The sequence below is a fragment of the Sorex araneus genome, chromosome 3 (genome assembly GCF_027595985.1).
Source record: "Sorex araneus isolate mSorAra2 chromosome 3, mSorAra2.pri, whole genome shotgun sequence".
NCBI lineage: Eukaryota > Metazoa > Chordata > Mammalia > Eulipotyphla > Soricidae > Sorex > Sorex araneus.
The window spans coordinates 187,854,492-187,926,580 of NC_073304.1; positions in this window are offsets into that span (position 1 = coordinate 187,854,492).

Sequence of the window (72,089 nt, forward strand, 5' to 3'; positions counted from 1 at the left end):
GGATCCTTGTCCCCTTGCTTCCTGCCTCGGTACTGAATGGTGATTGGCTTAAGGCTCCATTTAGCTTATATTTCCATGCTTTCTGAGACATGCTTATGCTGGCTCAGATAAAAGGTGTGAGACGGCTCTTCAGATTTTATCTTTCCTTGGATGAAGCTTTCCAGGCTAGGAAATAAAGACATCCTAGGCAGGTGGGAGTTGTGACACCCTTGACAGAGGCATCACTGTAGTTTTACCATTCAGTCCCCAAAGAACTTTTCCCAACTGATCCTGTTCACCATCTGTTGCCAAGCTATTCATTTGTTTGACTTTTTTCCCTTCATGTGCAGAAAAATGTGCTGTGAAATGGCAACCTCTTTTTACTCTGTGATCTAAAAGAAATACTCTTTTGGCCTCATTTCACCTGGATGCTCCCTGGAACTTGTGACAGACACTGGGGGCTTGAATCTACTATTGATTACTGGGAAGCCTCCATTATTCAGGTCTCCAATAATAGTGTTCTGAGGAAAAAAGACAGTTATCAAATTCTATGGCTAATTAAATTCCACGGAGGGTTGGATCTCAGGAGGAACTCCCTGATTATCCTTAGGCTCTGTTTAATAAGATGGTTATTCTGTAGAGATCTCTTGGGGAGTCTTTTGTTTGCTTTATTTTGGGGCCACACCTGGTGATGCTCAGGAGTTATTCCTGGTTCTATACTCAGGGATCACTCCTAGTAGGCTCAGGGACTTATCGGATGGCAAGGATTAAATCCAGGTTTGCAAGTAAAGTACCTTACTAGCTGTACTACCTCTCCAGAACCCCTTGGACAATTTTAAAGACTGAAATGGATCACTTTACTCAATTTGCACTGAATATGGTTCCCAACTCCCTACTGAATTTCTAACTCAGAAGCCGAATGGCTTAGTATGTTATCCAAGTCAACAGATAAAGGGAAAAATGTGATTTTTTTGGTCAATATGAATTATTTCATCATTTTTCTACTGTCTTGGGTTAGGCACCAGAAACAGGTTAGGCACCAGAAATAGGAGATTTAAAAAGAGTTTTTTTTTTTTAACAAAATCAATTAAAAGAAAATCAGGTAAGTAAACAAGTAATACAATAGAATATGGTTTGCTTACTCAACACATTTATCGAACACAATTTGAGCCATTGCTGCTAAGGAGGGAGCAATAACTGAGAATGGACTAAAGATATGGTTTCTTGGAGCCTGGAGTTTAGTGGGAATTACAGGTAACAATTAAGTGGTATGATTGAGCAAGAAGGAAAGTGTCTCCCATGAGGCAGTCTGGGAGCTTGGGGGATGATGATAGGGAAACAAGGAACATTGGTGGTGGGAATTGTACACTGGAGGAGGAATGTGTGCTGGATCATTGTATGACTGAAACCCAATTACGAACTGCTTTGTAATGGTCTATCTCACGGATATCCAATTAAAATAATTTTTAAAAAAGTAATGTGGAGTTCATGCCCAATTCAATCAGCTTAATCAATTAATTGATTAAGAGAATTAATTAATCAATTAAATTAATCTCTTAATTCAATCAGCTGAATAAATAGCAGTACTCTTACATAAAAAACAATTAAGTGGTATGAAATTTAATACAAAGTGTTATGAATGAGGAGGATGTAATATAATCCATTGGATGGTGGAGAGAAATTAAAAAAAATTTTTATTAGTGAATCACTGTGAGGTACAGTTACAAACTTAAGAACTTTCGTGTTTGCATTTCAATCATACAGTGATCGTTTACCCATCCCTCCACCAGTGTCCATTCTCCTCCACCAGTGTTCCCAGTATCCCTCCCACCACCACCACCCCACCCCCCACCACCCTACCCTGCTTCTGCAGCAGGGCATTCCCTTTTGTTCTCTGGAGAGTAATTTTTTAAGTTGGGTTTGGAATCTGAGCAATAATGCAACTAGAAGACTGAGCGGGATAATGCAACATTGCAGAAGAGGCAACAGGATACATCTCTTATCTGAGAAAAGAGAAAAACTGTATTTAAGGAACTTTCAAAGTTCAGATTGAAACAGAGAATTCAAAGGGAAGAGTGGCAAGGTGAAGCTGGGAAAGGAGTGGGTGGTGCCTTGTGAGATCAGAGGTTTGAAATTACTTATAGTAGGATACTATTGCAGAATTTTATACAAGCATTTTAATTTTAGGATTTGCTTCCTTTGCAAAATATGAAAAATAGAGGTAAGAATGGGATAGAGAGAATAATAGGGCATATCTTGCAGAAATCCTGGGAAGAGGTCTTGGAGAAGGAACTATACTGAGTACAGATCTTTTGTTTCACATATTGAAGTTAATATTTACTCGCCATGGCAAAACCTTGTTACTGGTGATCACATGCTGAGTTCTAGCCAGTGTAGCCATTTTCAGAATTAGGTTAGAAGTAACCCAGGGGCTGGAGAAAATGAAAACAAGGAAATCAATCAATCACAGAATCACAATATCCTATTAATCACCGATTTCTCGGGCGGGCTCAGTAACATCTCATTTCGTCCTTTCCCTGAGATCTTAGAAGTCTATTTCGACTTGGCGCTCCTAATGATGTTGCACTGGGGGCTCTTCAGGGTTAGGGGAATGAGATCCAGCTTCTTACTGGATTTTGCATATGAATACACCATGGGGAGCTTGCAAGGCTGTCCCATGTGGGCAGGAAACTCTCAGAAGATTGCCAGTTTCTCCCAGAGGGAGAAGTAGGCTAAAGATATTGCTTCTGAGAGCTTGCTTTTAAGTCTCTCTCTGGATGTTGGCCGTTGATGGGATTATACACACTTGGGTTCCTCTGCCGGTACCTTCATGAATGAGGCCTGTCCGAACGTGTAGAGAGGAGCCTCCAGCATGGCTGCAGCTAGGTTCCCGTGGTCTTCGGCCGCCGGGAGTCTGCTCGAGGTGGGGAGGGAAGCTGGAACCCATCCCCTCCGAGGGGCCCCAGGGAAGACAGCCTGGCGTGTGGGCAAGAGACTCTCTGCATGTAGGCGACACAGACTTGATCCTGGCATGCCATATTGTTCCCCTAGCTCTACTATGAGTGATCCCTGAGCATGGAGACAGGAGTAAGACCCAAGAACCAGTGGATATGAACCCAAAACCAATGAACAAATAAAGATATCCCAGTCATTAAGTCTTTCCCCCATCAATATCCTGGAACAGTGGTTTTATAAGGAAGGAGCCTGATCCCTGAGTCTAAATCATTTATTTGATATGATTTAGTGAAATTTAGTGAAATCCTTCCTGGGGTTCACATTTCCCTACCTCTTCTAAGGCATTTAAATGACTTCCAACTTTGTTACACCAGAAAAGAGCTAAAAACCATATTACAGATTCAAGTGAAAAAGGAAAGTTTTGGGTGGGCATAAGATGAGTGGAGGAGATAAATATAGTCATATTGATTCAGAAATGTGTATATGCATAAGGATATTTTGGGATCTGTCAACCAAATACCGTCTCAGTCCCAGAAAATCATTCAGGATAATGACAAAAATAATAAAATAAAACTGAAAGTCTTTTAGTGTCAATAACTGAGCTAATATTTTATTATACCTCAAAACAAAAATCTAGAGAGAACATTTTCCAAAGCCACATGGAATTTGAGCTCAGTCATCCTCCCCCAGTCAGCCTGAACTTTTTGCTATAACATAAGCTAAGGATACAATGACAGAGATCTGAGGTACACACACACACACACACACACACACACACACACACACAAGAAAGAGAGAGAGAGAGAGAGAGAGAGAGAGAGAGAGAGAGAGAGAGAGAGAAAGAAAGAGAGAGTCTTCATTGTCCTTGTCTACAGTGTGGATACCATTTTATTTTCATGAGTGAGATGGCCTGATTGCAGTAGTGACAAGAACAGAACATTACTTTTAACAAAGACTTCCTTTAATGAAATTCTCAGCTGGCTCAGGACATTTTGTTTCTCTCTTGATAACTTCCTGATGCTATCATTTTTGCATTCCCTGTTTATTTCACCTGCTCTATCATTCCCTGGCCCATAAAGGAGACTTTGCTGATTTGTTTGAGTTTTCTTAGATACAAAAGATCCTTCCCTGAATAACAAATAGGATTCATCCTTCAGAGAAATTTATGATTCCCCTCTTGTTCTACGAGTTTCTAAATGGAATCCTTCCCCAGCAGTTACTTCTGGTTAATATCTGAAACTTCTTTGCAAGTGGGTTATCTATTGAGCACATGAGCACATGTTTCAGAAATTTGGCTAAAGGTATTTTTGAGACTATAGCCTCTGAGTGCTGATATCTCCATAGTGGAGAGTTCATAAGCAAAGAACACCCCTTGCTTTGGTATATTTGTGGATGTGAGAGAAAGTTCTGTGAGAAATTAAGGCTAAGAGTTTCCAGGTTGGATATAACCTTAAAGGTCCTCTCTTTAAATTCCCACCAGTTCCCTCTCCATGTGGTCTCTGCTAATTAGATAGTTTGCGATTATGTACAGCATGGTGGCTAGGTTTCAAGAGGAAGTATTCTGAGAGAATAATGCAGAATGAACGACACTTTTGTGATCTAGCCTTGAAGAGCACACAATAATTTTTGTCATACTCCATTCACTTAGTCAGTCACAAAATTCTGCCCAGGCAGAGAACATTGAACCCACCGCTCAATGGGGAAGTAGCAGGTTCTAGAAGATGATGTGTTTAGTAAACATCATTGCAAATATCTTAAGGAAATACAACCTGCCATGTAATTCACATGTTAATCCCTTCCTGACAGCTACCACATATTCATACAGGCTTTGCTCCTTTAATGGGTAGCTCATTACTTGGGCCAGCTAATCCTTGACTGCAAGCAATAGAAACCAATTCTGAGTAATTTAAGTTAAAGGGAATTGACTGGCACAAAGTAAGGCTAGTAAAGGCTTTTCATAAAAAAGGACCAATGCTGTGTCTGAAGAAGAGTTGGGATGTATTGTTTAGGCAATGCCTATATGATAAATGAATTCCAACCAGTATTTATATCTCTTAGTCAGTCTATTTACAATTCAAATGTGTAGAGGGAGGATCTAAATATCTGTTTATGCCACAATTCCAAGACTTATTATTTGCTTAGCTCTGAGCAAGGAAACTGCTTCTTGTTTTTTTTTTTTTTTTTTTGCTTTTTGTGTCACACCTTGCGATGCACAGGGGTTACTCCTGTCTCTGCACTCAGGAATTACTCCTGGCGGTGCTCAGGGGACCATATGGGATGCTGGGAATCGAACTTAGGTTGGCCGCATGCAAGGCAAACACCCTACCCACTGTGCGATTGCTTCAGCCCCGGAAACTGCTTCTTGACTCAGTTTCTTTTTCTATAAAATTAAGATACTAATGGCAGGTATTTCCTAAGTTGTATAAAATTAAATTAGATTATGTTTATAATATAGTAAGGCAGAAGCACGAAATATGATAAACTTATAATAAATAATAATCAACAATAGTTACTATTGTTTTTTACACTATTAGTAATATTTTTATTTTCTTACTTTAGTACAGTGTCAGGCACACATTAAGTGCTCAGTGAATAGTACTCAGTAAATGAATGAATAAACAAATGAATGGCTTTTACTCTAATACACTGCAACCAAGTTATTTAAAGACATCTTTAGAAATTTAGCTAGATCAAAACAAGAAAAATCAACTTGAGAGAATTTTAGTTTATTTAAACACTGTTTTCTAACTTTGCAGTTCTCATTCTGAAAAATAACCCCAGTGTACTCCTTGCCCAAGTCCTTCACAAATACTGCAAACAGTAAACAAAGAACTCCATCTGAGAGGTGAATAATATGCTGATAGAATTGCATTCCACATCAATTCTTGTGTCATATTTGATTAATTTTATATCTAGCTTCATTACATCTCATCCCTCATTTCAAAGGTGTCCTTCAGATGGGACACTGGAGAAGGCAGAAAGAGGATACTGTGCAAGGGGCAAACTGATGTGAAGAATTCATGAGTAACCCAAACTATAGCAACTGAAATTTAACACTCTGAATCTCCTGGAATGAATGAGCTCATTACTGGTGCAGGGGCATTACCCAGGCTTAAGCCATCATGGTCCAACTACTGTGAGATAGACTATTAATCAGTAGATGGCCAGCAAGAGTTGATGCACTTAGCTGTGACACCAAACAGATAACAGCTACTGGAGCTGACAGAGTCTGGCCCACAGGCACACATCTCTAGGGAAGCCGTCTGGGGTTTGTGATCCCTTTGTGAGTTATATGCCCCTGAAGGAAACAAATTCAGCTCTTTTCTCAAGATCTTTAAATGGATCAGGGAAAGTTTTTAACTCTTTTTTTTTTTCATCATTTGCTAATTTGTTTTACATTGCTGAGAATGAAGAGCATGTGAGGTTTTGGATTTCTGGTATTTTAGTAATTAAGTCCAGAGAGATTTCTGCCAGAAATCACATCATTGCAAACTTGAACCTCTGTTTAGTGGGCCTTATAAGATGGCAGTCGCCAAGCCACTGCCAGGGAAAGGAAAGGCAGAGAGAGAAAAACCTTTCCCCGCCCGGGACCGCGTGGGGCCGTAGTTTAGTTCACAGTCTAAAGGCATTTCTGCAAGAAGATGCTGGGTGCCAAAAGTAGTTAGTTGGCCTCCGGAATAATGGGCATTCAGGAACAGAGGGGCCGCTTGTGTGCGGCCACTTGGGATCACATCTGGGTGGAGAGCCAGTTTTTAACTCTTTAAGGTACACCTGAATCCCATTTTCCCCTACTGCTCCCTATGTCATTCCAGGATTCTGAAACATTTTTAAATCATCTAATGTTTTTTAACCATTTTAACCATCTTGCATTTAAATATTTTAATTCAATCATTTCTCATTTAGTAGTGTATCAGATACCTCAGGTGTTTATGTCATGACTGTTCCATTAGTTTTCCTATAATTTCATTCCATAGCTGTGATTATGGATGAGTGATAACAGTGGATAGAGACTGAGCTTGGATTTTGGTCCCCGTGTACGGAAATAGATCCAAACCCTTATCACAGACTGAGTCACAATTTTCATCACAGAATTCCCCTTCTTTCTGGTCACAAGTAAAGAATGAGCCTTAATTATGTTCATGAATTAAACTCACAAGATACTCATAGACTAGATCTTGATCCTAATCATAAACTCTGGTCCTGGTCAAAGATCAAGCTCCAATTTTTGTCACAGGCTTATTTCTGATCATAAAAGAGCACTGTGAGATAAAGGTTGGGGATGTTTTCTCTCAGGCCACTCCTGCTTCTGGAGTCATAGGTATTAAAAGTGGAGGAGTCAAGGCAAAGGCATCCTGCTCATATCCAGATATAATGCCAACTGTGCAGCTGGCATTCTCAAATTTGTAACTCAGAAAAATCCACCACAATTGCAGGCAATCTAATGAGGGTTTTAGAGCTCTGTTTTGTTTCCTTTCGCTTATAGAGGTTATTGTGTTTTGCAGGAAAATTAACTGGCAATTAAATTTCTGAAAAAGTATTTGAAACTCCTACAAGCTGTGCCTCATTGTTTTGCAAGATTGGGTACACAATGTAATAATTCCATCTGCAAATTAATTTTCTCTCACTCACAGCTTCTGATGTAACTGCAATGTCATTCTTGTAGATATTCACTCACTCTTTATTCAGTGTGCTTGATGTGAACTAGGAGGTCTGGAGAAGGCAAAGGTGGGTCACACAGTCTCTGCTCTTTGGAAGTCCCATGTCAAGTATTTTCTCAAAAATAGAGATCACAGGATCATTCTTTTTTTATTTTACTAATTTTTTTCTTTGTTTTTTTTAAATTAAATTTTTTTATTAGTGAATCACTGTGAGGTACAGTTACAGACTTACAACTTTTCGTGCTTGTGTTTCAGTCATACAATGCTGAGTACCCATCCCTCCACCAGTGCCCATTCTCCACCACCGATGATCCCAGTTTCCCCACCCCCAGCCCAATCCCCCCACCCCACCCCACCCCACCTCTGTGGCAGAGCATTCCCTTTTGTTCTCTCTCTCCTTTTGGATGTTGTGGTTTGCAATAGAGGTATTGAGTGGCCATCGTGTTTGATCTATAGTCTACTTTCAGTGTGCATCTCCCATCCCCAGCGGGTCCTCGACCCACACTTTACCTGGTGTTCCCTTCTCTATCTGAGCTGCCTTTTCCTCCAGCTTCCAAGCCATGGAGCCAACCTCCTGGTCCTTATCTCTACTATTCTTGGGTGCTAGTCTCCCATTCTTTTACTTTATATTCCGCAGATGAGTGCAGTCTTTCTATGTCTGTCTCTCTCTTTTTGACTCATTTCACTTAGCATGATACTTTCCATGTTGATTCACTTATATGCAAAGGTCATGACTTCATCTTTTTTAACAGCTGCATAATATTCCATTGTGTAGATGTACCGAAGTTTCTTTAACCAGTCATCTGTTCTTGGGCACTTGGTTTTTTTCCAGATTTTGGCTATTGTAAATAGTGCTGCAATGAACATTTGAGTACAAATGTCATTTCAACTATACTTTTTTTTTTGCCTCTCTGAGATGTATTCCCAGGACTGGTATTGCTGGGTCAAATGGGAGCTCAATTTCTAATTTTTTGAGAATCGTCCATATTGTTTTCCAAAAGGGCTGAACCAGTCAGCATTCCCACCAACAGTGTAAGAGAGCCTCTTTCTCCCCACATCCACGCCAACAGCGGTTGCTTTTATTCTTTTGGATGTGTGCCAGTCTCTGTGGTGTGAGGTGGTATCTCATAGTTGTTTTGATCTACAGCTCTCTGATAATTAGTGATGAAGAGCATCTTTTTTATGTACCTTTTTGCCATTTGTATTGCTTCCTTTGAGAATGTTTCTGTTCATTTCATCGCCCCATTTTTTGATGGGGTTGGATGTTTTCTTTTTGCAGATTCCAACCAGTGTCTTGTATGTCCTTGAGAATATGATCATTCTATAAGAAGGGGATGTATAATGTTTTGGATTTTCAGATGTGGGATGGATAACTTTGTTTCAGTGGACAAAGAAAAAAAGAAAGGTAAAGGCGGTGAAGGTGATAGGAACTAGCATTATTGATCATCTTCTGTATATTAGATCATTTAGTGGATACTTTGTGAGGAATTGCATCCAATACTATGACTATGAATAGTACTATGAGGTATATTATTACTTTTATTTACAGAGAGATAAATTAAGTCTCTGCCTAGTTGAGTGATTTCTTTGGTGCCCTGTAATGAGCAAGTGTAAGATGAAAACATCTCATATCTCCCACTAAATGTGAAACCTCCTTAAGTATAACCTCATTGGCATATGTTCTGTGGCCTTTCTGAAAATAGAGGAGCAGGCGGGGTTCTGAGTGAGAGCTCCTCAAAAACTGAAGTGACATCAAATGTCCTCTAAAGTAAGACGTTTTTCTGGGATTCAGCAGAGATGGCTAATCTATCTCTTTCTGAGAAATATCAAAAAATATCCTCTATCTTCTGAGTACTTTGCATCCTTCCCTCTCCCGCACAAACCCCTCATACTCTAGGAGGTAGATTATAATCCCTATTTTTTCCCTTAAGAAAATGGAGGTGTACATAAACTAAATGATGTATCCAAGGTCACACAACTGGCAGTTTTAGAGCTTTGATTTAAGCTTAGATCTGTCTGATTTTGAAATTGACAGATTACCTCATTTTACTTTCTACTTTGGTGTGTTATAGTCAAAGTGTGAAACTTTCACAGGTACACATTGCAATTTTTCTTCAGAATTTCTACAGTTCATCATTAAAAAGCATCATCCTGGTTTCATGTTTCTGACCTTAGCAAGATCTTAAGAACCAAATTTTCACCACCTACAGATTTTGAAAAAAAAAAAAAGGTGCTTTTAAAAGTTTATAAATCATGACCTATTGGAAACCTAGATATTGAGATACAGAGGCATGCCTGCCTTGTCTATTGGGGCATCTAGCAAGCATGAATTGTGACGATCATGTTGGGGACTACTATTTGTCTTCAGGTTTTAGATGTAGATTTTGCATCATGCTGTGAGCAAGGGCTGGAGCCATAGCACAGCAGGTAGGGCATTTGCCTTGCATGCGGCCGACCCAGGTTCGATTCCTCTGTCCCTCTTGGAGAGCCTGGCAAGCTACGCAGAGCACACAGCAGAGCCTGGTAAGCTCCCCTTGGTGTATTGGATATGCCAAAAACAGTAACAACAAGTCTCACAATGGAGACGTTACTGGTGCCTGCTCGAGCAAATTGATGAGCAACAGGAGGACAGTGCTGCAGTGCTACTGCATCATGAGGCATCCAAACCACCTAGAAAGATCTGGACATAGAGGATAATCTAATCCACTCTCTTTTCCCCAGAGCTTCAGACCAACTTTCATCTCCTCATTCCATACCGCCTTCCTAGATGATGCTATGAGTACAAAGCCAGCATGTGTAAATGAAATAATCACCTTATCTTGTCTGTCCTCCCCCTTTCCATCCCAGTAAATTCACCATCTAAAAGTCTTTCTCTTTAATTCCTTTTCCTACTGAATCACTTTTCTTTCAGACATCTCTCTATTCCCTCTCCACACCACTGAACCTAGTTCAGGCATTATTCCTTCTTCTCTAGCATGTTCTCTGATATTGCTCTAACCGATTCTTACAGTATGGTTAGAGCAATATAGGAGCTGGGCTCCAAACTAATTATGTGCTCTTGCTTATGGCAGATCATGTGAATGTTCTATGTCTCATTTTTATTGTAAGTGAAAAGAAGATAATAGAATCTATGTAGAAGAGTTGTGAGACAATATAAAGTGGCAAGAATGAGAGATGTAATAAATATTCTTATAATAAATATACAATATATATTATCAATTATTATTTAAGTAAATCTGATTAAATTTTTTAATATTTTCTTATTGCCTCTAGAATTAAATCCAATATCTTATTGTTTTTTAAATTAAATCTAGGTGTTTAGCTTCATATCTTGATATCATAGAATGTGTCCCAAACCCCTTATCTACCTCCCATCTCTATCCACTTTTCATTTTGTTCATACTGGTACAAACTTTAGTTTCCAGGTTGCGGAAGAAAGAGGGGGAACCAAAAAAATAATAAGTAATTTTTTTATTAAATAATCTGAATTCAAGTCTCAGAACATAGAGATAAAAGCACTGCACGCAGAAAGATTTGTATAGGATTACACTTGTATCTTTGTATAGGATCTCATTTATATATTTGTATAGGGCCTCACTCAAAATTTAGTGAAGAAATCATCAGGGTTAGGCAGAGAGATAGAAAAGCAGGTAGGGCACTTGCTTTGCAGTCCATATAGTCCCCTGAGCCCACCAGGAGTGATTCCTGAGTACAGTCAGGAGTAATCTCTGAGAACTTTTGGGTGTGGTCCTAAAACAAATAAACAAACAGAACTTATCAGAGCCCGCTTGCAAGGAAACTCCCTTAGTCTAGAGAAATTGCCATCCAAAGAATAACTTTAATAATGAGGAACCCTTCATTACTAGCTTAAGTGGCAGAACATGTGTCTTACATATTTTGAGGCCCTGAGTTCCAACCTTAGCTCCACAGGTTTCCTCAGAACTACTGGGAATGACCTGAAGGATCACCAAACCACCAGCTCCTAGCACTAGCCATTCAGCCCTACATTACCAGGCTAAGCACTCTCAGTAGTAGTCTCTGGGTAACCCAAGTACTATTGGGCATGGTTCTTAAAAGTAAAATGTACCAATGTCCACTTATTATGCAGGGCTGAGAATAGTGCCTATTATCACCAGCTGAATTAAAAGCCACACTATTCACAAGGCATTAACTAGAATATTAAGAAGACTCTTTTCTCAGCATTGGGGAGCAATGAACTGCTTTGGCTCATGCGCACTGCTCTGGTTCTATCTAATAAATCACAAGAAGCAAAGTAGAAGTTTTAATGTAATTTAAATGTATCCCAGAGCATAGCCTAAGAATATTTTATAGGAGTACAAAAATATACAGTACGGGCCAGAGGTTGTTTGTAGTTTGATATGGTTTGGGGGTCACACCAGGCAGTACTCAGGCTTACTACTGGCTCTGTGTTCAGGGACTATTCCTGGAAGTGCTCAGGGGTGCCGAGGATTGAACCCAGATTGCCTATGTGCAAGTCAAGCACCCTATCTTGCTATACTATTCTCCAGTCCTGGGGTCAGAGAGATTGTAATGCTCTTGTCTTGCATGCAGCTGACTTGGGTTTGATCTTCAGCACCATATGGTCCCCCACACATCACCAGGAGTAATTCCTGGCAATGCCAGGTTTGCTCATTATATACATGGTGCTAAGGTTGGAACTCAGGACCTCAAAAATGTGAGGCACATGCTCTGAGCTAATCCAGTCCTGTTATATTTAAGTTATAATTTGAATGGCATTTTCTCCATACACACACACACACACACACACACACACACACACACACACATATATATATAATCACAACTTCTTGACCCATTTACCTGTAGTTGGGTGTATCTTGGCTATTGTAGTAAGTGTGCACATATCCTTTTATATTAATGTTTTTGTGTTTTGGGGATAGATGCCAAAATGGTTTCACTAGATTGTATGGTAGTTTTATTCTCATTTCTTGTTAGTTTCCATATTACTTTCTGTAAAGAGGATATTGCCAGCAACAGAGGATGAGAGTTGTTTTCTAACCATAACCCTGCCAACATTGACTGTTTCCAGACTTTTTGATATATGCCTTTCTCAGAAGCAATAGATGATATCTCATTGTTTTGGTTTGTATTTTCTTAATCAAGAATTATGACTATAACTTTTTATATGCCAATTGGCCATCCATATGTCCTTTTTTTTTTGAGGGGGGAAGTATTTGTTTATATTCTCTTCCCACTTTTGGATGGGGTCATTGGGTTTTGATGGTTGAGTGTTCTGAGTGTTTTAGAGATCTTGAACATCAACTCTATCTGATGCATATGTGCAAATGTTTTCTCCCATTCAAGCTTTTATTAAAGCTTGAGTTTATTTTTCTGTACAAAATCTATTTAATTTGATTTAGTCCCACTTATTTAATGTTGTTGTCTTTGCCACTAGTGTTAGCTCCTTGAAGATTACTCTGTGGTAAATTTTCTGGAGAGTTTGCCAACATTTTCTTCAATGTGTTTTATGGATTCCAGTATAATCTGGATTTGTTTACTCCACTTTGAGTTTATTTTTTTGAAGGATATGAAGTATGGTTCTAATTTCTTTTTTTTTTTACATGTGGCTAACCAATTTTCCTAACACCATTTGTTGACGAGATTTTCTTTGCTCCACTTCATCTATTTAGCTCTTTGGACATAGATTAGATGGCCATAAATAGGGGAGCTACACAAAGGACTCTCAATTCTTTGGTCCATTGGTCTGCTGATCTATCTTTGTTCTAGTACTTTTCAGTTTGTTTATTATAGCTTTGTAGTATAGTCCAGTGTTGGGAAATGTGATGTCTCCCATCTGTTTTTGCTTTCTTAATATTGCTTTAGCTATTTCAGGAGTTTTATGGTTCTGTACAAATTTTAGTAGGGTTTGCTCCATATCTTTGAAAATGGTCATTAAAACTTTAATGGGCATTGCATTTAATTTGTATAGTAGCTCTGGTATAATGGCTATTTTAACAATGGTGCTCCTTTCAGTATATGAACAGGGAATGTCATATCACTTCCTAGTGTCCTCCTCTATTTCTTAGCAGTGAGTTATAGTTTTCACAAGTCTTTCACCTCCCTTGTTAAGTTGAATCCTAGGTTTTTTTGTTTTTGGTAACAATTTTGAAGGGGATAGTTTTTAACATTTCTTTTCCTTCTAGTTCATTATTTATGTACAAGAATGTCACTAATTTTTGTGTATTAACTTTGTAATCATTGTCATCCCGTTGCTCATCGATTTGTTCGAGCGGGCACCAGTAACGTCTCTCATTGAGAGACTTATTGTTACTGCTTTTGGCATATCCAATATGCATAGGTAGCTTGCCAGGCTCTCATGTGTGGGCTCGATTCTCTCGGTAGCTTGCCGGGCTCTCCAAGAGGGGCGGAGGAACCAAACTCGGGTCGGCTGTGTGAAACAAGAAACGCCCAACCGCTGTGTAACCTGCTACCTTGTTGTATTTTATTTATTCTCAGATTGTTTTGTGGAATCTTTAGGGTTTTCAATATATAGTATCATGTTATCAGCAAATAGAGATAATTCGACTTTTTTATTTCCAATTTGGATCCACTTGATATCTTTTTCTTGTCTGATTGCCATGGTGAGAACTTTCAAAACTACGTTGAAAAGAGTGGTCGCAGTGGGCATCCTCATTTCAGGATTTCCAGTTTTTTTATCACTTAGTATGATATTGGCTATGAGTTTGTTGTAGATGGCTGTTACTATCTTGAGGTATGTTCCTTCTATTCTTATTTTTTGGAATATTTTTAAAATCATGAATTGCTGTTGGTTCTTGTCAAAAGCCTTATTCGCTTAATTGATATGACCGTACTGTTTTTATCTTTCTTTTTGTTGCTATGGTGTGTTACATTAATTGCTTTGCATATATTGAATCATCTTTGCATCCCTGGGATGAACCCTACTTCTTCATGGTATATAATCTTTTTAATATATGGTTGGATTCTTTTTTATTTCTCAAATTTTTAAGAAATTTTATTTTAGAGTTGTTCACAGTAATCGATTACATTCAATATTTCAACACCTTCCCACCACCATTATTTTGAGTTTTCCCACCACCACCCAAGCCTGCCCAAAAGGCAGATGCTAAGTAATTTTTTTTGTATTGCTTGTTATGAATAATTGACTAAAAATGATCAAAAAGGTTTCCTTGAAGGAAAATGTGTGAAAATTGTTGTATTTCATCTTGGAGCCATTAAGCCCCTATATTAGAGATCATTAATATATTGTTAGAGTTTGAGTCTTGTGTGTGAATATGTATATATATTTATTTATGTATATGTATATGTACACATATATTATTATTTTTTAAATCAAGATCGGTTGTCTTCAACCTTACACCCTATCAAATGTGGTGTGCTACTCTTGGTATATTAGTGGCATAATTGTATGGGATGTAGCGCAGCCGCAAAACTGGCCTTGCACTCCTGGAATACTAAACTTTTTTCACAGGGTGCTAGGCTTGGAGTTAATTTTTTTTATTTAATTGGATGGTAAATTTGGGGTCCGGAGGCATCTCTGTAGTGTGCTGATCTCTTCCAAGATTCATTTGTGCGTCTGGGTCATGGCTGTTAATGCACTTAATTGGCCCCAGAAGCAGTTGGTGGGCATGACTGCCAGGAAAGTGGAAGCTCAGAAAGATGGGTGGAAGGGGGCCCTTTCCTAACTCTGGAATATATGGTAGGATTTTGTTGACGATCTTTGATCAATGTTTATTTGGGATATTTGACTATAGTTTTCTTTTCTAGTAGTGTCTCTGTTTTAGGTATCAGAATTTGCTTCATGAAGCAGTTAGGGAGGACTTCCGTTTTCTTAATATTTTGGAAGGGATTGAAGACTATGAGCACTAAGTCTTCGAAGATTTGGCAGAACTCAGTAGTGAATTCATCTGGACCTGGGATTTTGTTCTTAAGAGTTTTAAGTATTATTTTCATTTCATAAGTCAAGACTGGTCATTCAGAATTTTTGTTTCCTCTTTGAAAAGTTACAAAATTTTATGCTCAGTTAAAAGTTAATGGATATAGGATGCAGAGAGATAATACAGTTGGTAAGGAGATACTTGCCTTACATGCAGCCAACACAGGTTTGATCCCCAGCATCCCATATGGTCCCCTGAGCACTGCCAGGAGTGATTCCTGAGTGTAGAGCCTGGAGTAACCCCTGAGTATCACCATGTGTAGCCAAACCTCCTCCCCTCAAGTTACTAGGTATGCAAATAACAGTAAAATACTCACAATAATGAGAAAATTTAACTAATCTAAATTTGTTAAGAATTTAAACAGAATTTATTACACAGAAATTTAAACAGGAATTATTAAAATCCAGGATATTTATTCACATACAAAAATAAACAGCGTTTATGCATACTAGTAATATTTGACAATTAGAAGTTAAATACCACTAGTAATTTCACTATAGGAAGTATATAGTAATAAATTTAAAATGATATAGAAGTTATTATATATACTGAAAAATATAACCATCTTTAATGACAAGAAAGTGTTACTATTCTCATGGTTAAAGGACTCAACACTGCTGAGATTTCAATTATTATGTTTATTTATAGAGTTAACATAATTTTAATTAAAGTTCCAGAGTCTTTTCAATAGAAGTTGATAAAATTTTTTAGAAAATTAATATGAAAACTCAAAGAATATAAAGTACACAAAGCGACTCAGACAAAGAAGAGTTTAGGTCTAAATGTACTTGTTTACCTGACATTATAATCATTTTTATCACTGGCATTGGAACAGACACATAGAAACAAATAAACATAGACAATTAACTTTAGCCAAAAGCAAGGTACAAAGATAATTCCTGTTGGTTGTCCAGGTCCACACTAACTCAGAGCCACAGTGACTATGTAGAATTTGCAATTGTGAGCCTTCATTTATTGCCTAGGTCAGTTGAATTCAAGTCATACCAAGCATAATACAGATATGAAGGAATTTACCCATTGATGGATAAGAATAAAGGTTAGGAAGAACTTGAAGTTTCTAAGAGCTTTCTAAACGCTCTTATGAAAACTTCAAAGGAAATCCTAAGGATGTTCTCTGAGGTAAAAAGTCAATACAAGAGAACTTCAATGAGATAAAAGAAAGTATGAGAAAAAATACAAACATAAAGCATTGAATTAGGTCTGAAGATATAGAACAGCAATCAGGGCACTTTTCTTTTATAGACTCAACCCCACATAGTCCCCCAAGTCCCATCAAGAGTCATCCCTGAACAGAGTCAGGCGCGAACCCTGAGCACCACTGGGTGCTCAAGTAAAACAAACAAAATTTGAGTTAAATAAGACAGTAGTTGAACTGAAACAGAGGAGTTTAGTAGCATGGTGGAGGAAGATGAAAATTGAATCAGTGAACTCAAGAATTAGAGGAAACCATCAAAAAATTAATTTTTTTAAAGCTAAAGAAAGTATATGGTCTTTGTGAAACAGCATCAAGACAAATAACAATTGAATCATAGGAATCCCCAAAGACCAAAAAACTAGAGAAAGGGAACAAATTACTTGTTGAAGAAAAAAATATCTTAAATTTCCCCAGTTGAAGGAAAAAGTCATACATCTAGATGGAGGAAGCTCAAAGAATCCCAAATAAATTAAACACAGACAAATGTCAAGACACGTTGTAATTAAAATGTCAGGATTCAAACATAGAGATATAATTCTGAAAGTAGAAAGAGAAAAGTAAATACTTACATATAAGGAAATCTCCAGAAAACTCAAATCATAGCTTATAATCCAAACTCAATTGACAGGAAGGGATAATATAGATGTATATCCAGAATGTTGACTAGAAAACACCCCCTTCAACCAAGAACACTATGTCCAGTTTGATTATCATTAATACTTAAAGACATGGTTAAAAACATTTTTCAAACAAACTACAGTTAAAGATATTCATAGCCACTAAGTTCTGTGAGGCATACTAAAGGATCTACTATAAAAGACAAAAAAGTTTGCTTAGAAATAGGCATGTAAAAACAGAAAATAAGGGATAAAAGAACACAAATCACTGTATCACTGTCATCCTGTTGCTCATCAATTTGCTCAAGCAGGCACCAGTAATGTTTCCATTGTGAGACTTGTTACTGTTTTTGGCATATTGAATATGCCACGGGTACCTTGTCAGCTCTGCTGTGCGGGAGATGACTCTAGGTAGTAAAAGGATGAAAGAATTGAACCCAGGTCAGCCATGTGCAAGGCAAATGCCCTGCCTGCTGTGCTATGGTATATAAACTCAGAATTTGAGATATAAATTTCATGATAACTTCAAGGAGAAGTTCTCAGAAGAAATCAACAAGAAGAGGCAATTGGAAGCTGATTACTACCCAAAAGGCAAATATAAAAGTACAAAGGGAGCAAATATAAAAAGATCAAAGGAAAAAAATCAAACTGCAAAAGTCCAAAATCTATATAGGAAATGGCAACAAATTTATTTATATCAATATTCTCCCAAATGCTAATGAAATAAACTCACTAATCAAAGGTCAGATAGTGGAAAATTAGATCAGGAAATGCACTGTTTTCTGTTTTCACATGAAACACACTATAATTTTAATAAAAATATAGGCTCAAAGTAAAAGGACAGAAAACTGTCATTCAGGCATATGACAAATATTCTTGTCATATTGATTGTGGTGATGCTTTCACAGAAGTATATATATATATACATATATATGTATATATACACACACGTATATATATATAGCCAATCAAGTAGTTTTCTAGTGTAAAAATATGCATCAATTTCTTTATCCACTCATCTGTTGTTAGGTAATTTATGCACCTTATCTATTGTAAATAATGCTACAATAAACATAGGTGAGAATATATTTTTGTCTAATTAATTTTATTTTTTAATAAAATAGATACCTAAGGATGTAGTTACTGGATTATATGGTTGTTCTCTTTTCTTACTTTATTGAGAAATCTTCATATTGTTCTCATAGAGGCTGTCAGTTTACCACTTTACATACCTACCAACAGTGCATGAAGTTTGCTTCCTACCCTTCCCTGTTTTCATTCATCCACATTGATGCAAATTTGCGGTTTTTGATTGAAGAAGAGAGGAAAATCAAGGTGGATATTATCAAATCTATCAAGGTGGATAGATTTCCTGATTGATGAGAGAGAGTTGTCTCAGAGAAAGAGGAAAAAGTTGCACACAGAGAAACTCAATATTTGCAGATCTCACTTAAACATTCACTTGGGAACTGAACACTTGGTATTGCCTGTGAGGAACTAATTGAATCAAGGGAAAAGACTATAAAAAGTGTAGGTGCTAACATGAAGGGGCTTGTGGTAGTCAAGGACTACTCCTGTTTTGACACTCAGGGAATCCTGCTTGGGTACAGATCAAACCCGAGGCTCCCTTATGCAAAGCTTATATTCCAGTCCTTTGACCCTTTGCTCCAGTCCTCTTATTACCATTTATCCTCATTCCTACCAGTACTTGGTCTTTTTTGACATAGACCATACTCATTCTATGAGGTGATCTTATATAAATCTGACCTAAGTATGGCCATCCTTTCCCATGATTTAGGGAAAATTTTTTATATATAAAATGGTGTATCAATAAATGTTACAACATTAACAATATAAAATATTATAAAGGAAAATATTACTATACAACAATGTACTTAACTAGGGAAAAATTTTTTTTTTCCTTTTGGGTCACACATGGGGATGCACAGGGGTTACTTCTGGCTCTGCACTCAGGAATCTCTCCTGGCATTGCTCAGGGAACCACATGGGATGCTGGAAATCGAACCTGGGTTGGCCCCGTGCAAGGCAAATGCCCTACCTGCTGGACTATTGCTCCAGCCCCCAGGAAAAAAATTTTTAACTACTACATGAATCATCTTTAGTCTTTACCTCCAGAATTCAGTCTTTACAGGGATTATTTAGGATTTGTCCCCCAAAAAAGATGCAACTTCTAGATCCACCAGGAACTTTTGCATTGCTTTTTTAAGAATAAAAATAATGTATTTTCTGTATTAATGAGAATCTTTGGAAGAGAGTTTAAGAGAAATTCAAATTGCTCAAAAAAAAAAAAACCTCAGAGTTTTAGACTAAGCAGCATTCACAGAGTTTTGGGGCTTAAGGAAAACTATTCCTTAGAAAGAGTAGTAGAGGAAGGAAATGGCAAAGCTTTGTCAAAATATTTGGCCATCAAAATTTATTCCTGTTTGCTTAACAGAGACAAATATCTGACTGCCATGTTGCTGTCTGCTCTATTTTATGTTGTCCCCCAAATAACAGACTCTGCTCACTTATGCTAGGTGCTAGGAATTTGAGAATAAGAAATGTTAAAAAAAAAAACAAAAACTAGAGAACCAGCTCAAGGTGATAGACAATGAAAGTCTTACTCTCCTGCCCTAATTTCTGAGAAGGTCTAATAACCATGCTGGGAATGAAGAAGTGATGTTGTGGGTGGACAGCTATTATTTCATTTCCTTAGATTGAGCAAGGAACTTATAGTCGAAATAAATCTATAGGAGAGAAAGGCAGTGTAGGTTGGGAGTTAGAGGTTTGCTATTACGTGCCCCATCATGTCTCATCCCCCTTGTAATAATCATGAGAGATACCCTGGTATCTGCCTGGATATTGCATTAGGCTTCTTCCTACTTGAGAGTCATGTATGTTGACACAACTTTTCCAGTTTGATAAATGAGATTTTACAACTATGATTATTCAAGAGTTGTGAGAAGCCTTCACTGTGATAGAAGCAACAAACTTGATATATAAACATATATCTTAAAATAAAATGTAAAAAGCAAGCAGAGGTCTGATAGATGACACGGGGACTGGAGTTAAATCCCCAGCACCACCTGCCACCACCTCTTCCTCATCAAAGTGTATAGCGCTTGGGGAAAACTCTGTTAAAAGTAGTCCTCAGCTTCCAAGACTTCTGAATGTAACCCCTATTTCAAAGTGAAAGAAAGAGAAGATAAGCAGATCCGGGCTCTGTATACACTTTGTATCCTCTGAAATGTGAGAAGATATTGCATCTAATATCTAAAGATATTAGAATCAACCTGATATATTCATAGAAGAAAGGTGGAAATAGTCCATAAACTGACAAAACAAAAGAACGAGTAGATAAATGCAATGTTATAAACATGAAATGAAATGTCATTCTGCTATTAAAAGAAAGAAAATTCTGACATATGCTACATATGGATGAAAAAATTATTTCCAATTACATTAACCAGCCACAGGAAAATACAGTATAATTATACTTATGTGAGGTATGTAATCATCATCATCATCATAATCACCCCGTTGATCGTTGAATTTCTCAAGCGATCTCAGTAACATCTCAATTTGTCCTAGCCCTGAGATTTTAGAAGCCTCTCTACTCGTCCTTTCCAACAATGATGCACTGGAGGCTCTTTCAGGGTCAAGGGAATGAAACCCATAATTGTTACTGGTTTTGGCATATGAATACACCATGGGGAGTTTGTGAGGCTTTCTCACATGGGCAGGAAACTCTCGATAGCTTGCCAGGTTCTCCCAGAGGGAGAAGTAGGCTATAAGATGTTGCTTCCGGGAGCTTGGTTTTTAGTCTCTGGATGTTGGCCGTTGGTGGGATTACACAGCACTGGGGGCAGTGCCTAGGTTTGACCCCCTAGCTACTGGAGAATGGGGAATCTGGGCAGAAGAGGTCCAGTCCTGACCTGAGCAGACTTGGAGGTCTCAGCCCCGGGTCCCACACACCTGGGTTCCTCTGCCAGTACCTTCATTCGTGACGCTCATCCGAATGTGTGGAGAGGGGCCTTGAGCATGGCTGTGGCTAGGATCCAGAGGTCTTCGGCTGCTGGAGCTCTGCTCGAGGCAGGGAGGAAAGCTGAAGCCCATCCCCTCCAACGGGCCCCAGGGAAGACAGCCATGTGCGCAGGCAAGAGACTCTCTGCGTCGCTCTCTTCCGGGAGCTTGGTTTTACAACCAAGCTCCCGGAAGTGAGGTATGTACAGTTGTGAAATTTATACAGTAGCAAGAACAGTGGTTGTTAGACTATAGTAGTGGAAAAATGAAAGTTATTCATAATAGTTTCAAAGTTTCTGTTTTGGATGATCTGGATGGTGGTTAATAGTACAAAACTATTTGTACTATTACAAATAGTTTTATTTGAGTATGTTTAATGAATATCAAATTTAAAATAACTAAATGTTAAAAGCATGAGAGGAAAATGTAGTAGAGAGTGTTAATTTGGTGGTGGGTGTTGTGAAATATATAGATATACTGAGGTGTGAAGGTATTACTGAAATTTATATCATACCATAAACAAATGACAAATCTATAAAGTTTTATGAAAATGAGAAATAAAATATTTAAGAAAAATAAGGTAAAGATAATTTACTCAACTTTATTGAACAATGATTAAACATAACTATAACTATAAACATTAAAATTAGTCAGAGTGATGATTTAATATTGTGAAATGATTACCAGATTCCTGGACACTCACACATTTATTAACTCACATAGTTAATATTTCTGAATAAACTGAGAATGGGAGTATGCATGGTAGGATCTGTTCTCAGCAACTTTCATGTATACAGGATAATATTATTAACTAGAATCAAGATATTATAGTATAGAATACTTCTAATACTATGTTTAAACTATGTTTAGAGGATAGTAGATCCTCTTAACATACTTAAACTATGTTTAGAGGACATTAGATCCTCTAAACATAGTTTTCAGACATTGTACTTGTTTTGCTTTAGGGCCATACATATAGATCCAAGAATCCTGAGGCTCTACACTCAGAAATCACAATTGGTGATGTGAGGAGAACCATGGGTGATGCCAGGATAGAGCCAGGGTTGGTTTTGTGCAAAGCAAGAGCCTTGTCCACTATACTACCTCTCTGGTCTCTAATTTTATACTCTTGAATCTACATTTTCCTATTCCTACCTACTCCCAGTCCCCGGCAACTGTCATTCTATTTTCTGTTTTTTGAAAAAAGACTTTTTTGGGGGGTTCATACATAGTTATGAACCTCCGCAGGTGTGCAGGGCCCGGGGCCGAGATCTCCAAGGCTGCTCGGATCAGGCCTGGGCCTCTTCCACCCAGATCCCCCATTTTCCAGTAGCTAGGCAGTTCCACGCAGAGACTGTCCCGCAGAGACTGTCCCCGGCGCCCGTGTAATCCCATCAAAGGCCAACGTCCAGAGACTATAAAACCACGCTCCTGGGAGCTTGACATCTAATAGGCTAGTTCTCCCTATTGAAGAACCTGATAATCTACCGAGAACCTATTGCCCGCTCAGGAGAGCTTGGCAAGCTTGCCGTGGCGTATTCGTATCCCAAATACAGTAACAAATATATACATACCTCTCAGAGAGCCCAGCAAGCTACCAAGAGTATCCCGCGCATGGCAGAGCCTGGCAAGCTACCTGTGACATATTCGATATGCCAAAAACAGTAACAATAGGTCTCATTACCTGACCCTGAAAGAGCCTCCAATCGTTGGGAAAGATGAGTAAGGGGAGGCTGTTAAAATCTCAGGACTGAGTGTAATAGAGACCTTACTAGTGCCCACTCAAGTAAATCAATGAACAATGGGATGACAGTGATACAGTGATACATATATATTTATACCATACAATATCTTTCTGAGTCTGACTGATATGATTTTATTAGCATAATGCCCTCAAAGTCTATCCATGTTGTCAGGATAGGCACATTGTATTTTTATTTTTTATGACTGAATAATGGTCTATTGCCTATGTGCATCATATTTTCTTTATCTAGTTAATCTGTTAATGGCATTTTAAATGTTCTATACCTTCACTACTGTGAATAATGTTGCAACAAATATGTGCAGTATCTCTAAGATCCTGTTTACATTTCCTTTGAGTAAACACCAGCAGTGCAATTGCTTTATAAAATAATTGTTTTGTTTTTAAATTTTGGGGAAAGCAGTGCACTGTTTCCCATTATAGCTGTACCAATTTGTTTTCTCAGTTGCATTATACGTGATTAATTTTCTTTGTATTTTATCAAATTGTCCTTTTGATAATAGCCATCCAAATAGGTGTGAAGTAGAATCTCATTGTGGTTTTAATTTTCATTCCTCAATGACTAGTAATGTTGCACATCTATTTATATACCTATTGACTTATTTGGAAAAATGTCTATATAGGTACTTTGCCTCAGATCGATACTTTGACAAGTTTAACTGGATTTTTCTTTTATACTATTTAGTTGCTCATATATCTATATAGGATATTAGTCCCTTATCAAATATATTAGATATCTACTTTGCTAATATATTCTCAGTTTACTAAGTATCCTTTCTAATTAATAGACAATCCTTGCAGAACTGAAGGACTTTAGTTTGATGTCATCCCACTTGAAAAAAAAGATAGATGCATGGTGGGCAAATACTTTCTGTCAGTCTGTGGGGTGTCTTTATTCTGGTTATCATTTCTTTTGCCATGCAGAAGCTTCTTAGTTTGATGTAGTCACACTTGTTTATTTTCTGTTTTCTTGGTCAATGGCATTGCTTCATTGAAGATGCCTCTAGATTGAATGTCAGGAAGGATTCTGCCAATGTTTGCCTCAATACAACTTGTGCATTCCAGTCTGATAACAAGATCTTTAACCCATTTTGATTTGACTTTTGTGTACAGTGTTAGAAATGTATCTGAGTTCATTTTTTGCCATGAGACTGATTAGTTTTTCCAGCACAACTTGTTGAAGAGGTTCTTTGCTCCACTTTATACATTTTGATCCTTCATTGAAGATTAACTGCACATATACGGAAATCTAGCTCTAGACTTTCAATTCCCTGAGAATCTGTTCTTATTCTAATATCAGGTTTAGATAACTTTCAGTATACCTTAAAATTGGGGGAGGGGCACAGCTGTGCGTGACCGGGAGTCCTGTGGTGCATGGAACACAAGTGTGAGGAGAGGCCTGTGGAGGATGGGAGCGACGAAGAGGACCCCAATTCCCTAGAAGCCTCGCCTTGGATCCGGAACACTCCGGAAGACATCATGCTGGAAGTGCCCTCCAGTGGGCTGGCGTTTCATCCGACCTGCGACCTGGGGCGGCCGGGGATGTGGACAGGGACTTGTTCGTGTGAGCGCAGAGGGCTTGGTGGGCAGTCCTGAAGGAACTGCCCCCAGACGAGCTCCGCCAGGATGGAGCTGTAGTGAAGAAACGAGCCCTACACGCTTTGTAGGGCTCACCTTACTTGGCTCCAAGCCCCAGACTAAAGGAGGTTCCATGTTAGCCACCGCTTTTCTTTCAATTTCTAAATGGTTTCTAGTCATGCATGTCATAATTTGAGTGCCTGTCTTCGTTAATATTTATGAAACTTTTTTGCTCTATCCTATAATAAATTTTTACTGTGAGAAAAAAATTATTGGGGAAGAAAAGCCTTTTCATCTTCTATTTCTTAATTTTTTTTTTAATTTTGAATCATTGTGGGGTATAGTTATATACTTACAAACTTTGGTGCTTGCATTTCAGTCATATAATGGTGGAGTACCCCGGATCCCCTCTCCTGTCCAGAATGCTTTGTGGCAGGGCATTCTCTTTTGTTCTCTCTTTCCTTTTGGGTGTTGTAGTTTTCACTAGAGGCATTGAGTGGCCATTGTATTTGATCTATAGTCTACGTTCAGCTTGCATCTCTCAACCCGAGTTGGTTCTCCAAATACCCTTTACTTGGTGTTCCCTTCTCTACCTGATCTGCCTTTCCCCCTGCATTTGAGGACATCTTCCAAGCCATGGAGTAGACCTCCTGGTCCATATCTCTACTATTCTTGGGTGTTATTCTCCCATTCTGTTACTTTATATTCCATGGATGAGTGTGATCTTTCTTTGTCTCTTCCTCTCTTTCTGACTTTAACATAATATTTTCCATGTTGATCCATTTATATACGAATTTCATGACTTCATCTTTTCTAACAGCTGCATAGTATTCCATTATGTAAATGTACCAAAGTTTCTTTAACAGTCATCTGTTCTTGGGCGCTCGGTTTTTTTTTTTTTTCAGATTTTGGCTATTGTAAACAGTGCAGCAATGAACTTACAAGTGCTGATGTCATTTCTACTATACTCTTTTGCCTCACAAGGATATATTCCCAAAAGTGGTATAGTTGGATCAAATGGGTATTAAATTTCTAATTTTTTGAGGATTGTCCATACTGTTTTCCAAAAGGGCTGAACCAGTTGGCATTCCCACCAGTAGTGAAGGAGAGTCCTTTTCTCCCCACATCCTCACCAACACTGGTTGATTTTGTTCTTTTGGATGTGGGCCAGTCTTTGCGGTGTAAGATGATATATCATTGTTGTTTTGATTTGCATCTCCCTGATGATTAGTGATGAAGAGCATATTTTTCATGTGCCTTTTGGCCATTCGGATATCTTCTTTGAGAAAGTTTCTGTTCGTTTTATCGCCCCATTTTCTGATGGGGTTGGATATCTTCTTTTTGTAGAGTTCAACTAGTGCTTTGTATGTCCTTGATATCAACCCCTTATCTGATGGGTATTGGGTAAACATCTTTTCCCATTCTGTTGACTGTCTTTGTATTTTGGTCACTTTTCTTTTGAAGTACAGAAGCTTCTTAGTTTAAGATAGTCCCATTTGTTAATCTCTGTTTCCACTTATTTCACCAGTGGCGTGTTATCTTTGAAGATTACTTTAGATCCATGGAATTGCTTTGATTATTCTGAGGTCTTAATTGTTCAACATAAATTTCAATAATATCTTATCTATGTTTTTAAAAAATGTTATAAGGGGTCTGAGAGAGTACAGCAATAGACTGTAAGGCACATGTGTCTGACCCAGGTTTGAGCCTCCAGGAGCCTGCAAGGAGTGATCCCTCAGTATAGAAACAAGAAAAAGCCCAAAGAACATCTAGGAATGGCCCAACTTTTTGTTTTTAAGTCATGGGTATTTTTTGAGGGTATTTCATTGAGTTTGTGTAATACTTTGGGCAGGATGCAATTTTGAGAATATTGTTCCTTCCAATCCATGAGTAGGAGATATAGTTCCATTTCTTCTTCGAGTCCTCTTTTTATATTGTAACAGTGATTTTAGTTTTCTTTGTATAGGTATTTCACCTCTTTTGTTAAGCTGATATCTAGATACTTCATTTTATGAGACACATTGTGAATTTTATTGTTTTTTAAATTTCTCTCCTATTTCACTGTTTGCATATGGTAAAGCTCAATAGCTGTATTGCAAACTATAAAGCCCAAAAGCAGAGAGAGAGAGAGAGAGAGAGAGAGAGAGAGAGAGAGCAAGAAGAAAATTTTCTGCCACAGAGGCTGGGGATGGAATGGGATGGGGGTGGCAGGAGGGATACTGGGGACATTGGTGATGGAAAATGTATACTGGTGGAAGGATGGGATGGGTATTTGATCATTGTATGACTGAAACGCAATCATGAAAGATTTGTATCTGTATCTCACCATGATTCAATAAAAAAGTAAATAAATAAAAAGAAAAAAAGAAAATCCATGAATTTCTGTGTATCGTTTTTTTAGCCTGCACTACAAAATCAACACCCCAAAGTCCATGGCTTTCTTATATACAAATATTGAGAGAAAGAGACATTAAAAAAACAATCCTGTTCACAATAGTACCTCAGAAAATCAAATACCTTGAAGTCAGCTTATCCAAAGAGGTGAAGGGCCTATACAAGGAAAATTACAAAACACTACTTCAAGAAATAAAGGAGGACACTAAGAAATGGAGACACATCCCCTGCTCCATTGTTAATAGGGGGAATTAACATTATCAAAATGGCAATACTACCCAAAGCACTGTACAAATTTAATGTGGTCCCTATCAGGATACCCATGACATTTTTCAAAGAAATAGACAAAAAACTCCTGAAATTTATATGGAACAATAAACCCCCACAAATAACTAAAGCAATCCTTGGAAAAAAGAAGATGGGTGGTGTCACCTTCCCCAAATTCAAACTCTACTACAAAGCAGTAGTAATTAAAAGAGCATGGTATTGGGATAAAAACAGACCTGCAGACCAATGGAACAGAGTTGAATATCCTGTCAAAGACCCCCAAATATATAGTCACTTAATCTTTGACAAAGATTAAGATATATGGCCACTAAATCTTTGACAAAGGAGCAAGAAATGCAAAGTGGAACAAGGAAAGGTTCTTCAACAAGTGGTGCTGGGAAAACTGGATAGTTACCTGCAAAAATATGAACTCTGACCTCTGTCTAATGCCAGGCACAAAAGTCATATCAAAGTGGATTAAAGACCTCAATATCAGACATGAATCTATAAGGTTCGTAGAAGAAAATGTAGGAAGAACTCTCCATGACATTGAAGCTAAAAGCATCTTTAAGGATGAAACAGCACTGACCATGCAAGTGGAAGCAAACATAAACAAATGGGCCTATATCAAAGTAAGAAACTTCTGCACTTCAAAAGAAACAGTGACCAAAATACAGAAAGAGCCTCAGAATGGGAAAGAATATTTACCCAATACCCATCTGATAAGGGATTAACCACGAATCATGAATCACGAAATCCCGATGATCATCGAATTTCTCAAGCGGTCTCAGTAATGTCTCCATTCGTTCAATCCCTGAGATTTTAGAAGCCTCTCTCTACTCAGCCTTCCCAATGATGCCTCATTGGAGGCTCTTTCAGGGTCAGGGGAATGAGATCCAGCTTGTTACTGGCTTTGGCATATGGATATACCATGGGAAGCTTGCGAGGCTCTCCCATGTGGGCAGGAAACTCTCAGTAGCTTGCTAGTTTCTCCCAGAGGTAGAAGTAGGTTATAAGATATTGCATGGCCACAAGCGGCCATGCACTTTTGGGAGCTTGCTTTTAAGTCTCTGGATGTTGGCCATTGATGGGATTACACACACCTGGGTTGCTTTGCTGGTACCTTCATGGGAGAGGCTTGTCCGAACATGTGGAGAGGGACCTTGAGCATGGCTGTGGCTAGGTTCTGGAGGTCTCCGGCTGCTGGAAGTTCTACTCAGGGCAGGGAGGGAAGCTGGAGTCCATCCCCTCCGAGGGGCCCCGGGGAAGACAGCCAGGAGTGCAGGCAAGAGACTCTCTTGGGTGATTAATATTCAGGATATAGAAGATACTAGTAGGATTGTATAAGAAAACAACCTCCAACCCCATCAAAAAATGGGGAGAAAAAATGAACAGAAGCTTCCTCAAAAAAGCCAAAATGCACAAATGGCCAAAAGGCACATGAAAAAAATGTTTCACATCGCTAGTGATCAGGGAGATGCAAATCAAAACAATAATGAGATATCATCTCACACCACAGAGACTGGCACACTTTAAAAAGAACAAAAGCAACCAGTGCTGGTGTGGATGTGGGGAACAAGGGAGGCTCCTTCACTGTTGGTGGGAATACCAACTGGTCCAGCCTTTCTGGAAAACAATATGGACAGTCCTTCAAAAACTAGAAATTGAGCTTCCATATGACCCTGCAACAACACTTCTGGGAATATGTCCCAAGGATGCAAAAAAGCACAGTAGAAATGACATCTGTACCTATATATTCACAATAGCCAAATATGGAAACAACCCGAGTGCCCTAAAACAGATGACTGGTTAAAGAAACTTTGGTACATCTACACAGTGGAATACTATGCAGTTGTTAGGAGAGATGAAGTAATGAAATTTGCTTATAAATGGATAAACATGGAGAATATCATGCTAAGTAAAATGAGTCAGAAAGAGAAGGACAGACGTAGAAGGACTGCACTCATTTGTGGAGTATAAAATAAAATCACATGAGGCTGACACCCAAGGACAGTAGACACAAGGGTCAAGGGGATTGCCTCATAGCTGGAAGACTGCTTCATGAGCAGAGGGGAAAAGGCAGATGGAATAGAGAAGGGATCACTAAGAAAATGATGGCTGGAGGAACCAGTTGGGATGGGAGATGCATGCCGAAAGTAGATAATGGGCCAAACATGATGACCTCTCAGTGTCTGTATTGCAAGCCATAATGCCCAAAAGGAGAAAAAGAGTATGGGAAATATTGTCTCCCATAGACAGGAGTGGAGGGTGGGAAAGGGGGGGGGTATACCCGGAATATTGGTGGTGGGGAATGTGCACTGGTGGAAGGATAGGTGTTTGATCATTGTGAGACTGTAACCCAAACATGAAAGCTTGTAACTATCTCACAGTGATGCAATAAAATTTAAAAAATTTAAAAAATCTTTTTCAGCCTGCCAATTTGCTGTATATATTTTTTATTTTTAGGATTTCTGTAGAGTTTTTAAGGTTTTTGAGACTAGAATCATGTCATCTGCAAAAAGTTAAGAGTTTGACTTCTTTTTTGATCTGGATCCAAGATACATCAGGCACTGGTAGAATTTTACAAGAAAAATACAACCAGCCCCATCAAAAAATGGGCGGGGGCTGAGGGGAGGAGGAGAGATGAACTTCCTCTTCATAAGAGGCCAGAAGAGATACAGATGGTTAAAAGGCATATGAAAAAAATCCTCAGCATGGAAATGCAAATAAAAACAACAATGCAACATCATGTTACTTCAGTGAAGTTGGCAACATTACTACAAAAGCAACCAGTGTTGTTGCAGATGTGCCAGAGATAAAGGAACCATCTTCACTGCTAAAAGGAATTTCAACTGGTGGAGACTATTTGGAAAACAATATGGACACTTTCAAAAGCCCTAGGAATTGATCTCCCATGAACTACAGCAATTCCACTTCTTGGCATTTACCCAAAGGGCACAAAACTCTCTTCAGAAAAGACATCTGCGCTCCTACATTCCTTGCAGTACTATTCACAATAGGCCAGACTGACAGCACAGTGGGTAGGACGTTTGCCTTGCACGCGGCCTACCCAGATTCGATTCCTCTGCCTCTCTCAGAGAGCCTGGCAAGCTACCGAGAATATCTTGCCCACATGCCAGAGCCTGGCAAGATACCCATGGCGTATTCAATATGCCAAAAACAGTAACAACAAGTCTCACATTGGATACATTACTGGTGCCTGCTAGAGCAAATTGATGAGAAACAGGATGACAGTGATATGGTGATACTATTCACAATAGTCAAAGTCTGGAAATAGCACAAGTGTTCTAGAACACATGACTGGACAAAGAAATTGTGATACATATACACAATAAAATGCTATAATTAAAAAATGAAATCATGTATTTTTAACTCTGTGGTTGGATCTGAGGGTATTATGATGAGTGAAGTTAGTAAGAAGAGGGACAGATACATAATAATCTCCTTCATATTTGATATATAGAGTGACATAATAAAGAAACAACAAATACTAAAAGGCAGCAGAAACTGATCTGAGAACTCTTTTACAAAAGTTCTCTTTCTTTCTTTCTTTCTTTCTTTCTTTCTTTCTTTCTTTCTTTCTTTCTTTCTTTCTTTCTTTCTTTCTTTCTTTCTTTCTTTCTTTCTTTCTTTCTTCCTTCCTTCCTTTCTTCCTCCTCCTCCTCCTCCTCCTCCCCTCCTCCTCCTCCTCCTCCTCCTCCTCCTCCTCCTCCTCCTCCTCCTCCTCCTCCTCCTCCTCCTCCTCCTCCTCCTCCTTCTTCTTCTTCTTCTTCTTCTTCTTCTTCTTCTTCTTCTACTACTACTACTTCCTCCTCCTCCTCTTCTTCTCCTCCTCCTTCTCCTCCTCCTCCTCTTCCTTTTTCTCCTTCTTCTTCTTCTTCTTTTTTTTTACAAAATTTCTATTTTATAAATGTCCTACTTATGAATGCTTTAACAGGAAGCTAATCACTGTAGAAGGGATAAGGGGATAGAGTTGGGTTGAGACATGGTGGCATGCTAAATGAAAGCTGACACTGGTGGAGGATGTGATAATGGAATGTTTTTGCATGAAACCCTGTCATTATCAATATTGTAAATCATGGTCTCTACAATAAAATTTAGAAAAGCAACAAATAAACTTTTATTACAAACCAGCGGAAAAATGCATAATATATAGTTTCCAAAAGTAGAATAAAGATTAAACAAAGCAGATATGAATAATTCAACCAAATCAAGAAAAGGGGAAAAGCAAAGACAATAAATAATTTGGCAGGAGTAAGTACAAGAAATCAATACAATACTGTGACTCTCAGATTTAGTAAACAAATTAGAATCTCTGTATACATGTAGGAGAAATTCTAAAAATGACAAATGTGGAAAGTATAGAGGTGAAAATGTAAGAGAATATTGACAAATATCCAAGGAAAATGATAGTAGTATCAGGTAGAATGGAATGCAGTAAGAAAAGCATTACAGGAGGCCGCCCAGACATTGGACTTCCAGCAGCAGCCCCGCCCCGCGTCCCCCGATCCCGCCGCCTTCCTGCCTGCCTGGCTCCCTAATACCGGCCCTCCCCTCAGGTAATTAGGCCACTCTTAGCCACGCCTCGCGGTCAACCGGATATCGGACTTCCAGCAGCCGCCCCAGCCCCGAAGATACTGGGGGTGTGGCCTGTATCTCAATGGGCGTGGTCTCAAAGGGGGCGTGGCCTCCTCTCGGAGCGCAGTTATTATTTTTTACCTTAGCACAATATGTATAGTCTTTTTCTTTGAAAATTGCTTTAGCCCATCTCAAAATAGCCCATTAGCTTACTTCAACTTTAGAAAAACTATCAGTGAATAAGAGAAGCTTAGCAAAACCTTCGTAAAGAGAACTTAGCCTTAAGTCTTCATTAGAGACCCCACATCAATTAGGAAGAAATGCCTGAGTGTAAGGAAGAACTCTAGAATAGGAACAAGGCTGCCATCAGCAATAGCACAAACAGAGCTCCTCATTCCCCCAGCAAGAGGGAATAGGAATAAACAACTATAAAGTTCCAACTCTATACTTCCATAACAATATGACAATATGAAGAAGCAGCGTAAATCCCCTCCACGAAGAGAGGGAGAAGATTTCAGAAACCTCAAAAGGGGCTACTTACATCTACGACCTCTCAGATAAACAATTCAGAGAGGAAATCTTGAGGAGAGTCGACGTACTCCAAGCAACCATGGAACAGACATCCAATAAATTAAGGGGGGATATGAATGAAGCACTGGAACAGTCTACCAAAAAAATGCAGGAAGAAATGAGAGCAGAAATTTAAAAGCTATGAACGGAAGTCACACAAATAAAGGAATCGGTAGATGAATTAAAAATCTCAGTAGATGCCCTCAACAGTAGAATGACTATAGCCGAAGACAGAATCAGTGACCTTGAGGATGAGCTGGAGAAAGCTTACAGCCAACAACAAATAATGGCGAAAGACCTCAAAATGGCTATAGATGGAATCAGAGTCTTTGGGGATGACTTCAAGAGGAACAACATAAGAATCATTGGAGTACCAGAAGTACAGGGCAGGTACCCCAATGAAAAAAACACAGACAAAGACATCATTGCTAAGAAATTCCCAGAGCTGGAGAAGGCAGGCATCCAGATACAAGGAGTCCGAAGAGTACCAGCAAAAAGAGACCCAAATAAAAAGACTCCAGGCATATCATAGTCAGAATGACGGATGCTGTGGATATAGACACAATTCTGCAAGCAGCAAGGTCAAAGAAGGAAATCACATACAAAGGAGCACCCCTCAGATTTACAGCAGACCTTCTCAGAGGAAACCCTCCGAGCCCGAAGACAATGGTGGGACATAGTGAAAAAACTCAATGAAATGAACGCCTCATCAAGAATACTTTATTCAGCTAAACTCTCACTCAAACTCGAAGGAACCATACACTATTTCTCGAATAAACAACAGCTCAGGAACTTCATAGACTCAAAACCAAACTTAAAAGAAGGACTAAAGGGGCTACTGTAAGACAAGGAGGAACCCCATAAGAACAACAAACCCCACAGAAAGATGACACAAAACCCCATCACAATAATCTCTCTCAATGTCAACAGCCTAAATGCACCTATCAAGAGACACAGAGTGGCAAAATGGATCCAGAAATTAAACCCAACATTCTGCTGTCTGCAAGAAACACACTTAACAAACAGAGTAAACACAGACTCAAAGTCAAAGGATGGAAAACAATCCTGCAAGCAAACAAGTCCCTTAAAAAAGCTGGAGAGGCAATCCTAGTATCCGACGACAAGATTTCAGGTTGAAAAAGATTAGAAGGGACAGGGAAGGTCATTTTCTATGTATCAAAGGATATGTACAACAGGAGGAAATCACACTCTTAAATGTATACGCACCTAATGAACGACCGGCTAAATATTTAAAACAACTCCTAACAGACTTTAAAGAGGATATCACTAACAGCACAATAGTAGTCAGAGAATTCAATACCCCCTTATCACCTCTGGATAGATCAACAAGAACAAAACTCAGCAAGGAAACACTGACTCTGAAAGAAGAAATTGAAGAGAGAGGCCTAATAGACCTATACAGGGCTTTACACCCCCAAAAGAAAGAATTCACATTCTTTTCCAGTGCCCACGGAACATTTTCCAAAATAGATCATGTACTGAGCCCCAGAACATACCTCAATAGAATTGGAAAAATAGAAATTGTATCGACCATCTTTTCAGACCACAGTGCGCTGAAGATAGAAGCTAACCACACAGAGATACAGAGAACCAAATCAAACACCTGGAAATTAAACAATTCAATGTTGAACAATGAGTGGGTCTGGAAGGAAATCAAAGAAGAAATCAAAAAACACTTAGAAACAAATGAGAATGAGGACACGAGCTACCGAAACCTATGGGACGCAGCTAAAGCCGTGTTAAGGGGAAAATTTATAGCTCTCCAAGCATTCCTCAGGAAGGAAGAAAGGGCCCACATAGATAGCTTGACTTCACAGCTCAAGACCTTAGAAAAGGACCAGAAAAAGGAACCCAAACCAGACCGAAGGAAAGAAATAATAAAAATTAGAGCAGAAATTAATGACATGGAAATAAAAAAAAAAACAATCCGAAAGATCAATGAAACAAAGAGCTGGTTCTTCGAGAAAATAAATAAGATTGATAAACCGCTAGCAAGACTCACAAAGAAAGTAAGATAGAATTCTAATAAATCGAATCAGAAATAAAAAGGGGGACATCATAATAGAAACCAGTGAGATTCAAAAGATCATTAGAGACTACTTTGAAGGTCTATATGCCACAAAACAAGAGAACCTAAAAGAAATGGATGAATTCCTTGACTCCTACAAGCTCCCAAGACTGAACAAAGAAGACTTGGAATACCTGAATAGACCCATTAATATTAAGGAAATTGAAACTGTAATCAAAAATCTCCCCAAAAATAAAAGTCCAGGCCCAGATGGATTCACTGGCAAAGTCTTTCAAACATTTAATGAAAACCTGTTGCCAGTTCTCCTCAAGCTTTTCCAGGAAATCGAAAAAACAGGAACTCTCCCAAACAGTTTCTATGAAGCACACATCTCCATAATACTAAAAGCAAACAAAGACACCACTAAGAAAGAAAATTATAGACAAATATCCCTGATGAACACTGATACAAAGATCCTCAACAAAATATTAGCAAATAGGACCCAACAACTCATCAAGAAGATCATACATCATGACCAAGTGGGATTCATCCCGGGGATGCAAGGATGGTTTAACATTAGGAAATCAATCAACATAATCCATGCATTATCCTCAATGGGGAAAAACTAAGGGCCTTTCCTCTAAGATCAGGCACAAGACAAGCATGCCCACTCTCACCACTTCTCTTCAATATAGTACTGGAAGTACTTGCGATAGCTGTTAGACAAGAAAAATAGATTAAGGGCATCCAGATAGGAAAGAAAGAAATCAAACTCTCACTATTTGAAGATGATATGATACTATATCTAGAGAAGCCTAAAGCCTCTACTAAGAAACTCTTAGAAACAATTGACTTATACAGTAAAGTTGCAGGCTACAAAAATCAATACCGCAAAATCCATGGCCTTCCTATATACAAACAATGAGGCAGAGGAAAGAAACATGAAAAAAGCAATCCCATTCACAATCATGCACCAGAAAATCAAGTACCTCGGAATCAGCTTAACCACGGAAGTAAAAGACTTCTACAAAGAAAACTATAAAACACTACTCCATGAAATAAAAGAGGACATGAGGAAATGTAAACATATACCCTGTTCATGGATAGGGAGAATCAATATTGTCAAAACAGCAATACTCCCCAAAGCATTATACAGTTTCAACGTGATCCCTATAAGGATACCCATGACATTCTTCAAAGAAACGGATTAAGCAATCCTAAAATTCATATGGAACAACAAACGTCCATGGATAGCTAAAACAATTCTTGGGAAAAAGACAATGGGAGGCATCACCCTCCCCAATCTCAAACTTTACTACAAAGCGGTAACAATTAAAACAGCATGGTACTGGAAGAAAGACAGACCCGCAGACCAATGGAACAGGGTGGAATATCCCTGCACACAACCCCAAATGTATGATCATCTAATCTTTGATAAGGGGGCAAGAGATGTGAAGTAGAGCAAGGAAAGTCTCTTTAACAAATGGTGCTGGCACAACTGGACAACCACATGCAAAAGAATGGGCTTAGACCTTGACCTGACACCATGCACAAAAGTCAGATCAAAATGGATTAAAGACCTCAATATCAGACCACAAACCATAAGGTACATTGAAGACAAGATCAGCAAAACCCTCTACGATATTGAAGATAAAGTTATCTTCAAAGATGACATGCAACTGGCCAACCAAGTGAAAATAGAGATAAACAAATGGGACTACATTAAACTAAAAAGCTTCTGCACCACAAAATATACAATAACCAGAATAGAAAGACAATCTACAGAATGGGAAAGGATATTTACCCAATACCCATCAGATAAGGGGTTGATATCAAGGGTATATAAAGCACTGGTTGAACTCTACAAGAAGAAAACATCCAACCCCATCAGAAAATGGGGCGAAGAAATGAACAGAAACTTTCCCAAGGAAGAGATACGAATGGCCAAAAGGCACATGAAAAAGTGCTCTGCATCACTAATCATCAGGGAGATGCAGATCAAAACAACCATGAGATACCACCTCACACCACAGAGACTAGCACACATCCAAAAGAACAAAAGCAACCACTGTTGGAGAGGATGTGGGGAGAAAGGGACCCTTCTACACTGCTGGTGGGAATGCCAACTGGTTCACCCCTTTTGGAGAATAATATGGACTATTCTCAAAAAATTAGAAATTGAGCTCCCATTTGACCCAGCAATACCACTGCTGGGAATATATCCCATAGAAGCAAAAAATTATAGTCAAAATGACATCTGCACTTATATGTTCATCGCAGCACTGTTTACAATAGCCAGAATCTGGAAAAAAACCCGAATGCCCTAGAACAGATGACTGGTTGAAGAAACTTTGGTACATCTATACAATGGAATACTATGCAGCTGTTAGAAAAAATGAGGTCATGAACTTTGCATATAAGTGGATCAGCATGGAAAGTATCATGCTAAGTGAAATGAGTCAGAAAGAGAGAGACAGACATAGAAAGATTGCACTCATCTGTGGAATATAGTATAAGAGAGTAGGAGACTAACACCCAAGAGTAGTAGAAAAAAGTACCAGGAGGTTGACTCCATGGCTTGGAAGCTGGCCTCACATTCTGTGGAGAAGGCAACTCAGATAGAGAAGGGAACACCAAGTAAAATCTGGTTGGATGCCATGCGGGAGAAGGTTGATGCGTGCTGAATGTAGACTAGAGACTGAACACAATGGCCACTCAACATCTTTACTGCAAACCACAACACCTAATTAGAGAGAGAGAACAAAAGGGAATACACTGCCACAGTGACATGGTGGGGTGGGGTGGGAGATTGGATTTGGGAGGGTTGGAGGGATGCTGGGTTTACTGGTGGTGGAGAATGGGCACTGGTGAAGGGATGGGTTCTTGAACTTTGTATGAGGGAAACATGAGCACAAAAATGTACAAATCTGTAACTGTACCCTCCCGATGATTCACTTATTAAAAAATAAATTAAAAAAAAGCATTACAAAGGGCAAAGTAAAGCATTGTTGATATATTATGTTGATATATAAAACAAGTAGCCTATTAAAGAATTATGTAATCATTGGCTATTATATGTTTATAAGATATATTTAAAATATTAAAACAAACCATATACAAATACAGGATAAATGCACAAAACTACTTGTGTACCCTGGTGAGGGACAGTTACTTTGTACAATATGTAGACTACATGTAACCATATTGCTTAAATGTAATTTAAAACATTTTAATAAAATAAATATTACATTAAAACAACACAATGGAAAAATCATAAATGGCACGTCAAATAGGGAGTGCTTAAGAAAATTATAATTTGAATAGAAAAAAATTAAAAAATTAAAAATTAAAAAATGTTTGTTTTTACCATTTTGTGCCTAACAGAGATTGTAGTATTCTTTTCAATTACATTATTTAAAATTATTCTTTTATATTAAAAATCAATTCAAACTGGTCACAAGTAAAATCTTAATAAATGTTAATAGGTGAAAATCTTATATGCAAATTCAACACAATTAGATACCAATAGAAAAACAACCATTATATATTTAAAGTTTTAGAAAACCGATTACATATTTTAAGCTACCTTTGGGTTGATGAACAAATCAGGATGGAAATTAGACTTCCTTTGTGTATCAATAAAAATAATAGAACAGAGTTATATTTTTGTTATAGATAAAATGGTATTTTGAATAAAAAATTGTAATAACAAATGCTTTTATAAGAATAATAGTTTAAAATCAAATTAACTTTCAGTCCAAGAATCTACTGAGCATTACTACAAAATAAACCCATATCCTAATTAGAAAGTTCTCAAAATAGGTATGATAGAAGACTTCTTTCATTTGATAAAATACATTTATAGAGACCTAAAAGAAATCACACCCAGTATTGCCAAGATTTACAATTTATTGTCATCTTTTGTTTACAAAGGATAATAATACTGCTTGTTGTGTACTCTGCTTAAAATCGTACTTGAACTCCTGGTCTTTAATCCAAATTATCTATCAGTATCACCCGGAGTCAAAGTAATTCCAATTACTTTGGAAGTGTGGGATCCAATATCAGTTCTCCTCTATCAGAAGTTCTGGAGATGGGGGTTTGGTGCTGGAATTTTACAACCTTCTCTAAGTGGTTGAGTTAAAAAACAGTCTTTGTTCTAGCCTGTGGAATGAGACAAACCTTAGTAATGAAGAAGTAAACGTACAATGATGGTTAAGATAATTCTTGGAAAATAATACTGATGTTGAATGATTTATAAGATATTTAAATGTATTATTAAGCATCAATCATCAACCAGTATGGAATTGATCACTGGATCACTGTATCACTGTTATCCTCTTGCTCATCGATTTGCTCAAGTGGGCACCAGTAACATCTCCATTGTGAGACTTCTTGTTACTGTTTTTGGCATATCGAACACGCCACAGGTAGCTTGCCAGGCTCTGCCGTGCAGGCGAGTTACTCTCAGTAGCTTGCCAGGCTTTCGGAGAGAGATGGAGGAATCGAACCCAGGTTGGCCGTGTGCAAGGCAAACACCCTACCCCCCACTGTGCTATCGCTCCAGCCACATATAGAAGCCAATAGATCAATAAACTAAAATAGGAAAAAAAGAGAAAATATCACAGATGGGAATTTGATATATGACAAAGGTACTTTTGAGATTAGTGGGGAAAGGACATCTCCATTGATTTAGATTAGTTATAGTTACATAGAATAGAAAACCCAATTCTCATTTTCCTCTCAAACATATGAGAGTTGGAGGTAATCAGTGCAGCTCTGTGACTAGTAGGAATCCAACCAAGCTCCATATGTCTGTCTTTTCTGCCATCTTAATGTATTCTTAAGTTTGCCTACAGGTCAGTACCTTTGATATCTAGCCACCCAATATTCCTTCCAGGCATGAAGAAGGAAGAAGGTAGAGTAAAGCAAAGGGCAATAATTCTTGATCTATTATCCTCCTTTATTTTTTAATTAAAAATTTTGTTTTTGGTTTTGGGGCCACACACAATGGCGCTTATGGATTATTCCTGGTTCTGCACTCAAGAATTACTTCTGGAGACAGACATAGAAAGATTGCACTCATCTAGGGTATATAGAATAACAGAGTGGGAGACTAACACCCAAGAATTGTAGAAATAAGTACTAAGAGGTTGACTCCATGGCTTGGAGGCTGGCCTCACATTCTGGGGAAAGGGCAACTCAGAGAAGGGATCACCAACTAAAATGTAGTCGAAGGCCATGTGGGGGAAGGGAGTTGCGGGCTGAATGAGGGCTAGAGACTGAGCACAGTGGCCACTCAACACCTTTATTGCAAACCACAACAGCTAATTAGAGAGAGAGAACAGAAGGGAATGCCCTGCCACAGTGGCAGGGCAGGGTGGGGGGAGATGGGATCGGGGAGGGTGGGAGGGATGCTGGGTTTACTGGTGGTGGAGAATGGGCACTGGTGAAGGGATGGGTTCCCGAACTTTGTATGAGGGAAGCACAAGCACAAAAGTGTATAAATCTGTAAATGTGCTCTCATGGTGATTCATGAATTAAAAATAAATAAATTAATCAAAAAAAAAAGAAAAAAAAAAGAATTACTCCTGGAGGTGTTTGGAGGACCATATAGAATGCTGGAGATCAAGCCTGGGCCAAGGCAAGGTAAGTGCCCTACTCAATGTGCTATAGCTCTGGCCCTTATTATCTTCGTTTTAAAAAAGTATTATTTTATTTTTATAAAGTTGTTGACAATAATTAATTACACTTAATATTCAAACACCAATCCCACCACTATTGCACCTTCCACCACCATACTTTGAATGTTTCCATCCCAAATCCTAGATCATGCCCCCTAAAGCCCAGACTGAAACCATTAAATTTATATTGCTTATTATGAATAATCCATTAAAAACGGTCCAATAAAGTCTCCTTAGAAGAAAGTGTGAAATTGTTGTATTTCATCATGGAGTTAGTAGGCCCTTGTATAAGAGATTATTAACATGTTTGTTAAAGTCAATCAAATGTTCTGTGCTACTCTTGGTACAATAGTGGTGCAGAGTATGAGAGGTTGCATGGTGAAAGTGGCCACTTACTCCAGGAATTCTAAAATTTAGAATACAATTATAGAGCAGATTCACTCATGGGTGAGGCTTATGTTGCTCTCTTCCAGGATCTTTATTTCTGAGAATTCGGCTGCCTGGGGCTCTGTTGGGGCCACGAGGGAAACTCAACCTGCCCCCCTCCGAGTTGCCCCAGTGAAGACAGCCTGGTGTGGGATCAGGACGTTCTATGTCGCTCTCTTCCAGGAGCTTTATTTCTGAGTCTCTGGATCTTGGCCATTGATGAGATTATATGGTGCCAGGGGCAGTTTGTGGGTGTAACTACAAAGCTACTGGTAAACTTGGGAGATGGGGGGAGGAGGCCCATTCCTGTTCTGAACGAATGGAGATTTCCTTCACACCTGGGTTTTCCTGCAGGTTTCCTCATAGGTGAGGCACATCTGGGCATGATTATCTTCCTCTAAAGAGATTTGTGGGATACTTACTTATTGATTTGTATTCATATGATATTTTTACCTCTACTTTCCCATCCCTCATCTCAACTTTGTTTGTGATTATCAAAGCCATTTGAAATGAAGGACAAGATTAGGAAGACATTGCTTCTCTCTCACTTGAACTTGTTGGCTCACTAACTGTGTTGATGAGCCATTAGACTTACATTTTGAAAGGGGTTCAATTTACTTTTTTAATTGATAAATGTTGCATTTATCTTTTTTAAAAAATCAGGCACTGTAATTGACAAAGTTATACTAAAGTTATTTTGGCATACAAGTGTTCCAACACCACTCCTACCACCAAGGTGACCTGCCATCCACCAATGTTCCCTGGCTCCCTCCCATCCCTAGTCTACCTCCTTGGTAGAGTTTGTGTCTTCTGCTTTCAGAGGTTTTGGTTCTGTGTTTTAGATGTACACATATACCTATACATAACTGATGTGCTAGGGACTCTTGGCCCTGGACTCTGTTGCCTTTCATCCACCTCTCCTCACTTTATCCCTCTATTTCTTCCATTCCATATTCTCATTTCTACAGCCATTGGTCCAGTATCTAGGTATCCTCCCATTTGATATCTTGCATTCCCTTGTCCTATTATTCTATATACTACAGACAAGTGAGATGATCCAACACTTGCTTTTCCTATCCTAACTTATTTCACATAAAATGACATTCTCCATTCCCACCCAAGTTCAGAAAATTGCATCATTTTATCCTTCCTCGCAGTGACATAGTATTTCATTGTATATATTTATCACACCTTGATTATCCAGTCATTTGTCTTTGGGTACCTAGTTTGTTTACATATTTTTGCTTGCTGTTGCTCAACTTTTAAATTACAGCTTTAAACTGCTTCAGTTTGAGACAAAAAGTCAGTTGTGACTTTGGCTCTAAGTGACAGATTCTTGGTACACTTAGCTTATAAGCCACAGGGAAATGCTGCCTTCTTTATTCGGAATTTGCTTTATAAATATTTTTATTTATGTTTTTGGACTGGATTCTCACCTGCCATGTAGAAATTTTATAACAGAAGCAAAAAAGTTAGTTTCTGGTGTTTTTTTCCCTCTTTTTTGGAGGGGGAGAGGGTGGGCAATGCTCTATGGCTAACTTCTGGCTCTGCACTCAGGGATCACTCCTGGAAGTACTCAGGAGTACAGGAGTACATCCTACATGCCATGTGGGATGCCTAGGATCAAACCCAGGTTGCCCACATGCAAAGCAAATGTCCTAGCCACTGTACTATCATTCCAGCCCATAGTTTCTGGCATTCTCTTATCATTTCCCTTAATACTATAGTTTTATATTCAAGGTCTAGTGTCCAAGGTAGAAAACTGAACAAGTATTTTGCCATCTCATCAAATGTCATCAGTTTTCTATATTGAAATGTTTGGCTTCTTAGTACTCACTTCTTTATTTTCTGCCATTTTCTTATTTTAGGTTGTCTTAGCTACCTCACTGTTAGTACCAAAATCTGTATCAGTTAAGGTATTATTCTATTATTTGTGTATAATAGAAACCCCATTATGTGATATGATACATAAAATACATAAAATTTTGTCACTTAAAATTTCTCTTTTTATTTAAAGAGATATCTCAGAGAAACTGCTGGAAACTTTTGCTTAATCTCTTGTTTTCTAAGAGAAAGAGTTTTAAGATAAAGTGGTGAGTGGAAATCCATATTAAACACACATGTGCATAAACAAAAACTAAAAATCTGTGAGGTTGATAATATATCTTGTAGTATGTCTTGAGAAAAGATAGAAATAAGCCTGTGCTTAATTGGTGGAAACCAGTGTAAGAGCATGTGATGAGTATATAAAATCATGGGGAGTATGAAGATACTTAAGATAAGTGTATTCACCAATGTCTGGATGCCTGAACTAAAGCCAATGCACTGAAAATTAAGCAATATGCCTGATAGCGAAATTGCCCATGTTGAAATTTATTAATCAATATTTACTCAACTTTAAAAATTGCTATTGTCTCATTCTCAGTATTCACAACAGAACAATACAGTAAATTAAATGTATCTTCAATTATTCAAAGCTGTACCCACAGAATTATTATACCTAAATATTGTGTTTTAATGAACTTAATTTCTACACAATCAAGTAGTTGTCTATGTTGGTTCTTCCCTCCCAGGGGTCTGAGTCTGTCTGGCACTGCAGACAGCATGTGGTTGCTCAAAACCTCCTCCTTTTCCAACCCCATTCTTTCCTATTAAGCTAAGCTTAAAAACACTCTTATTTATTGCAAGGTTTTATGAGGTGAGGTCAGTCCAGTCAAAGAGCATATACTGCTACTAAGGACCAAACTGGGAGATCTGAAAAAAGAATAAAGTCTGAAAATTGTAACCTCTAGGCTTAGAAGAGGAAAAGGTCAACAAGAATATTGCCATCAACCCTTCCCCGGGAATTAAAGTCTTTGATCCAAGTCCCAGCTGAAGAATGGGTTAAAAATGAGTAGTGAAAACTGACATAATTCAAGGTCAACACAGTTTCTAACCCTTTTGTCCCAGGCACTAAGAAAATTAATGTCAGATGCACATTTGAATGGAAAATAGTCTTTCTTCCTTTCAGTTCATGCTCTATGTGGCCAGGAGTTCGAATCCTCAGAAATCAGTGCTGCAAAATTTACTAATGGCTTCTATAGGCTCTTTAATTCTGTTTCCAGGGTTATTTTGAAGGTATGGAGTTTCTCTTGGCCAGGCAGGGGAGAGATTCTGAGTTTAGCTCATACTTTGGTCTTGGTGCTTCTTTACCACCTTCTATTAGGGTCTAACATCAACTCCTATTACATGTTATTGTTGATTATCTTTCATTCTCCACAATTAACTTCTAATATGCTATAACATTAATCTTGTTTGTCTTTACCCACAGGGGCTGGAGAGATAGTACAGTGAGTAGGATTCAATCCCAAGAACCCCCTGGAACCTCAATTCTCTCCAAGAGTGATCCCTGAATGGAGAGTTTGGTATAAACCCTGATCACTACTAGTTTGGCAAAACAAAACAAAACAAAAAATTATTCTACGATCAACAAAAGCAAATTTTTTTCCTATCATTTTGTTCACTAAGGAACTTCTAGTACCTGCCTCATAAAATTCTGTTTAACAAAAGAAATTAACTAATGAACCAACTTGTCATTTATCGCTATTTATATAACACCATTCAAATGTTTATCCTTTCCTAAACAACTGCATTAGTTGGGACCATTTATGTAATGTTGCAAAAAATTAACTCTTAAATATTAGTGATTTAATGCTATGAATATTTTCTTTTATTAATGACACACACAAAAAGACGCGTTGGTAAAGACACCTACAGCACCTGGTCTGGACAAGGTCAGACCCTAACACCTGAAGAATCTGCCGCCAGTACTCATCAATACACTGGCTCGACTCTTCACATGCTACCTGTCTGAATGGAAGGTTCCGTCTCAGTGGAAAACCAGTAGGACCGTTCTGTTATACAAGAAGGGAGACATCCACGACATCGGCAACTATCGCCCAATCTGCCTGCTGTCTGTTGTCTACAAGTTGTTTGCTCATGTCATCCTGAATAGAATAGGCAGAACACTAGACAAAGGACAACCATGCGAGCAAGCCAGGATCCGAAGGAGATTCAGCATGATAGACCATATCCACACAGTGACCAAACTCACTGAAGTTTCGAGAGAGTTCAAAATGCCGCTCTGTCTAACGTTCATCGACTTAAAGAAGGCCTTCGATTCTGTTGAGACGGAGGTGGTCATTGAAGCCCTGGCCAAACAGGGCGTTCAAACTCAGTATATCAAAATCCTCTGTGAGTTGTATTGTGGATTCATCACCAGGATCTCACCATTCTACAAGGAAGTGATCATTGATGTAAAGACAGGGGTGAGGCAGGGTGATACCATTTCACCGAAACTCTTCAGTGCCACCCTCAAGAACATCATGCGACAACTGGAATGGGAAGGAATGGGAGTGAAGATAGACAGTCAGCAACTACACCACCTCCGCTTCGCTGATGACATCGTTCTCATAACGCCAAACATTAACCAAGCAGCACAAATGCTGGCCGACTTCGACCACGAGTGTGGGAAGGTCGGATTGCAGCTGAATCTCAACAAGACGATGTTCATGAAAAACGAACTGGTCCCTGAAGCTCCATTTGCTCTCAATGGAACGAACATCTCCGAATGCAGCAGCTATGTGTACCTGGGTCGAGAACTCAACATGAGGAACTACTTGGTGCCAGAACTGCACAGGAGGAAAAGAGCAGGATGAAATGCATTAAAAAGCATCGAAGAGGTGGTTAAGAGAACGAAGAACCTCCAACTCCAGGCACATCTTTTTGATTCCATCGTTCTTCCTGCGCTAACATATGCTTCAGAGACCTGGGCCCTACACAAGCAGGATGAGAATGCTATTAGGGTATCCCAAAGAGGAATAGAAAGAGCTATGCTAGGAATATCATGTCTCACTCAAATGAGAGAAGGAATCCAGAGTTCTGACCTCCGTCGACGTTCAAAAATCAGGGATGCTGTCTCGTTTGCCAAGGCATCAAAAATCAGATGGGACACTTATGTAATGCAATTCAGAGACAACCGCTGGACTAGAGCTATTACAGACTGGATTCCACAGGACGTCAGAAGACCTCGTGGCCGCCCACCAACTAAATGGTCAGATTTCTTCGTCAAATCCCTGAGTGAACGATTTGAGGCTCTTCCTGTTCCTGGAGCAAGTAGATATCATTGGGCTGCACTAGCTCGCAACAGGAAGAAATGGAGACGTTACTGGCGCCTGCTCAAGCAAATCAAAGATCAACGGGACTACAAGTGATACAAGTGATTAATACCACACTAATGCATTGATGCATGTCTAACTTAGATTATTGTATATGGTTTGTGCATACACATATGTGTGCGTGCGTGTGTGTGTGTGTGTGTGTGTGTGTGTGTGTGTGTCTATTGGGAGTTGTGCAGGGTTGAATTTACACTTAATTTAGGGACACTGTGACTGAGATTCAGGTCATTTGAATGTTGAGGTCCTAACATTTCCAGGAGAGAGAAAGCTAAAGGGTCATATACTGGTGCTTCTATGACCACAAAGCTTATTGATCACTTGTACACACACCAGATTGAGCAAGACATGGATCTGAGTACCTTACTTCAAGGAGTATCATGGTATGTAGGGATAGCTGGGAGCATCACTTATTCTTGCCCATCAATCCTGCTCCTTCTAATTATATACTCAAGCATATTCAGGCTTAGTCATAGTCACTCAAGTCTACTGATACTCATAGTTACTTATAGTTCCTCCATTTCCTATACCTCCCTTAAATTTTCCTGCTTACTCACTTTCAACTATCACATATTCTTGTACAATGCCAAATTCAGGTTTCTCCTATTCTTCCCATCAATAAATTCCTATTGCTCTCATTAGTCTATTCATAACCAGTCATATCTAATTGTTCAGTGTCCTTATCTCTTGCTTCTTAAAACCAAATTGCTTTTTAGCATACAAAAATCTCTTTGGGAAGACTATAGATGCCATCTTTGCGAAAACTTCACATATACATATAAAACATATATATACATATAAAAACAAAGCTCTCCCCTTGTTAGCAACAACATTTGTATAAATTCCTGATTGAGAATTTGCTGTTAATTTTTTAAATGATTATGAGCTCAAACTTTTAGGCATTTGTAGTGACTAGAAAAGTTATTGTGCATTGCTATGTAAGCACAGAATTTATTGAGGTTAGGGATAATGCTTGGAACACATATGACTCAATGGCCCTTTTATAATAATGCTATAGCTTATGAATTGAAAGTTCTGGAAGTAGAATAACATTAATGAGCAAGAGAGCAAAGCCCAGGAAAGATTTTTGCTTGCCAGCCTGTGATGTGGACCCCAGGGCAAGAGTGACTCTATAGTGACTAGTTGTTATGTACAAGTCTCTGTCATCAACCACAGCTCAATTTAACCATCATTCCATGTTCTTTATTGCAAATTGACAAGACCCATTTGCAATATAGATGATACTTTGCAGTTAGTAGAAGCTGATATTTAGAAAATGCAATCTCTTATCTCCCCTGGTATGGTCTGATCACCTCTAGGATTTCATTTCACATTTGAGGGTAACTGAAGATGCTAACATTTGCCAACATTTTTCTGAAAATTAAAAGGACTTGTTTAGGAACTTTGCCAGAAATGAGAAGAGACTTTGAGATATTTAGGTATTGAGCATACAGACAACAAATTTTAGATTGTGAACTCTCCATTGTCTAAGACTGGTTTGTGACTTTTCTCTTATACTCTTCCATTCTCCCTTTGTCACCCAAGAATGTTTTTGGGTTTTTTTTTTTTGCCAGAGTGTAGGATTCAGTTTATGATCTACCTCTGCCAAGGCAGTGAAAGTTGACTCTAGAATTCACAACTGCTTCCTAAAAGTACCTAAACCCCAGTCTGTCCAAGATCTTCAAGAGTTAAGTCCATTATGAACAATGAACCTCAACTGTGTGCATTATTCATAGTTGTGATTTTCTCTTGGAGTTCACAGTTCAGGATTTTCTCTCTGTCTCATGCCTGAGGGAGAGACACGATGTGAAGGAGGTCTTGGATTAGTAGGTTCAGGGTTGAACTTGAACCGGTGCAGGCTTGGGTACGGGAATTGGGGTAAAACAAAGGAGATCCAGGAAGGAGTTCCAAGAATCTTTGGATCCCTACAGCTTTACCTTAGAGAGTAGACTCTCCCTCACCTACGATTTTGGTCATAGGAGAAGCTATAAGAGCCAGGGGCTGATAAGGATCAGACTTATCAGGCTTACTAGATCAACCTGATCCTGATCCTGGCCCTTCTACTAGAGCAGCCATCACCTGTTTCTCACTGAGTGAAAGCTTGTCAACACTCAGAGTATCTTTTCATCTCTAGGGGTTCACAACAGATGTTTGGCAGTGGCAGCGACAACAGCTCCCAAACTGGCAGATGGCACACACATATCTGTCTCTGAAAGGTTCCCAGTTCTGTTTGCAGCTCCTCTAGGATACTGCTGATGTTCCCAAGAGAGATTGAAATTCTCAGATAATTCTCAAAATAAAATTAATCTTAATACTTTTTCATATAAAAATAATAAGTGTTAGACATAACTGTGTGGGGGAAAGTTGTTTGCAGAAAGAAGTTAGGAGATGAAGCCAGCCACCTATCCCTGCAAAAGCAGACAAGGACACTGTGGATTTTCAGATTTAGTTTTGAGGATTCTACAAACCCTATCACATTCCTGGGGCCCCTAAACTTTTGGAAGGTGGTGTCTGTTCTTTGTGACTGTTGATACACACTGATTACAGATCACAGCACCCCAATATCCTTAGGACAAGGATGCTGGCTCCTCCCCTCTGTCCTTGTGCGCTCTTTTTCTCCTTTAATGGGTTTTCTTTCTCCCTCTTTTGTTCCCATGTTCCAGGATCTCTTTGTCCTGTCCCTTTCTCAAATCTCCTCTGTCTTTATCCAAATCACTATTTTTTATTGGTTGATTTTTATTCTGCACAGTGGAGGATGATATTTGATTCTAGAGATGTAAATGAAAATTATTGACTCATAGACTAATAACATAGACTCATAGACTCATAGACTGGGCTGGAGCAATAGCATAGCGGGTAGGGCATTTGCCTTGCACCCGGCCAACCTGGGTTCGATTCCTCCGTCCCACTCGGAGAGCCAGGCAAGCTACCGAGAGTATTGAGCCCACACAGCAGAGCCTGGCAAGCTGTCCATGGTGTATTCAATAAGCCAAAAACAGTACTAACAAGTCTCACAATGGAGACGTTACTGGTGCCCACTCTAGCAAATCGATGAACAAGGGATGACAGTGCTACAGTGCTACATAGACTGACAAGATTTTGATAATCTGTAATTATGTTTCTTTTTCATATGTTAAAGGACAACTTAACTTTTGAAAAAGTATATCACTTGTTTTATAAACCTAACTGCTTAAAGTTTAAGCTTGTGAGCCAATTAACAATACTATCAATTCATTAAGAAATGATACTTAAAGTTGTACTTCAGAAGATGATATGGTGATATCTGTGGTATATAGAATTATAGGACAAGAGAATACAAGGTATAAAAGGTAGGGGGAGATATCTAGATCACACTGGCTCTTAGATTACAGAACTAAGAAGGGTAAGAAGAAAAGAAACCAATAGGATGAGGGAAGTAAAAAGAGCTGGATGGGAGATAAGAGGGAAAGGAGGCAGAGGCCTCAAACACATTGGCAGTAGAGGTGAATCTCTCTGTATATAAACCACAGAACTATCAAAACTAAAAGATCCAAATTGCAACAACCAACTTAATAATATTCCCATGAAGGTGGCAGGCTGGGAGGTAGAAGGAAAATTGGTAGAACACTGGTAAAAGGAAGTTGACACTGGTGATGGAATTGTGTTGGAAAATTTTATGCTCGAAAAATTATAAATAACTGTAAATCATGGTGCCTCAATAAACAGATTCAAAAATAAAATAAATGTGTTATAGTGAACTAAAAACCAAAATATTTCTCCAGATCAGCTTTAAACAGAATGGTAAGATTTATTTCAAACAACTTTTTAAAATAAGTAGTTTCTAAATCAATCTTGTCTTTCTGTCTCTGTGTGTCTATACATCTATTTCTTTCTTTGTCTCTCTTTAGAGAGAGAAAGATAAACAATAAAAGGTTGCAAGTTTAACCCTTGGTCCACAGTAATTTGAGACAAGTTGAAGGCCAGGAATCATCTGATACAGTGAGAAGCCAAGGCCTTTGTCTTTGGTCCTTTGTCTTGGTTCTATAGGAACCATCAGCCAAACCAATCACCCATTTTACATTTTCTACATCCCTTCCCCCATGAAATCCATAGCCACAAAGGAGTCCTAACATTTGAGATATAAACATGTGCTCCTCAGAAACTGGGAGAGGACAGTCTTCTTGATCCTGGAAAGATTCATACCTGAGGTGGATATTTGTCCTTTCTTTCTTTTTAAAGTGAATTATCTAGACAAAGAGAATGAACTCTTGATTTAAACTGAGGGTGATTCTCTTTATATCTTTACATAAAGCTCTTTATATCTTTATATCTTAGTACTACAATCTGATGAAATATCTTAGGGAATTGCAAGATGAAAGAAACTATGGAAAGATAAGAGATGTGGAGAGAGAGAAGTAGAAGGAGAGAGAGAGATGGAGAGGGAGAGAGGGAGACTGAGACTATTTTTTCAGGTATGTATGATGCATGTGTGAGCACGTATGTGTATGTGTCCTTCATCTCTCTCTTTCTCTCTCTCTCTCTCTCTCTCTCTCTCTCTCTCTCTCTCTCTTTCTCTCTCTCCTGAAGTGACTGATTTACCATTTCTTTCCACCAATCAGAAACTTCTTCTTCTTTAGGGTCTTCTCTTTCCAATTCCCTCTTCAGGTCTCTCTTGATTTCCCTCTATGCTCTCAGCCTTATAGAAGCTTCTCTTTCCACTAAGTGATGGGATCCTATGATTCTTCCTCTTATCACCCATTCCTGCTAATTTCCTAAGTTCCTCTCTAGTTTTTAGTGACTGACTCACTAAACTGAGTAGAGTTTCAGCAATTATTGAATTAGTTTCCTTTTAAAAAGCATTTACTTATTTTTATTAAAGCACCATGATATGCAAAGTCATTCATGGTTGATTTAGACATAAAGTGCTCCAGTACCGATCTAACTGCCAGTGTCAACTTCCCTCCACTTGTGTTCCCAGATTCCCTTTTTATAATACTCCCTATTGTCCCTGCCTTCCCATGCCCACCCCCAGTCTGCCCTCTTGACAGGTACATTTGAAATTTGGTTGTTAACATTTGAGTCTCATAATTTCAATATTGTTGACTTTGTGGTTGGGATATTTAGTGCTATCATTCTTTATTACCACCAATGTATCTGAATCTCCTTAACCCATGCTTGTAAAAAATATAAATGACACACACGCGTGGAAGTGTGGAGGGTGCAATGATGTGTGTGGTGTTGTTCGAGGGCTCTTGGGGTGGCGTTCTATCTCTCTCGCCGCTTGCATTCAGTGCTCTCCACCAGATCAGGATGGCTCCTCCTTGTGTTCTGCTTCTGTGTGTGCTGCTGTGCTCTCTTCTGTCTGTCTCTCTATCTCTGTCTCTGTCTCTGTAGTCTCTCCTCTGGTCTCTTCCGACTTCTCTCTGTCTCTGCTTCTGTGTCTTCTCTCTTGCTTCTGTGTCTTCTCTCTCCACTTCTGTGTCTTCTCCTGTGTCTTCTGTCTTGCCTCTGTGTCTTCTTTCTGCTTCTGTTTCATCTCCTTGCTTCTGTCGTGCCTCTGCTCTTTCTCTTGCTTCTGTCTTCTCTCTCCCACTTTTGTCTTGCCTCTGTCTCCTCTCCCCTACAGTCTTAGTTTATATAGCAATTACATTGGGTGATAACACAAAGGTGGGTTGAACATTAACAAATCAACAAAGAGGGGTAAGATAATAACATGGGTATTTTTACAGGTCTATTTAAATTTTATCCTTTAAGTTTTCTTTTTTAAAATTTTATTTTTATAAAATTGTTTCCATTCATTTATTACATTCAATATTCCAACACCAATACCACCACCATTACACCTTCCCACCACCATCATTTCCCATTTCCCAACTACCACCCAAGCCTGACCCAATAGCAGGCCCTAAATTATTTATTTTGTATTGTTTGTTATGATTAAGTATCTAAAACTGTTCAAAACAGATTCCCTTAAAAGAAAGTGTGAAGATTTTTGTATCTCAACCTGGAGCCATTAAGCTCTTGTATAAAAGATTACTAACACGCTGTTTACAGGTTAAACCTTGTGGTTGTCTTCTATTTTACATCCAATGTGGTGTGCTACTCCTGGAATGTCAGTGATGTGAAGTATGAGATGTAGTGCAGCCACGAGAGCATCTGTGGGCTCCAGGAATTCTAAAATTTTGATGGGGTGATACAACTGGAGTTGAATTATTAACTGGATGGTGACTTTGTGTTCTGAAAGCATCTCTGCAGCTCACTGATCACTTTCTAGATTCATGAGCCTCTGGATCATGGGCGGTTAATGAGCTTATTAGGTGCACGGTAGAGGCAATTCATGGGCGTGACTGTCAGGCTCCTGAGAGAACAGGGGAATTGGGGGAGGTCATAAATCCCCGACTCTGTGGAAGCCTGGAGTTTTCATTCACAAAACCCGCATACCTGAGTTTTTTAACAGATGGAGTCACACGATAGGCTCACCTGAGCATATGTGGTCCAGCTGTGAGCATGGCAACAATTTGGTTTGGAAGTTTTCAGCTGCCCAGGAAAATATATATTAATTGCTCTTAATAAGAGAAAATATGATATTATAGGTATTAATTAGCTTTATTGTGGTAATTTTCTCATAATGTACAAACATATAGAATCATTGCATTGTATACCTTAAAGATATAAACAATCAAAGCTTCTGATCTCAATAAAAGAAAAGGAACACTTACTCTACTCAAGAAAAAAGGGTTCTTAGTTGCCAAGATCAGGCTTTAGGTGTGCTTATTGATGCTGGAATGTCATCAGAGGTCTTTATCCAGAACAAGAAAACATACATAATGTGTGATGTAAACTGTTCATTGTTTTGAGTGACCAACTTTGGGAGTAACTGTTTATAGATAAATAGATAATAAAGTTTAACATTGTTAGATGGAACATTTTATTGTTTCTTAATTCTATTCTAATTTTGTTACATTGGAATCAGTGTTGTTATTTGTGTTTAAGGTTTAGTTATATCTTTCTGTGTAACTTAATATTAGCTCATTCTATGTGTACCTGAGAAAAAAAGCATGTTTTTTCTCATAATACTAATACTTATTAGTATTATGGAGCTAATAAGTTTATACAGTACATATGTATACTGTAAAAGCAAATATACATATGTACATGGATGTATATGTGTATTAGTAAACTCATGGTAATTAATTAAAATAAATAAAATTTCTTTTTTCTACTATTAAACACCATAATTTACAGTTTTTCATATCACAGTTGTCAGGGGTATTTAATTTTCCAAGACTAATTCTACCACAGGTATGACCTGCACTTCTCCATTATTCAGTTTCCCATCTACCATCCAAGCCTGCCCCCTTAGCAGGCACAAAAAAATTCACTTTATATTACTTTTTTTTCTATCACATATATCTCACACTGGTATTGCTAAAGTCATTGTCTGAGCGTTTACTGAGCTGTGTGTTGTTAGTTGAGCCTTCTGTGTTATTGTTTTTACTCACTGAATTTAAGTAGTCTTCTATGTGACTTTTCCATCTAATTTGCTGGGCTCCTACTAGCCTGTTAGTATTGTGAAATTTGAAGGTTTTGCATGGTCACATATATGACTGTGTGCTCTAGAATCTATAAAACTGGAGTTATTCAGCAGCTTGATTTGTCTTTGAGATTAGTTGTGGTGCTGTGAAGCGAGGCTCTTTATATGCCAGAGGATGTTAGGTGTGGGTGAGGCACTGGTGACTTGGTAGAGGAAAGGTTACACTAATGGTGGTCTCACTTGGCCGTTCGGGAACTTGGTCTGCTTCCATACCAAGAAGGCTCCAGAGATCTCAGCCTGGAGACCTGGCTTCCCTAAGACATCTCAGTGCCTTCAAAATTAGTCAATTAAATTTTCTAAGTTGTCCCTTAAGTATGCCATGACTTATGCTGATTTGGGGGATTGGAAAATGAAAGCTTGGAGCTAATAAGTTTAGAGAAATCATAGTCTGGTTTACAAGAATCATTTATCTACAGTCCACCATCCTTTCTGGAAAATAATACTGCTGCTTTCAGACCTCCATCTCTACTGGGTTGCTCCAAATATTAATCTTAATCTTGTACATTTTCCATGGAAGCTAAATCCAACTAGAGCCGAGCAAACCTGAAGGCACATCCATGTTCTCCCTGGGCCTCCCACTATGTGCAGCTATACTGCTCCACTGAGCAAACCTCTGAAGCAGACATCATGCTGGAACACTGTTTTTTAAACTTCACACCTCCCTTAAAATTAAATTTTCAACCACCTTTGTGTGATCCCAAAGAAAAATGGTCAGTTTGGTGCCGTTGGAAGGTCTAATGGTTCTCTTACCAACATATCCTCTATTCTCACCTGTAGAAGCAAAGGGTATGTTAAATGGTCATGTAGATTTTGGCGTATAGACACTAAACCAAATTCAAAGAATCGATTCTGATTTCATTTTATCTGCTCCTAATCTCTTCTTCCTTCAGATAAACTAAGCAAACCCTTTCTTTGGCCCAAGAGATTAGCTCAAGGATACATATGCAACCCAAGAGCTTCCACAAAATATGATAATCTCTTTAGATGGGTAGAAGAAGGGAAATTCCTTATAGACTAAAGTGATATACTGAAAGCTAGTTTATTGATGGTGGCCCATAAAAGTGACACTGGAACAGTTTGGCCATTTTTCTACTGTAAGGAGAACTGACAGGGAAAAAGCAGTGAGGAGTAACAAAGCTAAACCCCTGACTACAACCTACTCTGAAGTTTACTTTTTTTGTTTTGTTTTGGGTCAAAACCCAGGGGTTACTCTTGATCCTTACTTCTGGTGATGCTCATGGATTAAATGGGATGTCAGGGATCAATTCTGGGTCAGCCACCTGCTAGGAAGCACCCTACCCACTGTCCTATCTTCCCCGGCCCCTGAAATTTACTGAACCCTAGAGCACTTTCAGTTTATTGGTCAATAACTCCTTACATTGTTCTGTATCACTGTATCACTGTCATCCCGTTGCTTGTCAATTTTGCTCGAGTGGGTACCATTAATGTCTCTGTTATGAGACTTCTTGTTACTGTTTTTGGCACATCAAATACACCACAGGTGGCTTTCTAGGCTCTGCCATGCAGACGAGGTACTCTTGGTAGCTTGCCAGGCTCTCCGGGAGAGACGGAGGAATCGAGCTGGGTCGGCCACATGCATGGTAAACACCTATCTGCTGTGCTATTGGACACTGTTAAGACCAATTTAAGTTGGGGTCATTGACTTGTAGCATAAAGATGCCTTCAGATTCAGGCAGGCATCTGTTGCAGCCTTCATCTATACATGTGGGACTCCCGTGGATATTCAGAAACCAGTGTTCCTTTCCAAGTGTATGACCTTAAACAGATTATCTCACTTCTCTGTAAAATGAGACTCCAGCTGCCCCATCCAACCCAATTCAATCCTATTTTTCATTTGTAAATGCAATGGTGAATATAAATTCCAGCTCACAGTAGGAGATCATAGCTTAAGTCACCACTTTCACCTCTGTTCCTGCCTCTTTATCACAGAGCATGCTGTCCTGTGCATTGGGCCTTAAAGGAGACACTGGCTCTTCAGATGTCAGCTTCTCTGACTTAGAATCTTAGTGATTTCCTGAGAGGAAAACAAATCTCCTTTGCAGAGAAGATGAACAGCTCAGCCATTTGCTAAAACAAATATTGGTTCAGTATTGTCCGGGGAGAGCAAGCAGCTCTAAGAACTGTTTGTGTTTTGTATCCTTCAAGAAGCTGAATGAATATGCTGCTGAGGACAAACATCTTGTGGGGGCAGACCATAAGGAGAGGCAGCTGTTGTGACAACTTCCTCCCTCACCTCCCATTTCTCCCCTGGGTGTCATTTATCTCCTATGCAGAGTATTTATTCATTTCTGTACCCCTTATATGTCTGTTGGTCGGTACCGGGGGCTTAGAGTAGCCTCTCCTGGTCTTGGGGCTTGGATATGGCTTCACTGATTAAACTTCTTGTCATTCAGACAAGTTCTGAGAGTTTTCAGGGGTAGTTGAGCCTCCATGTACAGGTACTTAATGCACACATGCCAGCCCAATGCTCATTAATCTTATTGCCATTGCAGTCTTGAGCCTGGTAATTCTTTGCTCTGAGGGACCATCCTGAAGACTATAAGATGTTTTCTTTCTTTAAATTTTTTTCCATTTTATTTAGACATGGTTTACAACATTGTTTATGATGTATTTGTTACAGGCATTCAATATTCCAACACTAATTCTACCACCAGTGTGAACTTCCCTCCATCAAGTTTCCTGCATTCCCAACAGCCTCCAAGCCTGCCCTTTTAGAACACCCAAAATTATTTATGTTTCCCATTACAACTAAATGGCTAATTAAATAATAAAAACATACTTCAGTAAAAGGAATTTGTAAAAACTGTTGTATCTCACCATTGGGACATTAAGTCCTTAACTCAGGGTTTACTAAGATGTTGTTGCCATTTGAGACTTCTGTGTTAATGTTTTTGTCAATTGAGCTTAGTTGGCTTCTATATTTCTTCCTATTTAATTGCTGTGTTCCTATTGGGATGTCAACATTGTAGTGTTTGAATCCCAGAATCCTCAGCCAAAGAAAAGGTGTACCTAAAATTTTCGGCAGTTTGGCATCTCTGCCGAGCTTAGTTGTGAGATGATGGAGTCTGTTCTTTGGCATGGCAGCAGCTGTTGGGGTGTGAATGCAGCTGTCAGGGCTTTGGCATGGCAGAGATTCATCCTGCCACCCTCTCAAGTGCACCCCAGAGTTTTCAGCCAGGAGATTCGTGTATTGTGAATTTGTTTTTCTCCTACTTGATATCTTCTGAGATTTAATCATGAGTTTGTAGAGCTGGGTCAAAATATGAGCTTGCATGGCAGAGGTTGTAGGATATGATATAATTGCTGGGGCTTCCAGAAGTATGTGAGTGGGTAGGGGGAGGTGGAGGCTGTGAGATGTTTTCTATATCCGTGATATCTGCTCATTCGTTATCAGTAACACATCTTCTCCAGTTATGACAACCAGGAATGTCTCTAGGTATTTCCAAAGGTTTCCTGGGTAAAGAACCACTATTTTAACCTAAGGCAGGAGAAAACTCTGGAGTTTTGGTTCAATACTTGGTCCTATCACTTACTAATGATCATGTTTAGATGATTATGTAACTCTCCATGAGTTTTCATTTCTGCATTCAAAAGATAAGAACCACCTTAGTCACTGTTTTTCAGCTGGATGTGAGAAAGGGGAAGAGAGAGTCTGTATAAGAAGGGACCTGGAATACAGTCTCCTGGCTCCATATTAGCCTATTCTATAGATCAGGAACTCACCAGGTGGGGATCATGTGGTATTGTGTGTCACACGTGTCTCAGCACCAAACAAATGACTTTGGGTACAGCTGTGCTCAGTGAATGAATAGTGTTCTTGTAGATACTTGGAACTCACTAAATTTTCACTTTACTGCTAGTTCAAACTAGCTTCTGGCCTTCTTGAAAGGGAAATTATGACTCTCTGTGAATCTTATATAATTGCTTTAGGCTCATGGTTGCCTTCCTGCTTTTCCTAAGACTCATTGAAGGAATGTTCTACAGAATCTGATTTCATTCTTGCCATTCTCACCTCCCTGGTTTCAGTTTATAGGTCATCAGCCCTAGAGAACCTCTCCAAATATCTATCATAGACTCTCTAGCAACCTCCAATTCATGGATTATTGGCAGAGCAATAATGATTACATAGTGAGTGATCAAATCTTTTCCAACTCAAATGATCTGACTGTTCAGGTGTGTCTCTTGAAGGGAGCAGAATATTGGGTTTAGTTTTTAAATCCATTTTGCCATTCTGTGTCTCTTAATTGGTGCATTTACACCATTGACATTGAGAGAGATTATTGTCATGAGATTATGTGCCATCTTTCATTAGAGGTTTGTTTGGCTTGTAGGGGTTTTTCTTGTCTTACAGTAGCCCCTTTCGTCCTTCTCTTAAGGTTGGTTTTGAATCTATGAGGTTCCTGAACTGTTGTTTATCTATGAAATAATGTACCATTCCTTCAAATTTAAGTGAGAGTTTAGCTGTATAATGTATTCTTGGTGAGGCGTTCATTTCATTGAGGAATATTCTCACTATATCTCTCCATTGTCTTCTGGCTTGGCCGGTTTCCTCTGATAAGTCTGCTGTAAGTCTAAGAGGTGCTCCTTTGTATGTGTTTTCCTTCTTTGACCTTGCTACTTGCAGTATTGTGTCTCTATCTGTCATATTTGTCAGTCTGATTATGATATATCTAGGAGTCTTTTTATTAGGGTGTGTTTTAGCTAGTACCCTTCGGGTTCCTTGGATCTGGATGCCTGCATTCTCCAGCTCTGGGAACTTCTCAGAAATGATATCTTAAACTGTTGCTACTTCACTGGGGTTGCCTCCTTGTCCTCTGATACTCCTATGATTCTTATGTTGTTCCTCTTAAGTTCACCCCTTAGATCTATGATTCAACCTAGAACTGTTTTGAGGTCTTTTCCCCAATGTATGTTGTTCACTATAGACTTCCTGCAGCTCATCTTCATGCTCACTGATTCTGTCTTTGGCTGTTGTCATTCTACCATTCTACTGTAGAGAGCACTGATTGTGTTTTTTATTTTACCTAGCAAATCCTTTATTAGTGACACTTCCATTTGTATCTTTCTTATTTCTGCTCTCATTTCTTCCTGTATTTTATTGGTTGTCGATTCCACTGTTTCTTTCATGTCCTACTTTAATTTATTGGATGCCTGTTCCACCTTTTCTTTGAGTTCATTGAACATCCTCAACATTTCGTCTCTGAATTCTTTATCTAAGAAATTGTTTTTTTGGGTATTCCCTGTTGAGGATTCTGTACTCTTTTCTTCATCCACTCTTCATGGTCAGGATTTGTGCTGTTTCTTCCTCTTGCTGTGATAATCTGGAGTTGGGACTCTCCAGTTCACTATCAGTATCTCCTTCTCACTGCAAGAAAGGATTCTGGATGAGCTCGGTCTATGGTGGTCACTTTTCTCCACTTCTAGAATACTAACTTCCTATTTGGTGTACCTTTGTGACTTATGTGAGGCCTCTAGTGCAGCTTCAGAGGATGTGTTCCTTTATATTGGGCTTGTTCAGTTTCTTGTGTTCACAGTTATTTTGCTGAGATTGGAATAGCTTAGTGGACTATTGGCTTAATGTGTTTGGGGTAGCCAGGCTGTCCTCCTCAAAACTAGGTAATGGAGATTGAGATGTGAGTTCAAAGTGCTGGGAAAGGGTAAAACAACTGGCCACCATCCCATAGGCCATGCCTCCTGCACTGCTGTGGTAGAGTCAGCCTTGTCCGGGCCTGAGCAGGATTAAAGTCCCACTTCTCACGCAGTCCTAAAACTTGACGAGTATCCCTTCTGGTCTGGGTGCTTGGGGGACACGTTGGCTGAGAGGGAGGTGAGGGGGGGGGATGTCTTGCAGTTCCTTGGGTCCTAAGTTTTAATTTAAGAAGCACAAATATACACCTAGAATTAGGAATGGAGAAGTAACTCGGTATTCATTCCTTTCTCACCACTGCTTCTCTACCTACCTGACTTCCACTGACAACATCTAGATGTAAACTTTGTCATATCTGACCTGAAATATTCCAATCAGCTCCAGCGTGTCTCACCATTCTCATCTTTCCTTAATCCGCCTGCACAGAGTTGACAGGGTGATTTTTCTCAAATGGCAATATGCTTGTACCACAGTAAATCTATGCCCCAATTTTCTAGCAAAATTTGTTGCATATTAATTCAGTTAAGTGCATGTACCACAGGTAGCCTAAGTTCTCCACATGTTCACTGCTATTATATTTTTGCTTGGTGGAAAAAACAGGTAATTTCCTTGCTGAACCTTCCTGGAAAGTTGAAAAAGCAGCGTCAGCTTCTCCTGTTCTTAATTAGGGCTGGGCTCTCTCCAGTAAATCAGTGATCATTACCAAGGAGCTTGTAATTTTATATCCCAGAATTAGAGACTGATGACTAAAGAGAAAGCTGAGATGCTGCAGTACTTATCCAGCTATCATAGACTTGAGCATTCTGTAAATCTCCTTAGTATATTCCTCTGTGACCTTTGCTTCAGACATCTTGAATTACAGCATCTTTGGGAGGAAGAGAGTAGTTTACCCTTGACTCTCAACAGAACCCAACCATTCTGATGGATGGGGAGTGGTCTGGGTCCTATTCCCTTGATGGAAGAGGAGGTAGGAGGGGCAGGCATGGAAGCTCTTTTTCCTACCTGGTTCCTCTGGATCCCTGCTCATTCTCAGTGAGTCTAGAGCTACATCTAAATCCACTACTGTGGTTGTTATAAGCAGTGAATGAGGAATCCTGGGGTTGTACTATAAAATCACACTGGGATGACAGCGGCCCATCATCCCCAGAGACTCTAGTGCTCAGTAAAGCTAATGTCCATATGTGGGAGGAAAAATCTAGTAGTTCTTCCCACACCATATGTTCTTTCTTCTACTGTAGTATCAGCCCCTGTCTTTGCTCTAAGTCTAGTAATTGGGGTGACTAGACACTTTTATTTTTGACTAGACTTTTTTCTTTTTTCTTTTCTCATTTTCAGGCATGCTCTTGGGGCTCATCATGTATGGCTCAGGAATGTGTAGGTAATCTGTATAGGTTCAATAAAATTTAGTCCTGTTAGAAATGTTGAAAGAGAAAAACTTTATGCAGCTTTATGCAGCTTTCAAACTTTATGGGTTTCATGGGTTTTTGTTGATTTTGAGCTATACAGGGGTGGTGTTCCAGGCTGGCTCTTAACTCTGTGCTCATGGATCACACCTGATGGGGTTTAGGGGGCCATATGTAATATGAAGATCAAAGTTGGGTTGGCCTCCCCTATTGCAAACCACAACACCCAATTGGAGAGAGAGAACAAAAGGGAATGCCCTGCCACAGAGGCAGGGTGGGGGGGGGGAGATGGGATTGGGGGGCGGGAGGGATACTGGGTTTATTGGTGGTGGAGAATGGGCACTAGTGGAGGAATGTGTTTGCGAACATTGTATGAGAGAAAAACAAGCTTGAAAATGTGTGAATCTGTATCTGTACTCTCATGGTGATTCACTAATTAAAGAATAAAATAAATTAAAAAAAAAGAAAGAAACTTTGGTACATTTAAACAGTGGAATACTATGCAACTGTTAGAAAAGATGAAGTCATAAAATTTGCATATAGGTGGACATGGGAAGTATGTTAAGTGAAATGAGTCAGAAAGAGAGGGATAGACATAGAAGGATTGCACTCATTTGTAAAATATAAAGTAACAGAATGGGAGACTAACACCAAAGAATAGTAGAGATAAGTACCAGGAGGATTACTTCACAGCTTAGAAGCCGGCCTCACATGCTAAGGGAAAAGGCAGCTCATATAGAGAAGGGACCACTGAGTAAAGAAGTGCTAGAAGGGCCTGTTTGGGATGGGAGATGTAGGCTGAATGTAGACTATAGACCAAACATGATGGCCACTTAATACCTCTACTGAAAACCACAACACCCAAAAGGAGAGCAAGAGAGCACGCAAAAGGGAATTCTCTGCCACAGAGGTGGAGTGGGGTGAGGGGAGGATGAGGTGGTGGTGGTGGGAGGGATGCTGGGACCATTGGTGGTGGAAAATGGGCACTGGTGGAGGGATGGGCACCGGACCATTTTATGACAAGCACAAAAGTTTTTTAAGTCTGTAACTGTACCTCACGGTGATTCACTAATAAAAAATTTTTTTTTTAAAGTTGGGTTGGCTAGATACAAGAAAAGTACCCTACGCTCTGTACTATTACTTTGGAATCTTTTTCTACAGACTTCAAATTAGAAGAAAGTGATATTATTTTTGGTGGATTTAAATGCAAGAGGTGACAGATAGATATTGAGTACCCATTGTGTACTTAGTCTTGAAAGATTATGATGACGGTCACACAGGTAGGGTAGGTGTTCATCTGCTCCCAGGCCTGTACTCCTATACTCCTGTACTTCCTACTAGTAACTAGAATTCTGTCTGCTCTCTCTTCTCACAAGGAGGTTGGGGGGACACAATTTTCCATCTAGTTGGGACATTGATGTTTGAAAGGTTTTGGCCAACACAGAATCAAAACACACTTCTGTTCCCTCTGCTCCCTTCCACAAGTTTCAGTGAGCATCTCCAAACAGCTAAAAAACAGATTGTATAGGTACTTCCTGCCTGGTGTTCCAGTTCTTCTGAGATTACATCCTGATCATTGAGTCTCCCTGGAGTGAGGCTATAGTATATGTAACCTGTCTCCTTCCCAAATGTTCTGGCTAGTTGCTATCCTAACATGGAACATAATTAGAAATTGCTCTTGTGTTCATCACATCTCTTTGGCATGAAATTTCTTTTTGTATACAGAAATCAACAAGAGATTTTGATCAGTTAAAACCCTCCTTGAATTTTGACTCTGAGTCTTAAGCAAACTGAGGCCAGACCTTGGCATAGAATTCTATCAGCCAGGCCTATTATTAGGAAAGTCATCTCAAGCAATATATGGGTAGCTCTAAGCCAGAGCTGGCTAACAATGATGTTTCTGGAGGAGGTATTGTGGAGGTGACCACACGGTATTATGAGGGGGCTCTAAGTCTTGGACTCCTTTGCCTATGACAGTTTTCTGTCTTTATCCTGAATTCTCACAACCTCTCTATTGGAGTTTAACTTTCATTCCACATGCAGGTTCAATGATATGAAGACTCCAGGATTAATAATAAGCCCTGTCACAAAAATTTTCAAAGATTTTGCCCCCTCTAGGGGCAAACAAAGGGACAGGGCTTCTTTAGGAGTCTACTCTGACCTCATGAACTACTAACCATTGGGGTCTTTTACTGTGTTGGTTTTCTTCTCATCTAAGGTCCCATATATAGAATCTGATATCTGACTTTTCTTCCTCTTTGACACTGAACTTCTTGGGTCTCCTCTGATCTCAAATTTTGTGCAATATTTTATCTCCTCTGGGAGTAAGAAATCCTTGTTCTAATTAGTCTATTCATATTTTATCTTCCAACATAGTCTTTCTGCTACATTAAATCACTGTTACCAGACTGAGCATTTAATAACTAGTAATTAGAGGGAAGGGTAGAAAATGACCAGTGAAAGATTTGTCTAATGATCAGTTGTGTATATGAAGCAATAAAGTGAAGGATGGCTGGATAAATGATTGACTGATGGGCAATACACACATTGGTGGATGAATACATGGATTTGGTTCATTTTGGTAATGATAAACTTGGCTTAAATTTCTAGGACACCTCTCTGTCCTAGGACATTTCTATTGGCTTTCTCTGGCATCTCTGATTTCAGATAGCCTATTTCAGGTCCAATTCTTGCCCTTTTGCCTGTACATGCTATGTAGAGGTAGGTCTTGAACGGTTTTTCAGCCCTTGCTATCTTAAAATTAAGTCTAGTTTTGTATTAGATCCTCAGTAAATGTCACTCATGCTCAACATAGGAACATGCATGTGGTACAGCCAGATTGAGGGAGTGTTTTGAAATTCTAAGAGGTAGCTGTGGTTCCACATTCCATTCTCCATCTTTCTCTGAAGCTCCTTGCCTCTGATAACTTGATTTGCATTTTCCTTTATAAAAATAATCAAAGCCTACATGTGGCTGGCAGAATATCTGAAAGCAAATAATAAAGAGGCAAAGAAAAGGAGCCAAAGAGATGGAGATAGTGTTCAAAGTCTCTGACTGAGGCAGGTCTAATTAAAACAAATCTTTAAAGTACAGAAGCTGGAAGTCACCTAGAGAGGGACTGAAAATCTCTAAAATAGACAGTCCTCCTGGGGTGAGCTGCTAATGATGCTGAATGATGCTGGGACAAACACCTACCATCTCCTACCCCTTCTGCCTCTTCCCAGAACAACCTAACTTCTGAGTGTTGCGTGAATATTGCGGAATAAATTTGTTCTTGGAGGGCCTAGGTTCTCTCTGACTCTTAGACAAAGGTAGAGAGCCCCACAATCTCCTTTTATTGATCATGGTACCTCTAAAGGGCGCAATACAGTGAGTGACATCACCAAAGGCATCAAAAGAAGTTACAGGAAAGAAGTTGAGGCAGTAGAATATACATTTTCCTTGTATCTGCAGGTCAGTAATCTTGGCCTCCAGAAAGAAGATACAAAACCCAAACTGAAACCTTTCTTGGGCTAAAAGCACTTGGATTTACATCCCAAAGACAAAACTGGGCGCCCCACCCCACACCTGAAATCTACATTCCAAAGACTAGGCTGGGCCAGAGCCTACAATTTACAATATCAAAGGTCAGGCCTGGCTAACACCAGAGAGCTGCATATCAAAGACCAGCCAGGCTTCTGTGAGAGAAGGAAAACTGCTCTTTTCAATACACTGAAATTATTTTTCTGAAGGCAGCTTGAAGGGGGAAATTGTTCCTGTCTGTAGTACAGTCTATGTGGGCTCACCCTGATACCTCAGTCCATCCCCAACATCTGAGACAAAGGACCTGGGTCCATGTTTACAGTATTATCTCTCTGGGAGCCAAAACCAGGGATTTGGGAAGGTACAATGAATATCCTGCCAAGAACTCGCTTTCTGGAACAGATAGTGTAGGGGCTGGCTGTTCTTTACTAAAGCTTCTGAGGAAGTTTTGAAGCCCACATTTCTGTGAAATAGTTGGTGTCCACCCTTAAAACTTTTCTGTTATCTGCAGACCAATGGAATAATGTTAAGTATCTGACACACATTCTCAAATATATTGTGAAGGACTGGCCCAGGAATTCCAGGACAGGCCACAGGAATCTATTTAGCTTTCTTAAGATTCTTTTTACAGGAACCTATATGGTAAAATAACTTATCTATCTGTCCCTGAGCAAGGAATTTGGAACCAGTCACCCTGGGTCACAAAAAGGGTGGTGGTCAGCCCAGATAACCAGATGCATATCACAAGGCCCATATCACAAGACCCATGTCACAAGACCCAGGACTACCCCCAGAACAGGGACATTCCTGAATATTGGCGCGAATACTGATCTTTAAATCCATAGGCTAAAGATTGATGTCCTTTTAAATGGATTTGTTAAGAAAGTTTGTAATATTACAAATCTATTGGCTATGAAATGCGCGGGCTCTGCTGTAACGGCCGGGGAAGGCCTATATAAGATCTCATTTGGAGAAGCTCAGGGTCTTGCCCAACCTGCTGGACCTGTGTGTCCGCGTAGGCGGCTGGACCCTGGCTAGCCAGTCTTACAATAGACCCTGCTTGCTGTTTGCAGTCTCTGGACTCTTTGTCAGTAAGGGAGATTTCGATTCGCGCCCTAACAATATGATCATTTAATCTTTGATAAAGGAGGAAGAAATATGAAGTGGAGCAAGAAAAGCCTCTTTAACAAGTAGTGCTGGCAAAACTGGGCAGCTACTTGCAAAAAAAAAAAATGGATTCAGACCTCTATCTAACACCATGCACAAAAGTCAGATCAAAATAAATTAAATATATCAACATCAGACCCTAATCCATAAGGTACACGGAAGAAAATGTAGGCATATCCCTTCACGATATTGAAGCTAAAGGTATCTTCAAGGATGAACTGCCACTGACCAATCAAGTGAATGCAAAGATAAACAAACGGGACTACGTTAAATTAAGAAGCTTTTTCACCTCAAATGAAACAGTGATCGAGATACAAAAACAGCCTGTGGAATGGGAAAATTTTTCCACCCAATACACTTCTGACAAGGGCTTAATATCAAAGATATATAAGCATTGGTTGAACATTACAAGAAAAGGAAATCCAATCACATTTAAAAAAATGGGGAGAAGAAATGAACAGAAACTTCCTCAAAGAAGAAATTCAAATGCCAAAATGCACATGAAAAAATGCTCTTGACCACTTAGTGATGATTATTGGCAGGGAGATGCAAATCAAAACAACAGTGAGATTTCATCTCACAGCACATAGGCTGACACACATGCAAAAGAATAAGAACAACTAGTGCTGCTGTGGATTCTGGGAGAAAGGAACTCTCCTGCACTGCTGGTGGGAATGTCAACTTCCCAGAAATTTTGGAAACAATATGGAAACTCCTCAAAAAACTAGAAATTGAGCTCCCATTTGACCCAGTAACACCATTTCTGGAAATATACCCAGGGACCTCCAAAACACACAGCAGTAATACCACCTGCACTCCTATGTTCATAGCAGCATTATTCATAATAGCCATTATCTGGAAACAACTTGAGTGCACGAGAACAGACAAATGGATAAAGAACTATGTCACATCTACACAATTGAATACTACACAGCCATTAGGAAAAATGAAGACTTGAAATTTGCCTATGAATAGATGAACATGGAGAATATCATGCTGAATGAAATGAGTCAGAAGGAGAGGGACAAATATAGAATGACTGCATTCATTTATGGTACATACAAAAATATGTAATAGAAGACATATCTTAGGCCAGGGAAAACAGGGACTAGAAGGACTAGTCAATGGTCAATGGTTGGACTCTATCAAAAATTGTGTGGGTGTGCCGAAGGAAGTTTGTGTGGAGCAGAGGGAAGGTAAGATAGAGACGCGACCAGTATGACAATAATATTTAGAAATGATGACACTGGACAAGAACTGAGTGTTAAAAGTAGGCAAGGGGATATGCATAATAACCACCATGCCCAAACAGAGAGGGAGAGATTGAGAGAGAGGAAGAGGAAGAAGAAGAGGAAGAGGAAGAAGAAGTGGAAGAAGAAGAGGAAGAGGAAGAAGAAGGAGGAGGAGGAGGAGGAGAAGGAGAAGGAGGAAAAGTCGGAGGAGGAGAATGAGAAGGAGGAAGAGAATAAGTAGTAGGAGGAGGAGAAGAAGGAGGGGGAAAAGGAGAAGAAGGAGGAGGAGGAGGAGGAGAAGAAGAAGAAGAAGGAGGAGGAAGAGGAGGAGGAGGAGGAGGGAGAGGAGGAGGAGGTGGTGACTTTCATAGATCCAGCTGGGGTGCGGGGACGAGGGTGATGAGAAGGAAACTGGGGTCACTAGTGCAGGAAAATATACACTGGTGTTGGAGCACTGAATGACTGAAACCTAATCATGAACAGCTTTGCAAGAGTCTATCTCACAGTGATTCAATAAAAAAATCTTAAAAAACAAACAAACAAAAACGTTTTTGTTATCTGTTAGCCTCCTCATAGGTCTCTCAAAATACTCCCATCTGCTTTTTTTTGCTAATACACCTTGCTACATTTACTGAATTCTCCCTGGCACTTTCTGCTGCCAGGCCCAGGAAGTGATCCAAAGTACAAACATGAGGTAATGTTACTCTTTAGAACAAATGTTCCTGGATTGAGTTGAATCTTTCAAGTGCCTATTATCACCATTTAGTTTGATCCTATTTTATCTCCTACTTGTAGACTCAACTTCAAATGTTGTTTCTTTATCTTTCATTTTATCATATTATATTAATGGGCTGGAGCGATAGCACAGCAGTTAGGGTATTCGATATGCCAAATACAGTAAAAACAGTCTCACAATTTATTTATTTAAATTTATTTAAATTTATTTTATTGAGGTAAATAATCTAGGGGGTAGGGATATAGACAAAGAGGTGTATATATAGCGCAGGTTGAACACTGAACCATCAAGACTGCACCAATGAAAACAGCATCTATAAAATGTGCATAATTTTAAATTAGCCACTAATCACTTTGAGAGGACTAATTCCATGGCATCTTTCACATTAACAATATTGCACAACCATTGCCTCTTACTAGTTACAGGACATTTCATCACCCTCAAGAGAGAAGACTGTACTGATTAGCAGGCATTCCCATTTCTCTAGCCCCCAATATCTGGCATCCACAAGTCTGATTTCTGCCTCTTGAAACTTCAAAATGTATTAACATGATATGAAATGTTTTGTTCCAAAACATCTCATACAAATATAATGTGGCCTCTTCTGTATGACTCTTTCACTTTGTGTTTTTGAGATTCATCCATGTTGTACCATGTAAAAATGCCTCATTGTTTTTTTTGTGATTGAAAAATATTCCATTGCATATGTATACCACATTGTTTTTATTAATTTATGGATGATTAATATTTTGGTCCTTTCCACATTTTGAGTATTTTAGAGGCATTACCTTGAACATATGAGCATAGGATTTGTTAGAGTATTTTTTTAACTCTTCCAGGGCTGATGTTACTGGTTTACACAGTAGTTCTATGCATAACTTTTGGAAGAATGATGTCAGCTGTCATTTCTCTTTTGTTCTTTTTTAATTAATCTATTTTTTAATTAGTGAGTCACAGTGAGGGTACAGTTACAGATTCACATATTTTCGTGCTTGTTTTTCCCTCAAGCAATGTTCGAGAGCCCATCCCTCCACCAGTGTCCATTCTTGATATTCTGTAAAACCACCTGATAAACTTCTATTCGTTTTTCTACATTCTGCCTAAGTAATCTCCTGTATCTCTACATCCTACATGCTCTGTGCTCTCATGTGCCTGGTTCTTCAGTTTTATAGGGAATTACCATTCTGTTTGTTCTCCCTTTCTGAACAGATGGAGTGTTCCTTACACATAGAGAGCTCACCTAGGTCAATTTGACTTCTGTAGTGCACTCAGCAGTGCTCATGGAAATCTTTTTACAGAGAATGTGTGAATGTAGCTGAGATCTTTGAACTTCCCAATATAGTGGTCTTTGAGAGGCTAGTATAGGCTGAGGGGGCCTTCAGTGCCCCATAATGACCTTATTTGATCCTTCTCAGCAGAAGCATTTGTTTTTTTCTCAGCATTCAGTGGTCTGCAGCAAGCTCTGTGCAGCATTGTCATGCTTCATTACAATTGCTTTTGTTGGTATGTGTTGAAGTTTTCACTGTTGCTAGGTTGTCTTTTGTTTTATGTATATCACCATTTTTTCCTGGCAAATAATCAGCACCCAATTAATTCTGAATTTCTCATTGTTTGCTACAGCTGTTGAGTTCCTGGTATGAGCAAAGAATTATTGTTCAATGTTTTCTCTGTTATAAACTCTGAGAGTTCACTGGGACACTCCTAGTTTTGAATAGAGGAGACAGAGACAGAGATAAATGACAAAGCTATGCATGGAGTCTGAAAGATAAAAGGCAGCAGAGAGACAGAGTAGTAAGGAAAAAAAACTGTACAGATTAAAAGAGGTGCATAGAGACAAATATATTTAGAAACAGACCCACTTATATATCTGAATCTTAGCACAAATGGACACATAGAGTTACAGAGAAAGTCACCTGCAAAACGCACATACACACAACCAACACCCTCAGACCAACACACATATCAGCCACATGGATACTCGCAATTCCAAATACAAAGACCCACACACACCTCCACATACACAATTCCACACATAGTCTAACACACAGAGAACCAGACACTGACCTATACAGAAAGAGCAGTATAAGAGGGAAAGACACACTGAAACAGTGATAACCAAAAGAAGATGGAGGGGAAAAATAGTGGTTGTTAGATAATATCTACCTGAGTCTGAGAGGTCATGTGTAGCTGTCTGTTCTGGTATCTGCATAAAAATAACAATCACTTATGTAACTCAGGGCCCATGTCTACAACATGCCTGATATAATGTTACCCAAAATTTATAATTACTGCCTTTAACTTGCAACTCCCTGGGATATGGCACCACTTGTACCCCCCATTCACTGGAAGGGGGAAATCAGAATTATTAAATAGTTTTTGAACAGAGAATAAGTGAGAGTGCTTTCCTGGTGCTTTTCTAGTGAGGATATTAGCCTTGGGAAGGAGAGGACAATTTAGAGACAAAATATGCAGTGGGTGCTGAAACCACTTCAGCTTGGGTTAAAAAACATAAACAACGAGATGCTGGGGTCCACATAAAGTAGAACATTTGTCTGATCCCAGAGCATGGAGGATGTAACAGAGCAGGAACACAATTCTTTCCTATTTCTGTATTTTAGACTCAGTTATCATCCAGAAATAGATATTTGATATATGAATCTCTAAGAAACAATGCATTTTACTTATTTATATTATTTGTATCTCTCCTTCTCTACAATAAGCATCATGAAGACATCAACTTTGTCTGCTTTCTCCTGTAACTGATGAATCATCAGAGAGTAGTAGATAATAATTGCTTAACAAATATATTAGTTTCTATAATAATTTAAGATTTTTTATTAGTTTCCTCTTCTCATGTTGAGGCCAAGGGAGAGTTCTCAACCAGCTGGAGAACTCTCACCAACTTTTTCAAGAAAAAATGTAACAGAAGCTGTGGAAAGCTTTTGGACAGTAACATTGAATTTGTGTTGTAGAAAGATGGCACGGGCAGCTGTGAGCGGGTCAGACTGGCCAGAACGGTGCTGTAGGCTGGGATTTGAAGCAGGAGAGGAGGATATTATCTGCACTCAGAGGCAGTGAGGCATTGAGACCTGCAGAGGTGCCATCAAGAAAGGAAAATGCTGGTAACTTCAACAAAACTGTCAAGTTTACCAACTTTTTCTTTTTCATTTAAAGATCCTGCTTGCTTGACTGGTTTTTCCAAACTCCCAGAGCTCCTCTGAAGTCAGTCAATATGGCATTATTGTCATTTGGGGAACAGTATACCTTTGAAAAATGCCTTTCGCATTCTGGATTTATGGAAAGCGTTTGAACTGTGGTGAGTCTTGAAGAGCACTTTGAAACATAGTGTTTTGATTTCCTCAATAATTTCCTGAGGATTATTGGAAATAGAAATTCAAGAACTGAGATGTATTTTTCCCAAAGGCCATGTGCTTGTCAAAAAGCATAATTTATTTAGGCACTTCAAGAAGAACTTAAGAACAGGCAGAGGTGTCCACTCAGCAGATCTAAACTAGCTCATTCCTGAAGCTACAAATACGCCAAGATCTAAATGCCAAAAAATGTGGATGCCACTTTGCCTCAAGGTGAGAAGACTGGTTCATATTGTCTTTGGAGGGAACACATACATGAGACTGACACTTAAGTTTTCCTACAGTCACTGATCAGAGCCAAATAAGACTGGCTGTTTTTCAAGTATCCTTTAAATTCAGTAATATTTGGAAATTTAGAGAAAAACTACCATGTCATGAATTTAGTTCACACCCTTCTAGATGGGGCTCTGGGGACCATAATTCAGTGAGACTGGCCAATGTTAGATTGAGATGAAGTAGAGAGAACAGAAAGAGAATCAATTTACTTGCCCTTTTATTCCTCTTTCCCCATGAAGGCCTAGAAGACAACCTCAGAGGGCCTCATAGAATCAATGAGTTTGAAGAAATAATGGCACCTAAAGCTCTGGCAAGAGTCTTGAATATTGCCACTCCCAAGAAACTGACTTTGCATTCAATTTGTGGCTGGAAAGGACATCTGTCATTGACAAGACAACTCCTTAGACCCTTGCTAGTCAGTCAGGTCCCGTATTCATGAGGTATATCCATACAATGAACTGCATGTGCTTCCCTCTCCACCAAATGCACATAGCTGGAACATAATGATGTTTCAAGAGGCAGTTCAAGGAGTCCTTTGTGTGTTTGGCATCCATCCCAATAGAGTAACTGAGTCTGCCCACCCTCTAGATCAACCATACCACAACTTTTCAGGGCTCTGCTTTCTGAAGGAGACTTGTAAGTACGGTATAGGAAAAGTTCTGCTTACCCTGGTAACCCCAGCACTCAGTACAGGGCCAAGCACATAGCGAGTAACTATTGGATTATGTTGACCAACCTGGATCCCAAGTTCATACCTAAGTTTGAATACGTCTGTTGGCTCTGTAACCCTATGACCCCAGACTTCAAAATTTTCTCCCAAGAGATGACATTTAGGAATAGGTTCTTTAAACTGGAAAATACTACACAGGCAATACCCATGAACCTACACTGTGCTGATAGTACAAGAGATTTATACCCACATAGTGTGGCTCTTGTGTATAACCGGTCACTAAATTTCATGAAGATGATTGTTATTAATTGAGTGTTAACTATATATCAAGATTTTATTGCAAAAATCACAGAAATCCAATCAGGTAGTATTTATTCATGTGAGAGATGAAAAAATCCAGACTCATGAAGCAAAGTCATTGTGTAAACTCACACAGCTGAAAAGTTTCAGAGTTGAGATTTGAACTGACATGGCTTTTTTGTTGCTATTTTTCTTCTTCCTTTCCTACACTAATCTTATTACAGGAAGAATGGAAGCCCAGAG